This window comes from Arachis ipaensis, chromosome B3 (assembly GCF_059453495.1).
Source record: "Arachis ipaensis isolate K30076 ecotype BB chromosome B3, ASM5945349v1, whole genome shotgun sequence".
Taxonomy (NCBI): domain Eukaryota; kingdom Viridiplantae; phylum Streptophyta; class Magnoliopsida; order Fabales; family Fabaceae; genus Arachis; species Arachis ipaensis.
The window spans coordinates 33,032,046-33,104,134 of NC_142438.1; the positions used below are offsets into that span (position 1 = coordinate 33,032,046).

Sequence of the window (72,089 nt, forward strand, 5' to 3'; positions counted from 1 at the left end):
TATCATCATACCAAAGTAAAGACTAAATAAAAAAGTCAAACAATATATAACATAGTAAATTTAGGTAGCATTTGGTAATGAGTATTGAGACTGAGATTGGAAAACTGGGACTCAGTATTGTGTCTGGTGGCCAGAGACTAGAATTAAAATTTTAGTCTTTGTCCCCAAAATTTCAGTCTCTTTAGTACCTCCAGAAAAGTGGGAACACAAGGACTGAAATCTTTGAGAACGAAGATTGAAACTTTAATAATATTTTTTTCGAAAACACCCCCATTCAACCTTTCAAATTCCAATTCTACCCTCCCATAGCCATCATCCCCCCTTCTTCAGATAGCATCGTTCCCTTCTCCTCTAACCGTCATCGTCCCCATATTCTTCAACCACCACCATCCATCTCTTCAGTAATCAATACAGCAGAAAGAAAAAGCAGATCTAATACAAACATAACTTTAGTAATCAACACAACACAACAGAGAAGAACAACAAAGCAGAAGCAAAATAGAGAATAACAACGAGCTTCCCATCATCAGCGACGACGAACAGCAAAGCTCACAAACAATGAAGGCGACGGTGACGGCAAAGCTCGACAGTGACGGTGAAGTGATAATGAGAGTAGAGCAAGCGAGAGAGAGAGAGAGAGAGAGAGAGAGAGAGAGAGAGAGAGAGAGAGAGAGAGTGAATGAGTGAGCTAGCGAGAGAGAGCGAGCAAGCAAGGGGGAGAGAGAGGGGGGAGAGCGAGCGAGAGCCAAAAGGTAGATAGGGAAAGGGGAACGGGAAAGGGTTGGCTGGGTTTAGGGCTTTATATTTTTAATTAGAGTAAATGGTCAAATTGGTCCTTAAAAGATCACACGATCTTCATTTTGGTCCTCGAAATATTTTTTTAATTAAATCCATCCTCGAAAGATTTTAAGTTAGTCACGTTAATCCTTCCGTCATTTTCCTCGCTAACGTCGTTAATAGAAGCTGACTTGGCACCTTAAATTACTCCTCACCATATAAAACGATGCCATTTTAAGTTAAGGAGAGCTGGTTCATCAAAACAAAGTCATATGGATCACTCTTCATTCTTCAACCACACTTCCCTTCACTCTCAGTAAAAAAATTCCTGTTCTTCGTTGCTCTCTAAACCCAGCAACGACGCTCACTGAAAGACGAACCTGGTTGGATTTCAACGTGCGATTAAATAGTGGGTGTCATGTGCGTTTTCTCTAGCGAAGGTCGATTCATGTTTCGCACACGGAACGGCAACGAAAGGTGAGAGGTAGTGATTGAAACAACATAGTCCTTGTTTCTCTAACAAAACTCTCCCTCTCACCTTCTTTTCAAAGAAGCCTTCATCATCATCGCCGTTGTCCCTGTTTCTCTCACAAAACCCTCACCTCCCACTTCCTTGTTGACGTCGTTAAGGAGAAGATGAAGAAGTCTTCATCATCATCGCCGATTGAAGCATCTGGCACAACGTGTTTACGAGTTTGCCATTGAGAAGTGGCTTTGGCGTAGTGATTGAAGACGTGACCGACGACCATTTTCAATGTTGTTTAAGAATTTTTTTTCTGGTTACAAATTTGTTGTTAAGATTGTGCCATTGATAAAATGTGTTTCTTGTTAGTGGGTTTTGTTGGAATTAGAAACCGTTTGTGGGTACCGATGGCCATTTTCATTGTTGTTTAAGGTTTTTTCTTCTAGTTACCAAACTTGTTGTTAGGATTGTTCCATTGATAAAATTTGTTTCTTGTTTGTGGTTTTTATTGGAATTGGAAACCATTTATGTGGTTAGGGTTTTTTCTCCTTGTTGATTCATGAAAGTTGGTCAAGGCCTTTGTTTTTTTTTTTTTGAATATTAAAGGAGTCTACTGGCTATCAATTTCTCTGTTCGTAGTTTATGTTTACTGTTTGTTTTGTTGTTTGATTTTGGTGTTTATTTTTGGAATTTGATTTTGTAGAAGGGAAAATATTTTTTTTGTTGAGTTTAGTAAACAATAATAACATTTTTTATGATGACAAATATAATTGTAAATGGGTTGATAGGCCAAAAGTGTTGTGATGTGTCATTTAGTGTTACAGGCACAAGTGTTAGTGTGCAGACCAAAACAATGGAACCAAGCACCTGAACTTTAGCTACTTGGACCAAGATTTCAATACAGCCCATTACCTTCATGAAAAAAATAGCATCTAGCTGATGGTGGTGTTATGGTGATTCGGGTATGGCACAAAAAGAAAAAAGAAAAAAAGAAAAGATCATTTTTTCATTAAACACCAAAGAAAAAAAAAGGAAAAGCAAAATTTTGGTGGCTATGTCAAATCAAAATTGGAGTCAAAAGCACAATGTTCAAGTCAAGCTAAATCAGAAGAAAAAGGTAAAATATTTCCATAAATATGTAAGGTAATTACTTGTTGATTTCACCTTTCCCTCTGCACAACTATTTCAGGTAACATGAAGAAAGTGGAGGTCACTTTAATATGTTATAAATCAATGGCTAATATTGAAACTTGGGCCAAAGCACTAGATTAAGGGTTTGGATTTGAAAAATTCATTAAGGAAGCAAGTTGCTACTGCTCATCTCTCCTTTGTTGTGCTTAACTTTGATATCTAATCCCTAATTTTCTGGTCTGATGGAAGAAAAAGAAAGGGAGACTTTAGCTACTTCAAGATTCAAGGAGCTGACTTTGGGAAGCGAACCTTAGCAGTGGAAACAGAACTCTATAAAAAAAAATAAAATCAACTTTAGTTTTGTTCAAGGAGAGTGAACCAGAGTTTGAGTTTCATTGAAAGCTTCCCTACTATTCTTGCTCAACATTTTGGACAGTGTTTTTACATCAAAGAAACATTCTGCCAAGATGGAGAGCTACATATGAGAGTGCTGAATCTGGTTCATCTTATAGCTTCAGAGACATTCTATTCTACATCATCTCCTTCATGGTTTATCATTGAATATTCAGTTTGTATATTGTATCTTTCTTTGTTTTTATTCAGTGGTAAAAGGCCTTTAAGTAAGGCATTAAAAAAACTCATTGAGAGAAAAGGCAAAGACAGGTACTTGAAGAGAAAAGTCAAGATTTATGTCTTATCTCTTTTTATTGTATTTCTATTTTGTATCATGTACCTGTGAGGTATCTCTTACTAGGTTCGGTGAGCACTTAGTGTGTTGAGAGTCTAGGAAGTGAATCTAGGCAAGTTAAGCTTAGATAGGAGCTTAGTTTGTCCTTGATAGGATCAGGTTGAATTTTTGGGAATTGGTGTATGTAATACTTGAAAAGATAGTGAAAATTCCACCACTATTGTGGTGGAGACTAAATGTAGGCTGCATTGCACAAGGTAGCTGAACTAGGTTACATGGTTGTGTCATCTTCTTCTTTCCTGCTTTGGTTCTATTTTCATGTGTTATGAGACAAAATAAAATTGTTTCTTACAAAATCAATCTCGTAGTCTGAACAGAAGCAAGATTTCATTTTCTGGTTTGAGGATTAATTAATCAAGTTTAAAAGAAGGCCATAGATTCAACCCCTCTTCTCTAGGCCATCAAGAACCTTCAATTGGTATCAAATCTTGGTCCTTAAGGATCAAGCTTCATAGCTTGGAGGAAAGGTCCAATGCTTAACAACTTGGGTACAAACGTTGTGCTTACTCTCTTACTGATGGTCAGTTAAACAATAGGTCTCCTTTCTTCAATGGGAAGAACTACACCTACTGAAAAGAAAGGATGTAGATCTTTGTTTAATCCATTGACAACAATATATGGAAGATTATTGTAAATGGTCCTCAAGTTCCTACCAAGACAAGTGCAGAAGGAGTGGTGACTCCAAAAGAAGAAGCCGAATAGAATGAAGAAGACAAGAAGAAGGTAGAGTTAAATACTAAAGCCATTAACATGATGCACTATACTATCAACTTCGAGGAATATCGGAAGGTATCTAGATGCAAAATGGCAAAAGAGATTTGGGATAAACTCCAAGTCATTCACGAAGGTACCAAACAAGTCAAACAAACAATAATAGATATGCTGTGAAGAGAATATGAGATGTTCTCCATGAAGGAAGGAAAAACTATTGATGAAATGTTCAAGAGATTCTTGATTATCATAAACAGCTTAGATGCTATGAGAATGACCCACACCGAACAAACACTTGTGAAGAAAGTTCTTAGGAGTCTTACAAAAGAGTGAAAAACAAAAGTAATTGTGGTAGCTGAGAGCAAAAACCTGAGTTCATTATCATATGATGATTTGAGAGAAAAACTTCTTGTATATGAAACCACACACACCAACCAAAACACAAAAAGAAAAGGAGTGGCCCTAAAATCAAAAGTTGAGTCATTGGATGATGATTCAAATGATGGTTTTTCAGATGATGAAATTGTGTTATATGCTAGGATATTGGGAAGGTTAATGAGGAGCAAAGGCAAGAACAAAGGATCGAGTTCAAAGGAGCAAAAAAGGGATCTGAGCAACGTTATTTGTCATCACTGCAAGGAGGCAGGTTACTTCAAGTTTAACTGTCCTAAACTCAAGAAAGAAGACAAGACGAAAAAAGAAAAGAAGAATGTGCTTATGGCTTCATGGGAGGATTTAGAGAATGATTCTAATGAGGATGAAGACTTTGAATATGAAGAACAAGTCTGTCTAATGGCTGGTCACAATCAATTAGATGAGGTAAATTACTTTGACTTGTCCATTGAAGATTTATATATTATTATTGATGATCTCACCAACCATTCTTAAAAATTGCTGAATAAATACAATAAATGCAAATCTGAAAATGAAATCTTGAAAGTTGAAAATGATTTATTGAAAGAAAAAGAGAAGTAAACTGAAAGTGTCATTGAACTTGTTGAAGAAAATAGATTTCTAAAATTTGAAATTGAAAAATTTAAAGCAAAGCACTCGGTTGACACTTCACAAGAATTCATTGATGAAAATGAAATATTAAATGAAATGATTAAAGGTATGAATAATGATTTAGTGAAATTTGCACATAGTTCTAGCAACTTGGGCAAATTGCTTGCTAATCAAAGAGTTTTATTTGAAAATTTTGGTCTAGGTTACTTCACTAACTATGATGCTATTTTTGAAAAATCATATTTTGACAAAAATGCATCATCATCAAAGATCAAACCTTTGTCAAAATATTTTGGTCTGGGATACATAGCTAAAGATGGTGCGGTTGCTAACTCGTTTTATTAAAAGTGATGCAGCAATCTCAAAAGCCAGAAAATTCAAAACCTTTAATCACTTTCAAAATCATGCATACAGAAATCATTGTTCTATCTGCAATAAACATGGTCATTCTTCTTCTCAATGCTTTATTGTCAAAATCATGCATACAGAAATCCTAGTTCTCCACCAATTCAATTAGTGAGATCTAGAGTTAATGGCTCCCAATCGTCAATTACTTGGACATTAGTAACTCAAGAGTTCCTAAGTTACCTTCCCAAGCTAAGAACACTAAAATCTACTCTAACATCCAATCAAGCATTTTATCAAACACTTGGAAGGCACAAAAGAAAAGCATAGTAAATTGACAACAAAAATAGAATCTAACAACAATTATTATAAGGAATTAACAACAACAATCAAAAGAAGCACAATTATTATGACTTACCTCTAATTGAATTGAAAGAGAATAGAAGGAACAAAAGTAGATCTACAACAAAGCATAGAAACAAAATAGAAGAGATTACAACAAAAGAATAGAAGAAGGATGATTGCAACAACAAAGAATTGAGAAGCAAAAGTAGAGGAAAGCATGAATTAAACCCTAGATCTAAGAACTAAACCTAATCCTAATCCTAATCCTAGAGAGAAGTGAGAGCTTCTCTCTCTAAAACTAACTAAAACTAATCCTAATGTGTAAAAATGAGCTAAAAGTGTGAATGATGATGATTTCCCTTCAATCCTTGGTCCTTATATGCATTTTGGCACCAAAGTTGGTTGTAAACTGGGCCCCACAGCTCTCAGAAATTGCTGGGCACATTTTCTATTTAAAAATCATGTGCGGCCACCGACGCGTATGCGTACAGCACGCGTGCGCGTCCCTTGAGTTTTCGCGATCCACGCGTGTGCGTACCGTGCGCGTGCGCGTGGATGATTATATCCAAATCTTTGGCTTTTCCATGATTGCTCCACTTTGCATGCTTTCTTCTTCACTCCTTTGATCCATTTCTAGCCCTTTTCAACCTAAAATCACTAGCAAACACATCAAGGCATCTAGTGGAATCAAATGTGAATTAAAATCATCAAATTAGAGGTCTACAAGCATGTTTTCACACTTAAGCACAAAATAGGAGACAATCATGAAACCATGCTGTTTCATTGAATAAATGTGGGTAAAAGGTCATAAAATCCCCCAAATCAAGTACAAGATAAACCCTAAATATGGGGTTTATCAAGCACTTTGCTGATGAAGTATATTGGGCATTGAGTTTTGTCTTCTTCTCGGACAAGGACTGCCGCCATGGCTTGCGTGGTTACTGCTAGGTATAAGTACATGGGTTTCCCTTCTCTAGGTTTGTTGAGTATGGGGGATTCAGAGAGTATCTTTTTGAAGTGGCTGAACGCTTCTTCGCATGCTGGGGTCCACTCGAAGGTTATTCCATTCTTCATCAAGTTGAAGAATGGGATGGCCTTTTCTGCCGAGGCACCGAGGAACCGAGATAGAGCCGTGAGCTTCCCGGTGAGTGATGAGCGGATAATTTATACGCTTTTTGGCATTGTTTTTAGTATATTTTAGTTAGTTTTTATTATGTTTTTATTAGTTTTTAAATAAAAATCACTCTTCTGGACTTTACTACGAGTTTATGTATTTTTCTGTGATTTCAGGTATTTTCTTGCTGAAATTGAGGGACCTGAGCAAAAATCTGATTCAGAGGATGAAAAAGGACTGCAGATGCTGTTGGATCCAGACCTCCCTACACTCAAAGTGGACTTTCTGGAGATACAGAAGCTCAATTGGTGCACTATCAATTGCGTTGGAAAGTAGACATTCTGGGCTTTCCAGAAATATATAATAGTCCATACTTTGCCCGAGACTTGATGGCCCAAACAGGCGTTCCAAGTCAGCTTAAGAATTCTGGCGTTTAACGCCGGAACTGGCACAAAAGCTGGAGTTAAACGCCCAAACTGGCACAAAAGCTGGCGTTTAACTCCAAGAAAAGTCTCTACACATGGAAGCTTCAATGCTCAGCCCAAGCACACACCAAGTGGGCCCGGAAGAAGATTTCTGCATTAATTACTGATTTCTGTAAACCCTAGGCTACTAGTTCTCTATAAATAGGACCTTTTACTATTGTATTTAGACACAGATCTTTGGACGTTTAGTCCCTAGACCTTGGAGGATGGCCATTCGGCCATGCTTACACCATTATCACTTTTGTATTTTCAACGGTGGAGTTTCTACACACCATAGATTAAGGTGTGGAGCTCTGCTGTTCTTCATGAATTAATACAAAGTACTATTGTTTTTCTATTCAACTCAAGTCTATTTCTTCTCCAAGATATTCATTCGCACCCAAGAACATGATGAATGTGATGATTATGTGACACTCATCACCATTCTCACCTATGAACGCGTGACTGACAACCACTTCCGTTCTACATGCAAACAAGCTTGAATGTGTATCTCTTGGGTTTCTAATCTAAGATTAGAACCTTCGTGGTATAGGCTAGAATTATTGCGGTCATTCTTGAGATCCGGAAAGTCTAAACCTTGTCTGTGGTATTCCGAGTAGGATCTGGGAAGGGATGACTGTGACGAGTTTCAAACTCGCGATTGTTGGGCGTGTGACAGACGCAAAAGGATCAATGGATCCTATTCCAGCATGATCGAGAACCGACAGATGATTAGCCGTGCGGTGACAGCGTGCGTAGAACATTTTCACTGAGAGGACGGGAAGTAGCCATTGACAACGGTGATGCCCAACATAAAGCTTGCCATGGAAAGGAGTATGAATGATTGGAAGAAGGCAAGAGGAAAGCAGAGGTTCAGGAGGAACAAAGCATCTTCATACGCTTATCTGAAATTCCAACCAAAGAATTACATAAGTATCTCTATCTTTATTTTATGTTTTATTTATCTTTTAATTATCAATTCTCCATCACCATCTGAATTCGCCTGACTGAGATTTACAAGGTGACCATAGCTTGCTTCAAGCCGACAGTCTCCGTGGGATCGACCCTTACTCACGTAAGGTATTACTTGGATGACCCAGTGCACTTGCTGGTTAGTTATGTGGAATTGTGACAAAGTGTGATTCACGTTTGAGAGCTCCAAGTCCTTTGGCGCCATTGTTGATGATCACAATTTCGTGCACCAAGTTTTTGGCGCCGTTGCCGGAGATTGAACGAATAACAATTTCGCATTTGTTTCCGGTAACAACAGTGCCAAGTTTGGTCCGGCAACAACACCAAGTTTTTGGCGCCGTTGCCGGGGATTGTTCGAGTTTGGACAACTGATGGCTCATCTTGTTGCTTAGATTAGGTACTTTTCTTTTTATTTTTTTTTCAGAATTTTTAAGAATGAATTCTAGAGTTTCAAGGTGATGTTCTTATCATCACAAAAGCTAATTGATTCTCATCAATTTAGCTGCTGAATGTAATGTCCTGCTGAAGCTTGGCTAACCATGTCTAATCTTTTTAGACTGAAGCTTTAGACTAACATTGCATGATTCCTGGAATTCTTATTAAAAGTTTTGATTATCTTTATTTTCTCTTCCATATAATTTTTGGAAAAAAATACAAAAAAATTTTAAAACATAAAAACCAAAAATATTTTATGTTTCTTGTTTGAGTCTAGTGTCTAATTTTAAGTTTGGTGTCAATTGCATGCCTCTCATTTTCGAAAATTACATGCATTATGTTCTTCATTGATCTTCAAGTTGTTCTTGATGATTTCCTTGCTCTGATCTTTAAATTCTCTTGTTTTGTGTGTTTTGTTATTTTTCATATGCATTCTCAATTTATTAGTGTCTCTTATAAGAAAATTTTTAAGTTTGGTGTCTTGCATGCATTGTTTACTTGATCTTAGTTGCATTTTTATTATTTCTCATCATCAAAAATTCAAAAATATTTTTAAAACTATGTCTTTTCAAGTCAATAATACAGATAATTGAAGATTCAGAACATTCAGCAGAGGAATCAAACAGAAAAAGCTGGGCGTTCAAAACGGCCAGTGAAGAAGAAAAACTGGCGTTTGCTGGGCGTTTAACGCCCAAAAAGGTAGAGTTTTGGGCGTTAAACGCCAGAATGGATGCCATTCTGGGTGTTTAACGCCAGGATGACACTAGAGGGAAGATTTTGTTTTTAATCCAAATTTTTTTCAAATTTTCATAATTTTTCAAAATCAAATCTTTTTCAAATCATATCTTTTCAATCATATCCTTTCAAAATCAATTTCTTTCCAATTTTTTTATTATTATAATTTTCGAAAATCCTTGCCATAATTAATGATTTACTTTAAAATTTTCAAGTTGTTACTTTCCTATTAAGAAAGGATCAAATTTTAAATTCTAGAATCATATCTTCTAATTTCTTGTTAGTCAAGTAATCAACTTTAATTTTATAACTTTCTCTTTTTAATTTGATTTTCAATCATATCTTCTCAATCATATCTTTTCAATCACATCTTTTTCAAAATTAATTTTCAATCATATCTTTTTAATTTCTAATTTCAAAATCTTTTTCAAAATCACTTAATTTCTTTCCCAATTTTAGTTTTCGAAAATCATCAATCAAATTTTCAAAATTTCTTTTAATTATTTCAAAATCTTTTACTTTAATTTCGAAAATTCTTCCCCTCTTCTCACATCCTTCTACTTAAGGACTAACACTCCTCCACTATCAATAATTTGAACTCTATCCCTCTTGATAAGTTCGAATTCTTCTCTTTCTACCTTCTCCTTCTATTCTTCTTTTCCTCTGACACCTCAAGGAATCTCTATACTGTAACATAGAGGATTCCATACTTTCTTGTTCTCTTCTCTTTCATATGAGCAGGAACAAAGATAAAGGCATACTTGTTCAAGCTGATCCTGAACCTGAAAGGACCTTGAAGAGAAGGCTAAGAGAGGCTAAAACACAATTCTCTCTAGAGGGCCTAACAGAGCTTTTCAAGGAAGAAGAAACCATGGCAGCCGAAAACAACAATGCCAACAATGCAAAGAAGGTGCTTGGTGACTTTACTGCACCTACTCCTGACTTCTATGGGAGAAGCATCTCAATCCCTGCCATTGGAGCAAACAACTTTGAGCTTAAGCCTCAATTAGTTTCTCTAATGCAACAGAATTACAAGTTTCATGGACTTCCATTGGAAGATCCTCATCAGTTCTTAGTTGAATTCTTGCAAATCTGTGACACTGTCAAGACCAATGGGGTTGACCCTGAAGTCTACAGACTTATTCTCTTCCCTTTTGCTGTAAGAGACAGAGCTAGGACATGGTTAGATTCACAACCCAAAAAAAGCCTGAACTCTTGGGAAAAGCTAGTCAATGCCTTCTTGGCAAAGTTCTTTCCACCTCAAAAATTGAGCAAGCTTAGAGTGGAAGTCCAAACCTTCAGACAGAAGGAAGGAGAATCCCTCTATGAAGCTTGGGAAAGATACAAGCAATTGATCAGAAGGTGTCCTTCTGACATGCTTTCAGAATGGAGCATCATAGGTATCTTCTATGATGGTCTGTCTGAACTGTCCAAGATGTCATTGGACAGCTCTGCTGGAGGATCTCTTCATCTGAAGAAGACGCCTACAGAAGCTCAGGAACTCATTGAGATGGTTGCAAATAACCAATTCATGTACACTTCTGAAAGGAACCCTGTGAATAATGGGACAAATCAGAAGAAAGGAGTTCTTGAGATTGATGCTCTGAATGCCATACTGGTTCAGAATAAAATATTGACTCAGCAAGTCAATATGATTTCTCAAAGTCTGTCTGGAATGCAAGCTGCACCAGGCAGTACTTAGGAAGCTTCCCCTGAAAAAGAAGCTTATGATCCTGAGAACCCAGCAATGGAAGAGGTGAATTACATGGGAGATTCCTATGGAAACACCTATAATCCTTCATGGAGAAATCATCCAAACCTCTCATGGAAGGATCAACAGAGGCCTCAACAAGGCTTCAACAACAATAATGGTGGAAGAAATAGGTTTAGCAATGGCAAATCTTTTCCATCATCTTCTCAGCAACAGACAGAGAATTCTAAGCAGAGCCATTCTGAATTAGCAACCATAGTCTCTGATCTAATTAAAACCACTCAAAGTTTTATGACTGAAATAAGGTCCTCCATTAGAAATTTGGAGGCACAAGTGGGTCAGTTGAGTAAGAAAGTTACTGAACTCCCTACTAGTACTCTCCCAAGCAATACAGAAGAGAATCCAAAGAGAGAGTGCAAGGTCATAAACACGTCTCACATGGCCGAACCTAGAGAGGAGGAAGAGGAAGTGATTTCCACTGAGGAAGACCTCAATGGATGTCCACTGGCCTCTAAGGAGTTCCCTAATGAGGAACCGTGGGAATCTGAGGCTCACACTGAGACCATAGAGATTCCATTGAATTTACTTCTGCCATTCATGAGCTCTGATGAGTATTCTTTCTCTGAAGAGGATGAAGATGTTACTGAAGAGCAAGTTGCTAAGTACCTTGGAGCAATCATGAAGCTAAATACCAGGTTGTTTGGTAATGAGACTTGGGAGGATGAACCTCCATTGCTCATCAAAGAACTGGATGACTTGACTAAGCAGAGATTACCTCTAAAGAGACAAGACCCTGGAAAATTCTTAATCCCTTGTAACATAGGCACCATGACCTTTGAGAAGGCTCTGTGTGACCTGGGGTCAAGTATAAACCTTATGCCTCTCTCTGCAATGGAGAAGCTAGGGATTATTGAGGTACAAGCTGCAAGAATCTCACTGGAGATGGCAGACAATTCAAAGAAACAGGCTTATGGACTTGTAGAGGATGTCTTGGTAAAGGTTGAAAACCACTACATCCCTGCTGATTTCATAATCCTAGAGACTGGGAAGTGTGTGGATGAATCCATCATCCTTGGCAGACCCTTCCTAGCCACAGCAAAAGCTATAATTGATGTTGACAGAGGAGAATTGATCATTCAAGTGAATGAAGACTCCCTTGTGTTTAAAGCTCAAGGATATCCCTCTGTAACCATGGAGAGGAAGCATGAAGAGCTTCTCTCAATACAGAGTCAGACAGAGCCCCCACAGTCAAACTCTAAGTTTGGTGTTGGGAGGTTCCAACATTGCTCTAAACATCTGTGAGGCTCCATGAGAGCCCACTATCAAGCTATTGACATTAAAGAAGCGCTTGTTGGGAGGCAACCCAATCTTTAATTATCTATGTTAAATTTCTATTTTCTTTTGTTATTTTATATTTTATGTAGGTTGATGATCATGTGAAGTCACAAAAACAATTGAAAAAGCAAAAACAGAAGAAAAAACAGTATTAAAAACAGAACACCCTGGAGGAAAAACTTACTGGCGTTTAAACGCCAGTAAGGGTAGCAGAATGGGCGTTAAACGCCCAGTCTGGCACCATTCTGGGCGTTTAACGCCAGAAATGGGCACCAGACTGGCGTTTAATGCCAGGAATGGGTAAGAAGCTGGCGTTAAACGCCAGAAATGGGCAGCAGCCTGGCGTTTAACGCCAGGATTGGCAGCAAGGGGCGTTTTGGCATGCCACATGGTGCAGGGATGAGAAATCCTTGACACCTCAGGATCTGTGGACCCCACAGGATCCCCACCTACCCCACCTCTCTCTCTCTTCTTCACCTATTCACCAATCACCTCAATACCTCTTCCCCAAAAACCCCTCACCTATCAAATCCCACCATTCTTTTTACCACTCACATCCATCCTTCATAAAACCCCACCTACCTCACCATTCAAATTCAAACCACTTTCCCACCCAAACCACCCATAATGGCTGAACCATACCCCCCTCTCTCCACTCCTATATAAACCCATCTTCACTCCTTCATTTTCACACAACATACACACTACTTCTCCCCCTTGGCCGAGACCCTAAGCCCCTTCCATCTCCTCTATTTCTTCTTCTTTTACTCTCTTCTTTCTTCTTTTGCTCGAGGACAAGCAAACCTTCTAAGTTTGGTGTGGTAAAAGCTAAAGCTTTTTGTTTTTCCATAACCATTTATGGCACCAAAGGCCGGAGAAACCTCTAGAAAGAGGAAAGGGAAAGCAAAAGCTTCCACCTCTGAGTCATGGGAGATGGAGAGATTCCTCTCAAGGGTGCATCAAGACCACTTCTATGAATTTGTGGCCAAGAAGAAGGTGATACCCGAGGTCCCTTTTAAGCTCAAAAAGGGCGAATATCTGGAGATTCGACATGAGATCCGAAGAAGAGGTTGGAAAGTTCTCACCAACCCCATTCAACAAGTCGGAATCTTAATGGTTCAAGAGTTCTATGCCAATGCATGGATCACCAAGAACCATGATCAAAGTGTGAACCCGGACCCTAAGAATTGGCTTACAATGGTCCGAGGAAAATACTTAGACTTTAGTCCGGAAAATGTAAGGTTGGCATTCAATTTACCTATGATGCAAGGAGATGCACACCCATACAATAGAAGGGTCAACTTTGATCAAAGGTTGGACCAAGTCCTCATGGACATCTGTGAAGAGGGCGCTCAATGGAAGAGAGATTCAAGAGGGAAGCCGGTTCAACTAAGAAGGCATGACCTCAAGCCCGTGGCTAGGGGATGGTTGGAGTTCATCCAACACTCAATCATTCCTACTAGCAACCGATCCGAAGTTACTATAGACCGGGCTATCATGATTCATAGCATCATGATTAGAGAGGAAGTAGAAGTTCATGAGGTTATATCCCAAGAACTCTACAAGGTAGCGGACAAGTCCTCTACTGTGGCAAGGTTAGCCTTCCCTCACCTCATTTGTCACCTTTGCAATTCAGTTAGAATTGACATAGAGGAAGACATCCTCATTGATGAGGACAAGCCCATCACTAAGAAAAGGATGGAGCAAACAAGAAATCCCACTCATGGACAAGAGCATGAGGAAACTCCTCATCATGAAATCCCTGACATGCCTCAAGGGATGCATTTTCCTCCACAAAACTATTGGGAGCAAATCAACACATCTCTAGGAGAATTAAGTTCCAACATGGGACAACTATGGGTGGAGCACCAAGAGCATTCCATCCTCCTCCATGAAATTAGAGAAGACCAAAGAACCATGAGAGAGGAGCAACAAAGGCAAGGAAGAGACATTGAGGAGCTCAAGCACTCCATAAGATCTTCAAGAGGAAGAACAAGCCGCCATCACTAAGGTGGACCCGTTCTTTAACTTCCTTGTTCTTTATTTTCTGTTTTTCGAAAATTATGCCTTATGTTTATTTATATTTGTGTCTTTATTACATGATCATTAGTGTCTAAGTGTCTATGCCTTAAAGCTGTGAAAATGAATCCATCACCTTAAATGAAAAATGTTTTTAATTGAAAAAGAAAAAGAAGTGCATGAATTTCAAATTTTAAAACAGTTTAATTATTTTGATGTGGTGGCAATACTTTTGTCTTTCTGAATGAATGCTTGAACAGTGCATATTTTTGATACTGTTGATTCATGAATGTTAAAATTGTTGGCTCTTGAAAGAATGATGGAAAAGGAGAAATGTTATTTGATAATCTGAAAAATCATAAAATTGATTCTTGAAGCAAGAAAAAGCAGTGAAAAGCTTGCAAAAAAAAAGCAAAAAAAGAAAAAAAGAAAGAAAAAAAAAAGAAAAGCAAGCAGAAAAAGCCAATACCCCTTTAAACCAAAAGGCAAGGGTGATAAAAAGGATCCAAGGCTTTGAGCATCAGTGGATAGGAGGGCCCACAGGAATAAAATCCTGGCCTAAGCGGCTAAACCAAGCTGTCCCTAACCATGTGCTTGTGGCGTGAAGGTGTCAAGTGAAAACTTGAGACTGAGCAGTTAAAGTCGTGGTCCAGAAGCAAAAAGAGTGTGCTTAAGAGCTCTGGACACCTCTAATTGGGGACTCTAGCAAAGCTGAGTCACAATCTGAAAAGGTTCACCCAGTTATGTGTCTGTGGCATTTATGTATCCGGTGGTAATACTGGAAAACAAAATGCTTTAGGTCACGGCCAAGACTCATAAAGTAGCTGTGTTCAAGAATCAACATACTTAACTAGGAGAATCAATAACACTATCTGGATTCTGAGTTTCTATAGAAGCCAATCATTCTGAACTTCAAAGGATAAAGTGAGATGCCAAAACTGTTCAGAAGCAAAAAGCTAAAAGCCCCGCTCATCTAATTAATACTGATCTTCATAGATGTTTTTGGAATCCATTGTATATTCTCTTCTTTTTATCCTATTTGATTTTTAGTTGCTTGGGGACAAGCAACAATTTAAGTTTGGTGTTGTGATGAGCGGATAATTTATACGCTTTTTGGCATTGTTTTTAATATGTTTTTAGTATATTTTAGTTAGTTTTTATTATGTTTTTATTAGTTTTTAAATAAAAATCACTCTTCTAGACTTTACTATGAGTTTGTATTTTTTTCTGTGATTTCAGGTATTTTCTGGCTGAAATTGAGGGACCTGAGCAAAAATCTGATTCAGAGGCTGAAAAAGGACTGCAGATGCTGTTGGATCCAGACCTCCCTGCACTCAAAGTGGATTTTCTGGAGCTACAGAATCCCAATTGGTACGCTCTCAATTGCGTTGGAAGGTAGACATCCTGGGTTTTCCAGAAATATATAATAGTCCATACTTTGCCCGAGATTTGATGGCCCAAACAGGCATTCCAAGTCAGCTCAAGAATTATGGCGTTTAACGCCGGAACTGGCACAAAAGCCGGAGTTAAACGCCCAAACTGGCACAAAAGCTGGTGTTTAACTCCAAGAAAAGTCTCTACACATGGAAGCTTCAATGCTCAGCCCAAGCACACACCAAGTGGGCCCGGAAGAAGATTTCTGCATTAATTACTGATTTCTGTAAACCCTAGGCTACTAGTTCTCTATAAATAGGACCTTTTACTATTGTATTTAGACACAGATCTTTGGACGTTTAGTCCCTAGACCTTGGAGGCTGGCCATTCGGCCATGCTTACACCATTATCACTTTTGTATTTTCAACGGTGGAGTTTCTACACACCATAGATTAAGGTGTGGAGCTCTGCTGTTCTTCATGAATTAATACAAAGTACTATTATTTTTCTATTCAACTCAAGTCTATTTCTTCTCCAAGATATTCATTCGCACCCAAGAACATGATGAATGTGATGATTATGTGACACTCATCACCATTCTCACCTATGAACGCGTGACTGACAACCACTTCCGTTCTACATGCAAACAAGCTTGAATGTGTATCTCTTGGGTTTCTAATCTAAGATTAGAACCTTCGTGGTATAGGCTAGAATTATTGGCGGTCATTCTTGAGATCCGGAAAGTATAAACCTTGTCTGTGGTATTCCGAGTAGGATCTGGGAAGGGATGACTGTGACGAGCTTCAAACTCACGATTGTTGGGCGTGTGACAGACGCAAAAGGATCAATGGATCCTATTCCAGCATGATCGAGAACCGACAGATGATTAGTCGTGCGGTGACAGCATGCGTAGAACATTTTCACTGAGAGGACGGGAAGTAGCCATTGACAACGGTGATGTCCAACATAAAGCTTGCCATGGAAAGGAGTATGAATAATTGGAAGAAGGCAATCGAAAAGCAGAGGTTCAGGAGGAACAAAGCATCTTCATACGCTTATCTGAAATTCCAACCAAAGAATTACATAAGTATCTCTATCTTTATTTTATGTTTTATTTATCTTTTAATTATCAATTCTCCATCACCATCTGAATTCGCCTGACTGAGATTTACAAGGTGACCATAGCTCGCTTCAAGCCGACAGTCTCCGTGGGATCGACCCTTACTCACGTAAGGTATTACTTGGACGACCCAGTGCACTTGCTGCTTAGTTGTGCGGAATTGTGACAAAGTGTGATTCACGTTTGAGAGCTCCAAGTCCTTTGGCGCCATTGTTGATGATCATAATTTCGTGCACCAGTGAGTCGTTGCACATCTTTGACGCTTCCAGGGCTTGTCATTTTGAGGACGGCTTCGTACTTGTCTGGATTGGCCTCTACCCCTCTTTATGTTATCATGAATCCTAAGAATTTCCCCGCTTCCATGGTGAATGTGCATTTGAGTGGGTTGAGCCTCATTTTAAATTTTCTTAGTGCTTTGAAGACAGCTTGGAGGTCGTCTATTAGCCTGTTCGGCTCTGCTATTTTCACCAAGGTGTCATCGACGTACACTTCTACTGTCTTGCCGATGAGGTCGTGGAAGACCTTGCTCATTAGTCTTTGATAGGTGGCTCCTGCGTTCTTTAGCCCAAATGGCATTACTTTGTAGCAATAAGTGCCTCCTGGCGTTATGAACGTCGTTTTGTCCTCGTCAGGTCGGTGCATTGGGATATGGTTATAGCCAGAGTACGCATCCATGAAGCTGAGAAAACGATACCCTGCCGCCGAGTATACCAAGGTGTCGATGTTGGGGAGGGGAAAGAGTCTTTTGGGCATGCTTTGTTCAGGTCGGAATAGTCAACACACATTCTCCACCTCCCGCTGGCTTTCTTGACTAGGACGATGTTGGACAGCCATGTCGAATACTCGAGTTCCTTGATGAATCCTGCTTCCAACAACCCGGCTGTTTGTTTGGCGACTTCGTCGGCCCTTTCTTGAGACATCTTTCTTCGCCGATAGGCTACTGGTTTGGCATCAGGTTTCACGGCTAGTCGATGGGACATGACCTCGGGATCCAATCTCGGCATGTCTGATGGCGTCCACGGAAATAGGTCACCGTTCGCCCTTACAACCTCCATGAGGGGGCCCTTGAGTTCATGGGGCAGGTTCCTATTTACAAAGGTAAACTAGTCTGCCGACTTCCCTATCTGAAACTTTTCCATGTCCCCCTCTGGTTCTGGTCTCGACTTGTCTTCCATCCTGACGTCCAGGTCTGCTAAGAACACGCCAGCTGTCTTCTTAGATTCTTTCCTTAAGGAGAGACTGGCGTTATCGCAGGCGACCGCTGCTTCTAGGTCTCCCCTTATGGATCCAACTGTTCCCTTGTCCGTTATGAACTTCATTGTCAAGAATTTATTTCATATTATGGATGAGAGTTCGTTGATGGTCTTTCTCCCCAGAATGATGTTGTATGCTGTGGAGTCTCCAAGGACTACAAAGTCTGCCATAATCGACTTCCTGGCGTCACCGGTTCCAAGATAGATTGGGAGGGAGATCGTCCCGTCGGGTTTTATGGAGTTGTCGCCTAGTCCCACGACCCCGTGCTGGTGATTTTTGAGGTCAGACTCTTTGAGCCCCATGGCGTCGAATACGTTTCTGAACAGGATGTTAGAGTCGGCCCCGGTATCGACGAGGATTCGTCTAACTAACCCTGTCCCGACCATTGCTGTAACCACCATGGGGGGTTCTCAGGGAGGTCGTGAAACCATTTATCTTCTGGGCCAAAGGATATTGTGGGAGGTCCCCTGCTGACGATGGGACCTTCTGTCGAGATGGATAGGATCCGGGTATCCTTTTTTGTTTCCGACTTGGATTTAGGAGGGCTGTCACGCCCGACCATGACGTTGACCACAAAGGTTGGGGGGTTGTTGGCGTCCCCTATGGGTTCTTGCCTTGGTTTGACAGTCCGGCTACGATCTTCCTCAGAGCGTTCACGTTCCCGTCTCCTTGGCTCTCTGATGAGCCGGAGAATTCGCTCAGCTTTCCATCTTTGATGGCCTGCTCTAAGGCATCTTTGAGATCGAAGCAGTCTTGGATTTTGTGACCGAATTCCTTGTGATAATCGCAGTAAAGGCTTTTGTTGCCTCCCGTTCTTTCTTTCAATTGTCTAGGTCTGGATAGGATTCCCTTGTCTGCAATTTGTTGGTAAACTTCCACTATGGGCACCGTGAGTGGCGTGTAATTTGTGAACCTTCCTACCCATGGGGGTTGCTTGGATTGCTTGGCTAAGGTGCCGTCCCTGGGAGCTTCCTTATATCTATCGACCTGGGGGGCTTGCCGAGCTGAGGGGTTTGGGAGCTGCCGTTTGTTGGCTGCTACAACCTGACTCAGCTCCTCATCATTGATGTATTCCTTGGCCACACCTTGAATTTCCTGCATGGACCAGACGGGCTTAGTAGTGAGGTGCTTCCTAAAGTCCTCGTTTAGCATGCCTTCGTTAGGCAGAGGCTAGCGACTGAGTCTGTAAGGCCGTCGATTTCCAAGCATTAGTCGTTGAATCTGTCCAGGAACTTCTTGGTCGGCTCCCCTGGGGGTAACCCCTAGTAAGTTAATTAGGTGCTTTGCCTTGGCTATGCGTGTCGTGAACCGAGCTAGGAAGCTTTGGGAGATGTCGACAAAGGCCGTGATGGATCCTTGTGGGAGCGCGTTGAACCATCAGATCGCTGGGCCGGCCAGCGTCACCTACTCCTTCCAAGTTCATTCTTGCTTCAAAAGCTGTGAGGTGCTCTTGGGGATCCTTAGTCCCATCGTACCTCATGTCCGTCGGCTTGTCGAAGTTCTTCGGAAGCCAGACCTTGAGGATCGAGCGGTAGAAGGGAGTGGCTCCCATGATGATGGGTTTCTGTTGTTTCTTGGCTTTCCCTCTTTGGGACTCCCTGTGACTCTCGGTCCTGCCTTGGGTAGGTCAAGAGGTCGCCTGTGTATGCGCCTCGTCGCGCTTTGTTAGGCTCCTTTCTCGGCTCTCGTGTCTTCGAGAGGGGGAGCGAGTGCGGATGCGGGATCGATTGGCGTTGCCGTGGGAGTGGCTGACGTCTCCGTAGGATCGGCTCCTCGCTGCTAGCTCTCGCTCAAGGTTTCGCATTCTGTGCCTGAGCTCTTGCATGATCTTGGCACTGTCGGCCCCCGTTCATCCGAAGGGACGTCTTTCGGGGGTCTTAGTGTAGATTGGTTGGTTTGGCTGAACGGAGGATCGTAACTATTCGCCAGCACGGGCTGACGAGCTAGCCCTGCTCAGGCGGGCCCCTCCTCCTTCGCAGAGTTCCTCTGAAGTGGGGAGTCGCTCTATGTCTGCTCTAGGGTCCCCACAGACGGCGCCAATGTTCTTCACCAGATGATCTCGGGTGCTCGACAGGTCAGAAGATGGTGGAGGGATGAGGGGGCGAGACCTTGAAGTGGCTTGGAGCGGGTTCCTGGTCTAGAGGTGGAGACTGGCGAAGCTGGTGGTAGAACGGACGAGAGGGGGGTGGCCACCTACAAGGACACTCTGACGATCAAGTCAGTGTCTGTACAAAATGATAGCCAAATTAGGTAAGATGATGTGTACCTCGGGGGGAGAGCTGACCTTTCCCCTTATATACTGTGCTGGGTGGGCCCATAAATGACCTAACCCACTGGTCAGGATGTTTGTGAGTTGTCCTTGTCCACGTGGGAGGAGCAGGTTGTTTCGGACTTCGGGTCGGGGCTTCGGGTGCTACCCCGAGGATACCAACCCGACCGGTTTGCTAGGCGTGGTGTACTGGGTCGTGCAGGTGGTAAAGTCGGGCGTCGACCGGGTCGAGTGTTAAAGACTGACCCGTCGGGTTTTCCTTGTGAGGGATAGCTTGGGCCTGGGTCAGGGGTGGTGCCTCAACCCGGCGGCTAGTTGGGCTGGACTTGTAACGGTCCGTAACAGTTCCCCCAACACGCTAGTCTTGAGGTTTGGAGCTCGTGGCTAGGCGTGTTTGTCCTACTCGCCGAGACGGGATGTGTTCTTCTTCTCGGGAGTCCATTGATGGCGTTTCGTGTTTCTCACGCGTGGTCATCTCGTCTCTGATGCTGCCTCCTTGGCTTCTGTGTGGGGCATTAAATGCCCATCGTTTCATGATTTGAAATTTGCGTGAAACGACGAGTATGCCCCTGCCTTTTGGCGCTCTTCCTCGATGGTTACGCCTTTTGCCCTATTTTTGTTTTGCAACCCCCTCATAACTTCATTCTCCCTTTTCTGCTTCTTCTATTCTTTCGTACTGCTGCTGCTTCCATCTTCTTCCCTGCTTTTGCTGCTGTTTCGATTTCCTTCTTACTTCCAGTGTTCCTTCTTCCCTTTCTTCCTTCTACTTTGCGGATTCTGCATTTTCCTGGTATGTTGATTCGCAGTTTTCCTTTTGGTATTTTCTTGTGTATTTTCCTAAGCATGCCTGGGTTTTTTGCTTGGTTCTTCTTTTAGAGGGGGTGCCACTGGGTTTTCCTTAGATTTTGCTTGAGTTCTGGGTTAGTGTAGGGGTATGTAGAGGGTGATTTAGGGAGTTATAGTTTTATTTTTACTGCTTTAAGGGTTCCCGAACTCCCGTTCTGACTAAGTGGTGCCCCCGCTGTAGGTATGGCCGAGCGCCTCGTTCTTCCGAATCAGGTTCAGCGGCCGCTAGCCGATTTCGTTGATCATTATGCTTGGGTTTCTTCCAACGTGAAGGACACCCCTTCCAAGGTCACTAAGGAGGGCCTCCAAGATTTGCGCCAGGCTGGGCTCTTGTGTGGAGGTGGTCCCAAGGAAGCGTTGTATCAAGTTTATGTTCCTGCTGGTCGGGAGCGTGTTTGCCAGAAGAACCTGGAAGCTCCACAGGTTGTTGATTGGTTGTGAGTTTATGAACCCATGTTCATGACCTTGGGAGTTCGCTTACCCTTTTCCCCCTTTGTCATGGGTTTGTTAAACCGTTGTGACGTTGCTCCATCGCAACTGCACCCGAACAGTTGGGCTGCCATCCGATGCTTCGAGATGGTTTATGAATATCTGGAGCTTCCGATCTCCGTGAACGTTTTCCTTTACCTTTTCTTTCTTACGTACCCTTCTCGGCAGGGAAAGGCGAAGAAGGGGTATATGTCCTTCAGGGCCCAACAAGGTCGTAGGATCTTTGGCCTTTTTGAGGACTCCTTTCATGGTTTTAAGTCTACTTTCTTCAAGGTCAGGCCGATTGAGGGTCATCAACCCTTCAGGCTTACTGCCGAGGGGGAAAGGCGGATCCCGACTTACTAGAGCTTCGGGGCGGGATCCGATTATTTGATAAAAATATCCTATGATTGGTTAAGCCCAAAAGATCGTAACATTACCGACATCTTGTTGGCCATTTTTGGCAAGAAAAATCTTAACCCTCGTATGGTTATGGGGGACCGGGAGGCCGATCGGTCGTATGTTGGTGAGTTCTTTACTTTTTTGTATTTTTAGTGTTTACTCTTCTATTGCTCACACCTTTGCTTTTTGTTTGCAGTTTCCATGGCTGGCGGGAAGACTACCCTAGCGGACTTGATGAACCTCATCCAAGGAGGGAATGAGGGTGGTGAAGACACTTCATCGACTCCTTCGGCGAGTCAGGTCCACGAGGATGTCGGGGAAGGTAGTGGTTGGGTTGACGGGGCTGACCAAGGTAGTGGTGAAGACTACCCTGGATGACTTGAAGTCCCTCCTAAGAATGCCTCGGGGAACTCAAGTGTGGAGGCGGAGGTTCCTTTTGATGAGGAGGATCTGGGGTTTGGCGATGACGACTTGAAGGTCGTTGGCAACCCAAAGAAGAGGAAACGGGACTCTGGGAAGGCCCTTTCTGTCATGGAAAAGAACTTCGATGCTGGGGGTTTCATCGAATTTCAGTTGCTTCCTGGTACCGAAGAGTTCTTCCAGGATGCCGACCTTTCTGGGCAGGCAAGGTGGATTTATCGCAGTCTTCTTCGAGTTGCTGCTATTGCCAAGAAGGTGGAACCTGTCTTGGGAAATTATCATGTTTTGGAAGGGAAGCTTCGGAACTCCCAGAAAGACCTGACAGATTCAAGATCTCGGGAGGAGTCTCTAAAGACAAAGTTGTCTGAGCAGGAGAAGAAGGCTAAGGAGGATGCCAAAGAGATCAACAGGCTGGTGGATCGGGACCTCGCCTTGATGAAAGATTTGAATACTTCTCGTGGTAAGACTGCCGCTGCCAAGAAGAAGGCCAAGGAATTAGAGGAGCTCTCAAGACAGTTGAGGACGGGAAGATTGTTGATATCCTCAAGCCTTGAGATGGATACTTCTTTCAACTTTTGTACTCCTTGCCTTACCTTTTGTAATTTGTTTTTATCTTTGGGCCTGTTTAAGGCGCCTTTTAGTTGTAATGAACACTTTGGCATTTTATTTTGATTAGGCTGTTTTGTTATTGCTTGCTTGCTCGGGCCGTCGTGGCTTTGCCATTTTCTGTTAATGCTTGCTTGCTCGTGCCGTCGTGGCTTTGCCTTTTTTTTTTACCCGGGCCGTCGCGGCCTTTTGGTTTACCGTTTTTATGGTATTTACCGTTTTCATTGCTTGTCGCTTCGAGTTGTTTTTTGCTTTGCCTCCCTTTGGTTCCCGGGGTGATTAGTCCCAAGTTTCTGTTAGGTTGACCGTTTGTTGTTTTTCGTCGTTTTGTCGTTTTGACGTGAATCTTGCAAAAAGACAAACTTATTATATACGCATATGTAGAACTTAAAACAAAGAAATGGTGTAATACATAATAAGGTGAAGGAGATGGAGGTAAAAAAGGAATGCAAAGGAAGTCAAAGTGGAGGGGTCGAGGTCGTTAGATCGTGTGGTTGCTTCTTCTTATGAGTAGAACCTCTTTAGGTTTGCCATGTTCCATGTTCTCGGTACCTCGCTTCCTTCCAACCTCTCTAGCTTGTAGGCGCCCTTGCCGAGGACTTCTCTTACCCTGTAGGGGCCCTCCCAATTCGCGGCCAATTTTCCCTCTCCCGAGGCTGGTGGACCTATGTCGTTGTGTCGTAAGACCAAGTCACCCTCTTCGAGACTTCTTTTCAGTGTTTTGCCATTGTACCTTAGGGTTATCCTTTGCTTGATTGCTGTTTCTGTTAGATGTGCCATTTGTCTTGTTTCGTCAATCAGATCCTTTTCCACTGCCTCGCTACCCCCTCCGAGGAGTAATCTTTGGCTCGGCTCCCCGACTTCGACTAGGATGACTGCGTCGACCCCGTATGTGAGTCGGAATGGGGTTTTGCCGGTAGATGATTGGGGGGAGGTTCTATAGAACCATAAGACTGAGGCTAGCTCGTCTTCCCATGAGCCCTTCTTCCCTTCAAGTCGCTTCTTTAGCCCTTTTAGGATGACTTTGTTGGCTGCCTCTACCTGGCCGTTGGTTTGGGGGTGCTCGATTGAGGAGAACTTTTGCTTGATTCTCAGTCCTGCTAGGAATTCTTTGAACTTCTTGTCGGTGAATTGTGTCCCAATATCCGATATGATAGTTTCTGGGATTCCGAACCTGGTGACCACTTGCCTCCACATGAATTTTTGGCAATTCGCTGAAGATATGCTAGCTAGTGGTTCCGATTCTACCCACTTGGTGTAGTAATCTATGGCTACTATCTAGTATTTTACATGTCTAAGCCCAGGCGGGAACGGTCCTAGGAGGTCGACCCCCCCCCATTGGGCGAAAGGTTGGGGGCCATTATCAGGCTGAGTTCTTCAGGTGGAGCTTCATGGAAGTTGGTATTTTTCTGGAATTTTTTGCATTTTTTGACGAACTCTTGGGCGTCCAACATCATTGTGGGCCAGTAATATCCTGCTCGAATGATCTTTCTTGCCAGCGATCTTCCTCCGATGTGGTGACCACAACAGCCTCATGGACTTCGCTTAGGACGTAGTCCGTTTGGTCGGGACGTAGGCACTTGAGTAAGGGTTGGTGGAGTCCTCGTTTATACAGCTATCCTTGTATGATCACATACTTTGAAGCTTCCCTTCTGGAGTTCTGGTGGTTTGCACTTCTTTCTCATTCTCAGGAGTTTTGCCATGCTCTAAGTATCGGAGGATAGGATCTATCCAAGAGGAGGGGTTCGGTATTTGGGTTGTGCACAAGATGATTGCAGGTTCAGTTGCTAGCCCTTGGATTAAGGATCTATTTCCCGTCCTGGGCTTGGTGCTTGCTAGTTTAGAGAGGAGGTCGGCTCGGGCGTTTCTTTCTCTAGGGACATGCTGAATTATGACTTCCTCAAAGCTTTTGCATAGCTCCTTTACCTTTTCCAAGTATTTTTGTAGTAGTGCGTCCCTTGCTTGGTAGCTGCCGTTTATCTGAGAGGTGACGATCTGGGAGTCGCTACTAACTTCCACCCTTGATGCTCCGACCTCTTTGGCTAATATTAATCCTCCTATCAGGTCCTCATATTCTGCCTAGTTGTTGGAGATTGGGAAATCAAACTTGATCGATTGTTTATAAGCTACTCCTGCGAGTTCTCGAGAATGATTCCAGCCCCTCCGAACGTTTGGTTGGATGCTCCGTCAACGTGGAGTTTCCACCGTGTGTTTGGTATATCGGGAGTCTCCCCTGTGACCTTCACCAGGAAGTCCGCCATTGCTTGGGCTTTAATTGCCTGCCTGGGTTCGTACTGCAAGTCGTATTGGGACAGCTCTATTGCCCATGCCATCATTCTTCCCGCGAGGTTGGGTTTCTGGAGGACTTGCCGAATGGCCTGGTCGGTTCTGAGAATTATCACGTGCCCTTGGAAGTACTGTTTTAGTCTTCTGGATGAGGTTACTAGGGCGTAAGCCAACTTTTCCAACTTGGTATATTTCAACTCCGCCTCTTGGAGCACTGATGAACAGATTTTTTGACGGTTTAGAATTTCACAAATGAATCCTCGTTGCAAGTATAGTTTCTAAACCAATAAATAATCCTTTCATACAAAAGATTGTTTGTCACAAGTACAAACCCCTAAAATCTATAAACCAAAGTATTTAAACCTCGGGTTGTTCTCCCTAGGAATTGCAATAAAGTGTCCTTGTTATTGGTTATGAGGTATATTTGGGGGTTTTTTGAGATTTTAGACATGAAATGTAAATGGCAATGAAAATAAACTAACAACTACAAAGGTCTTGGCAAGGTTTGATGGTCAAGGATCTCTATCCCTATCGCTAACTACAACATGACAATTGGCAAGGATCAATCCCACTAAGTCATCCCCTAACTAGTAGTAAAGGAAAGTCAAGTGAGCTATATCAATCTAAGTCCATAAGTCCTACTTCTCCACCAATTTAATTAGTGAGATCTAGAGTTAATGGCTCCCAATCGTCAATTACTTGGACATTAGTAACTCAAGAGTTCCTAAGTTACCTTCCCAAGCCAAGAACACTAAAATCTACTTTAACATCCAACCAAGCATTTTATCAAACACTTGGAAGGCACAAAAGAAAAGCATAGTAAATTGACAACAAAAATAGAATCTAACAACAATTATTACAAGGAATTAACAATAACAATCAAAAGAAGCATAATTATTATGACTTACCTCTAATTGAATCGAAAGAGAATAGAAGGAACAAAAGTAGATCTATAACAAAGCATAGAAACAAAATAGAAGAGATTACAACAAAGGAATAGAAGAAGGATGATTGCAACAACAAAGAATTGAGAAGAAAAAGTAGAGGAAAGCATGAATTAAACCCTAGATCTAAGAACTAAACCTAATCCTAATCCTAATCCTAGAGAGAAGTGAGAGCTTCTCTCTCTAAAACCAACTAAAAATAATCCTAATGTGTAAAAATGAGCTAAAGGTGTGAATGATGATGATTCCCCTTCAATCCTTGGTCCTTATATGCATTTTGGTGCTAAAGTTAGTTGTAAACTGGGCCCCACGGCTCTCAGAAATCGCTGGGCACGTTTTCTATTTAAAAATCACGTGCGGCCACTGACGCGTACGCGTACAGCACGCGTGCGCGTCCCTTGAGTTTTCGCTATCCACGCGTGTGCGTACTATGCGCGTGCGCGTGGATGATTATATCCAAATCTTTGGCTTTTCCATGATTGCTCCACTTTGCATGCTTTCCTCTTCACTCATTTGATCCATTTCTAGCCCTTTTCAACCTAAAATCACTAGCAAACACATCAAGGCATCTAGTGGAATCAAAGGTGAATTAAAATCATCAAATTAGAGGTCTACAAGCATGTTTTCACACTTAAGCACAAATTAGGAGATAATCATAAAACCATGCTATTTCATTGAATAAATGTGGGTAAAAGGTCATAAAATCCCCCAAATCAAGCACAAGATAAACCCTAAATATGGGGTTTATCAACCTCCCCACACTTAAACCAAGCATGTCCTCATGCTTAAACCAAGAGAGAAACAAAGGGTATCAACATTTATTCAATGAAATCTAACTAAATGCAATCTAAGCTATATGCAACTATCTACATGAATGTAATTGCTTGGTCAAAATAAATCAATCCTCAAGAAGTATATATAGGCACAAGGGCCAAAGGTGTTAACAACCATGCCAAACCACAATTGAATTGAGCTATTAAATATTTTTACAAACTTGCATGAAGAAAGATGATCATAGGTGAAAACATGTAATTGAGCATCAAACCCTCACCGGATGTGTTTGTACTCTATTCGCTCAAGTGTTTAGGGTTGAATCACTCAATTCTCCCCTAATCATGCTTTCCAAGATTTGTTTTTCTTCTAACAATCAACATTTATTTCATGCATGCATACATATATCATGAGGTCTTTTCATTGGTTGTAATGGGGCTAGGTCAAGGTAGGATGCATATTTGGTCAAGTGGACTTGAAATTTGAATCTTTGATCAACTAAACTTCCCACCTAACCTATGACAACCTATACAATTCAAAGCTAACCTAACTACCCATTTTTCACTTTTTCACATACTCATGCATTCTCTTCTTGATTACAACTCATATGCATTGATTTTATTGAGCTTCACTTTGCTTTGGGGCATTTTGTCCCCTTTTTATTTCTTGCTTTTTCTTTATCTTTCTTTCTCTTTTTTTTTCTTTTCCATATTTTTTTCTTTTTCTTTTGTTTTTCTCATCATTTTTTTCTTTCAAACTATATACAAAAACATCAATGCATACGATCTCTACATTTAATCAATACATGAGCATGTACCCAATTCCCAATATTTTTAACAAAAATACAAAACTACCCTTTTTATTCAACCAATGTCCCAAGTTTTCCCACACTTGAATGTTACATACACTAGCCTAAGCTAATCAAAGATCCAAATAAAGGACATTTATTGTTTTTCGCTTTAAGGCTTGTAATGTCCTAAAATTTAAGAACAAGTGGGTTAATCGTAGGCTCAAAGTTGGCTAACAATGGAAGATAAGAGGTAAGGCTATTTGGGTAAGCGAGCTAAATGAAATGATGGCCTCAACATATAAATACATGAATACACAAAATAATGGACATAAAGAATCAAACAAATCAAGGATTACAATCATAGGAAGAGAACAATTTCACACAAGAAGGAAGATAAGTGGTTATAAGATATAACCACACCATTAGGCTCAAAACTCACTAGCTTGTGTTCTTAGCTCAAAAATCATGTTCCACAAAATATGAATTCATGCAAGTTTTATGAAAGGTTTTCACTCAAATCAATTAGTGCCCTAGAGATAGAAATCTTGAAAATTTTCATTATTATGACTAAGCTTATTGTGTATATATATGCAAAATTAAGAAAATGAAACTAAAAATCCTAAAAGACCTAAAATGAAATGTAAAAGTGTTGAGATTAGAAATTCGTCACCCAAAATTACCGATTGGTCAGACGACTTCCCCACACTTAAAAGTTTGCACCGTCCTCGGTGCATTCAAAGATGAGCAGGGGGTTACGGCGACTCTTCGAGTTGCTACCTTCAGCTGGTAGGTCAACCGGTGCTACGTGTTCTTTGTCTTGCTTCCGTTTTTGCTTGTGGTGCATCAATCATGAAAAATAGAAAATAACACCATAAGAACTACTTTAACTTGCTGCAGTTACAAAATAAAAACTCTTCATATATCTTGCATGCCTCTTCATATTTCTCATTCTCATCATTTCAATTTTTCTTGAAAAACTGCAGCAGTTCTGTGTCATTAAGATGAGAAAGAAAGCTGCTACCCGAAGAGGCACGTTCACTCATAAACTTTCCAGAATCCTTGAAAGTTCTCGTGCACCATCCTACACTCACATTCATATACATTCTCATACTCCTTCTCCATCTCCCTCTCCTCCTCACTCTGAACCGATGGCTCACACCAAGACTACGACACGTCGTCCCTCTTTTTCTCAGGTAGCCGAACCATCTAGTGCTCCTTCTCATCCCAGTGCTTCAAAGAGAAAACGTCAAGTGACCAAAGAAGAGCCTCGTGATCCTCCAAGATCCAAAACTAAGTCTGTTCCTCAACGTTCTCAGAGAGGTAACTCTCGCATCCCTCTTTGCTCAGTCAAATAACCCCTAAATATTAACCCTTTTGCTTTTAAATCTTACTTTGCAAACATGTCTCACTCTCATTTCAACCCTCTTCATTTTTCCTCTGCTATAAACTTTGAGTTTTATAAGAAAGTTTTTGTTCATAGTCCTTTATGCTCTACCTATCTTGCTGATTTGCCTGGTTAAGAAAAAAATGTCTTGACTTTGTGAAAAATATAGTATTCTTGGACTAGAATCATCTTTTTAAAATAGAAAAGCCTGTCTACCCTGACTTTGTCCATGAATTCTATGCTAACATGACTTATTACGATGAAAATGTTCATTCTTATGTCAAAGGGCGTGAATTAAATCTGAACAGTAAAACTATCAGTGAAGTTCTAGGGTGTTCTGATGTTGGTGTTAATGCATACACTTCGAAAAAATGGGATGAAGGATTAGGTCTCTCATACCAAGATGTCCTAGCTTCTGTTTGTAAAAATATTTCTCTCATTGATGGTCTTATTCCTACCCATAAGGCTTTAGGTCCTATCCATGCACAACTTCATCGCATTGTAAACCACATAATCCTTCCTCAAAGCGGTTCATATCAAAGGGTTTCATTTTGTGGCACATTAATATTGTATGCTATTATTATGAAAATTGAAATTTCCTTTACTTATTTGATGATGAGGCATATGTATGACTGTATAAAGAGTGATAAGAATGTGTCACTTCCTTATGGCATATTTTTAACATGTTTCTTTGATTTTTTTTTGGTGTTGACCTATCCAATGAGACACTTGAAAATCGAAACTCTTACCTAAAAGGAGGTGATGCAGTGAAACAACAAAAAAAGGACCTATCAAATCTGAAAGAGTGGTCATTGATGATGAAGAAGAAGAGCTTGTGACATTCCCCCTCACTCCATTACTGGAACATCAGCCTCTACTGGACACAAATCCCTTGTGTACGGAGTTGTAAAGGATGTTCTGCAAGAATTTGTCAATTTGTCCAATCATCTCATATCCACAAGCCAACAAGAGAGAAAGCTTGCCATTCGGAATGAAAATGCCTTGCGCAAGTTAAGAGATAGAGTTGCAGTTCTTCTGAAGTATGTAGACATCATTCATGAAGATGACACCATGACAACTGATCAAGAGGAGCCACTATATACTGAGGATGAAGGCTCAGATGCCTAGGGATGTCTCATGTTGAAGATTTTTATTTCTGTTGCACTTAGTTTTATGAGAGAATTTATTTTTAGCTACTGTTCCTTTTGTTCTCTGGATAACTGTATCCTTTAATTAAACACTTACTTCATTTGTGGTTATGTTATCTTTGGAGTCTAACCTATTTCTTGCAGGTCTAAACTGGAATACACTTCCTCCATTGATGACAAAAGGGAGAGTAGTGTAGAGGAACAGAGGAATATGGATAATTATGAGAGATTGAGACAAATGAAATTTGCTAATTGATATTATGCTTTGATGATTAAGTTACTCATGTTTAATGATATTCTCTTATATGTGTTGCTGAACTTCTGATTGTATGCCAGTATAACATGTGTGTTGTTTCTGAAGAAGACCACATTAAGGGGAGTATCTCCTATGAGAGAAAGGAGAAACAGATCATATTTGAATTGGAATCATCAAACGGAAGTCTCTAATATAAATTTGTTATTCCATTCCCTTTATTTCCATGTTAAATGATGTTTGTCATCAAGGAAGAGATTGTTGAGTTTAATAAACAATAATAACATTTTTTGTGATGAAAAACATAATTGTAAGGGTTGATAGCCCAAAAGTATTGTGATATGTCATTTAGTGTTACAGGACCAAGTATTAGTGTGCAGCCCAAAACAATAGAACCAAGCACTTAAACCCTAGCTACTTGGACTAAGCTTTCAATCCAATCCATTGCCTTGATGAAAAGAATAGCATCTAACTGATGGTGGTGTTATGGTGTGTCAGGTATGACACAAAGAAAAAAGAAAAAATCATTTTCTCATAAACACCAAAGAGGAAGAAAGGAAAAGCAAAATTCTGGTGGCTATGTCAAATCAAAATTAGAGCCGAAAGTACAATGTTCAAGTCAAGCTAAATCAGAAGAAAAAGGTAAAATATTTCCTAAACATGCAAGTTAATTACTTGTTGATTTTACCTTCCTCTCTGCACAACCATTTTGGGGTAACATAAAAAAAGTGGAGGTTACTTTAATCTGCTATGAATCAATGGCTAATATTGAAACTTGGAGCCAAAGTACTATATTAAGGATTTGGATTTGAAAAATTCATTAAGGAAGCAAGTTGCTCATCTTTCTTTTGTTGTGCTTAATTTTGATATCTAATCCCTAATTTTTTGGTTTGATGGAAGAAAAAGAAAGGGAGACTTCAGCTGGTTCAAGATTCAAGGAGTTGACTTTGGGAAGCAAACCCTAACAGTGAAAACATAACTCTATACAAAAAGGAAAATTAACTTCAATTTTGTTCAAGGAGAGTGAACCAGAGTTTGAATTTCATTGAGAGCTTCTCTACTGTTCTTGCTCAACATTTTGGACAGTGTTTCTACATCAAAAAAATATTCTACCAAATGGAGAGCTACATGTGACAGTGTTGAATCTGGTTCATCTTATAGCTTCAGAGTTGTTCTACATCATCTCTTTCATGGTTTATCTTTGAATATTCAATTTGTATGTTGTATCTTTCTTTGTTTTTATTCAGTGGTAAAAGGCATTTAAGTGAGGCATTAAGAAAAAGCCATTGGGATAAAAGATAAATAGAGGTACTTGGAGAGAAAAGCCAAGATTTATGTCTTATCTCTTTTGATTATATTTTTGTTTTATATCATGTACCTGTGAGGTATTCCTTGTTAAGTTTGGTGAGCACTTAGTGTGTTGAGAGTTTAGAAAGTGAACCTAGCTAAGTCAAGCTTAGGTAAAAGCTTGGTTTGTCCCTAATAGGATTAGGTTGAATTCTTGGAAATTGGTATATGTAATACTTGAAAAGATAGTAAAAATTCTACCACTGTTGTGGTAGAGACTGAATATAGAGCATTGCGCAAGGGCTGAACCAAGATACATGGCTGTGTTATCTTCTTCTTCCTTACTCTGATTCTATTTTCACGTGCTATGAGACAAAATAAAATTGTCTCCTGCATAATTAATCTCGCAGTCTGAATAGAAGCAAGGTTTTATTTTCTGGTTTGGGGATTAATTAATCAAATTTAAAAGAAGACCATAGATTCAACTCCCTTTTCTAGGCTATCAAGAACCTTCATTTCTGTTAATGAACATCTTTTTAGGATTGTACCATTGTTAAATTCTATTTTTTATTGGTTTTTTTTTTTTTTTTTGCTGGAACTGAAAATCGATTTTGGAGTTAGGATTTTGTTCTAGTTGATTAAATATTTTGGGATTAGAGTTTGTCACTTAAGGACTAATTTGACCAAATTTCATAAAGACATCATGCTCACTACCAATTAGGATGTAGATGGGTGTGCTGACATGTAACTTAACGTGTCACGTCAGCCTCTATTAACGCCGCCAACATGAAAAGTGACGGAAAGACTAAAATGACTAAACTAAAATCTTTGGGGAGTGGATTTGATTAAAAAAATCTTTCGATGACCAAATTAAGGATCACGTGATCTTTCAAAGACCAATTTGACTATTTACTTTTTTTAATTAATAAGGACATTTTAGTCATTTTAAATATTTTAGTATCTACTTTTTCTCAAACCAAATAAGAGATTGAGACCTGTACACTTTACACCAAGCACAATATTAAAATTTATTTTAGTCTCTGTCTTTCAATTTGTGTTTCTGAGTCTCAATTTCTCTTTCAAACGCTACCTTAGAAACTATGAAATTAACAATTACCTTTTATAATGTTGAACTTGAAAATTAAAACTAAGAGTGTGTTTGAAAAGTTTTTTTTTTAAAAAATAATTTTAATTTTATTAAAAAAATTCAATTTTAGTTTTCATTCAAATTTATAATTTAAAATAATACATAATTTTGATAGAATTGAATTCTTATTAATTTGTCTTTAACTAAAAAATTGAATATTTTTGTAAAGATATTTTAAACTTTTTTACTTTTAAAATTATAACCATGAGAATAGAATTAAAAATTAGACCAAAATAATCTGATTTATAAACAGAATAAATGTGAAAATTAAAATTTTCACTAAAATTAAAATTATTAACTTTTATTTGTTTCAAAACATGGAGAAGAATGAATTTTGTGTTTATGAACAGCTTGATACTAAGAAAAGGCTTGTAGCCTTATTTCAATTCAAGGTGGCAAAGTTCAAACTTAGTGGTACATACAAACCGAAGGTGGAAGAACCCATCGACACTATTGTGATGGTTTCACTGTTTCAGCTACTATTCTTGCAGCAGAGGCGTTCCCTTTGCACGAGCGCTTCCCCCAAACGATGGAGAGTGAAGCAGGTCAACAACTCCAACTTCCCTGAATCCCTCCAGGAGATTAAGGCGCACATCGCGCATTCCGACTTCGTGGCCGTATCCATGGAGAAGACGGGCTCCCCCGCGCCGCCCTCCTGGCACCGCCTCCTCCCATTCGACACGGTGGAAACTGCCTACCTCAAGGCCAGCCTCTCCGCCCATCGCTTCCAGCTCCTCCAGTTCGCTGTCTGCCCTTTTTCCATCTCCGACTCTAACGCCCTCGTCGCCCATCCGTTAGTTCCCTTCTGTAACTTGCTTGCAACCGCCTTCTTTCTCTTTAATTAATTAAAATAGTAAAACTGTTATTTTGGTATCCTTTTTGAATCATATCAGTGCCCAATTTTAAATTAAGGAAATATGGAAAAGTACCGAAGTTAGTAACTTACAAGGAAGAACGTTGATAGTAGTAGTATTTGAAGAACATTTAGTAGGATTGAAAAAATGAGTTATATATTGAATAAGCGCAAAATTAGAACACTGAAAAAAATATATAGTTGATTAAGATTGTGCGTTGAATTTTGATCAGGGAGTTGTGATTTGTGCGTGAATGTGAATTTGTACTTGATTAAGATTGTGTGTCTGATTCGGATAATTTTTTTTTTTCTTTTTTTGAATTTTAAATTTATGGCTCACAATGATTGAAAAGGAATTAAGAGATGAAGTTTTGGTATTTGGGTATGGTGCAGGTATAATTTCCTGTTGTTTCCCAGAGATGAGCTGAGAATGGGGATGCCCTCTTACAGTTTTTCATGCCAGCCTTCGTCCCTTGCATCTATGGCATGCCAAGGTTTTGATTTCAATGCATGCATAAATGATGGTGAGGTTCTATTGAAGTTCTTGCATTTTCGTTCTCCTGTGTGGCAATTTGAATGGCTTGTTACGGTAGGAAGAGAAAGAAAGGAAGAGCTGAGTGATAGAAGGGAAGGTGAGACAAGAGAGGAGTTGTTACCTAACTAGTACAGAAAGAGCAGAGGGAATGTGGCGGGGGAAGGAAGGCTGTGATATTAGTTATATTAGACTAACGAGGGTAAGGGCCCCTTACTGCCCAAGAGTGTGTTTTCATTTTTTGTTTTCTACTTTCTGCATCCTACCCTTGTAATCACATCCAGTTTTCTGATTTAGAGCTGAGATCCTACACTGGAATACCAGTTCTGTGATAATACAAAGAAGTTTATGATTCTCTGTGTGTTTACGATACCGGTTCTTACCATTTTTTTCCCTTCTCTTTTGGTTTTAATAGTCCACGGATAGAAAGTCCATTAACTCCATACTAGATTGTATAAAATCTCTATTGAACATGTGAATGAACAATGCTTTGCTATGCTATGTGAATTGAGGATATGCTGCCCTATTTACTTACCTTGATATCCCAATGAGCTATAATCCATTTTAATTTGTGGGACAGGCATATCATACTTGTCTCGGGTGCAAGAGTCAGTGGCCAAAATTCGTTGTGGGACTGCATTCCCTTCTTTTTGTGTGATGAAATCTTCTTCAATCTCTACTGTTGCTGATACAGTTTTTGTTGAGAGGATTAAGTCACGGATTAAACATTGGAGAAAGACATGTAAAAGCTCTGGTACAAGTGGAAACAAAGATGGTATGGCAACTTTTGCAAGATTCTTCTCACAATAACATTTTGGTTAGATCCTTTTGTTCTGTAACACTAATTTTATGCAGAAGAGCTTATAAACTCCCTTAGGAATATTGTCCGGGGCAGTGAACAATTAAGATCAAGACCTTGCTTGACTATAGATGTTTGCAGTGAACGTCAAGTGCAGCTAATTGTGGAGGTATAATGGGCTAATAAATTCTTAATTATTCCAACTTGAATAATACAATCTTCTTTAACTGACTCGTATACTTTTCTTTCTGTTCTTTTGTACTTTGGATCTTCTGCAGATGTTGGCAGAAATTTCAGATGACCTTCTTCCTTTGATAATCCCTGCAAAGAGTGGATCCACCCAGGCTATACGTGTTGTTTTGGCAAATTCAAAAGAAGATAAGGATTTCTTGGAGGTAATTAAATGATTCATCTCTATTCTTTTGCCTTGTTAAGGTCACATCATTAAGTAATAATGTTTTTACAATGCAGAGAGAGCTTCAAAATGCTGAAGAGGAGGAGACAAAGAAAATTCGTGGTTTTCGAGAGGTGATCGACTTGATTTCTGCTTCACAGAAACCTGTTATCTCCCACAATAGCCTTAATGGTGTATCTCTTAAATGGAAATTTCTCAACTTTAATTCTAGTGTACTTCCCCGGTCTATCTACTTCATTTTATAGTTTATTAACTTTCTATTGGTTTTTGTAGATTGTACACTTATTCATTCAAAATTCATTGCGCCACTTCCACCTGAAGTAGATGAATTTGTGAGCTCCATGTGCACGGTTTTCCCCAAAGTACTTGACGTAAATTATTTGATAAGGGTAATTGGAACCAAGAGAAAAGTGGCCAACATACCTAGTGCTATATCCTACTTGAATAATCATTTCTTTGCACCTGTTGATGTGAAAATTCCGGACCAAGGTCAGTTAGTCTATAACATTTTAGTCTCACATGCAACAAAAGCATGCTTATTGGATGGTTTTATCCATTTTATCTTAATAATAGTATGGAAAGTGATATGGTCATTCCTTTGCAACTTGCATGCTTGTCAAGATATATATTCATATTATCTCTTAATGGTTTTCCTCCTTTAAAGATGCATATATTTTCCTACTCCATGTTTTGCTTCGTCTTTGATTGAAACATGATTATGGGGAAGACAATAGCATTGCCATAGGGTTAAGTGTTGTTTTTCGTGTTTGTTTTGTCACCCCTTCCACCCATGGTAAGTATGTAAGCAACTTACTGAGGAAGACAAGAGGTTCATGGCTGAGTATTTATTTGATTCAATGAAATAGACCGATGCTCGTAAAGAGGAGGAATACGGCTTTTAAGGAGTAAATGAGTTAAGAAAAAAACCATAGAAATTTTCAGTTGTTGAAGATTGTTTTGGCAGAGATCTTAAACCTTTCATCCATGAGATCTTCTAGATTTTATTCTTGCTAGTGCTCATCTATATACCCTGAGATAGAGAGGGTGGTACTTCAGGTGGGACTCATTGGCTTCTTGTAATTTTTTATATTGGTCATGCTACTAGGAAAGCTACACCTAAGCTTCATTTGGTGATGCAAATGGGGAGAACAAGGATGACACAGCGTTGATTTCAACTTAAAAAATTTGGCTTGAATTTAGTAGCCAACAATGCCATCTGATGCCTCTCCAAGTTGGAGAATTCAAACTTTCTGTCTCTTAAGAACGTAATCTAATAGAAGATGGACTCCACCAGTAACTGAAAGTTCTCCTGGTGAGGCTAGAGGAGAATCATGAACTCATCTGAGTGTGGTCCTATTAATTTTGTTTCTACTGCTTTGTTTTGCATATGAAGGTTCAAACATTATACGTGATGACTTTAAAAGGGACTGTGTGATTTATTGAGTTAGCTTTGCATATGGGAGGCATTGAACCCCCTAGTTTTGTGTTTTATTCCTATATTGGGACAGTAGAGATGTTTCTGCCCCATCCTTTCTTTTTGGAGGTACTGAAATTGCTTTGAAGTCTTTCCCAATGTCTCTCTCCTTTGTATCAACTATCAAGATAGTAATCAAAAGCTACTTGTAAGTTTGGGCTTAATTGGGCTTTTGGGAAGATGGTGCGCTAAGAATGCAATAAACCCAATAACATTCAAGAGTAGTAAGGATTGATCACCATACTTCTGAAGTCAATGCTGAATTTCTTGGGCCGGATCTAAAGCTTACCATGGCTGACACTATTAGTGAGGTAATAGACCCTACTATCCTTGTCAGAAGTACCATAAAATTTTCATGGACTGTTGTAAGTGACATTATCATTGGTAGTTATTGGGAAGGCAATGTCTATATTATCACAGTCTATGGAGCACCTTGCAATAGTTTTGAGCACCTGCTTCATTTTATGGCACTTAGAAAGAAACATGCGCATCTCATGGTTGAACATTCAGTTTTAAGGATTCATAAGAAATTATCTTGTTGCTTGAGGAACCTAGGGGATGTTTACCCACCCTTGGAAGAATCCCTTTATCTTTTAGCTTTTTTTAAATATTTATGAGGGAGTGGAGTTGGGAGAACACTTTGGATACCATGTGGACTATGGAGGTAGGCTTAGCATGTGTGACTTGGATTTTCACTATCTTTGTCATCAGTTAATGGAAGTGCTAACATCAGGGGATCATGATAAGGACTTGGATAGATTGGGATGCCCAAAGCCCAACATCAAGCATTATGCACTTGCTGTTATATTCAAGGAGAATTCTTCTCTCCCCTTAACAACTAGCTTGAGTGTGGTATCCCCACTATACTTGAGGAAATGATAGTGTATCGCACCAAAGTTTGAAACCAAACTGAATTTAGAGTAACCAATGCCAATATTCACTATTTAAAGGGGCCAAAACCATTTTTAAGCTTCATTTTCTCCCCTTCTATCCCTTCATTTTGTGGGCTCATACAGGTACAGTGAGTGAAGACAAGATTTATGGATTTTGAGCACTAAGGTTTAAAGGTTATGTTATTCTGGTAGAAAGATTCATGTTTAGTACTTAACAAATTGCATACTCAATTTCTCAACTTTAAGAGGTGTTTCTTTTATCCTATTTTATATATAGATGGCTATATTAATCAGTGACTGGTAAGTGGTACCTCATTTTCTTTCATTTTCATTTTTGCTTTTATAGGTACAACAAATGAAGGCAAGAGCCATGGAATTAATGCATTAAGGCTATGCTATTTATTTATGAAACTTTGCTCAATATTGAAAGTTTCCCCATATGTTAATGAGTCCGGCAGTAAGCATTTGGCAGCTGAGCTCGAAGACTATGCCAATGTATTTCATCCATGTGCAGCAGCCGATATCCAAGAGTCACCAGTTAATGAGGATATCAGTATATGGGCCAAAAATACTAGGAAAGTTAGCATTGACAATGTGGTTTTCCTATGGGGATTCAAATTTGGGACGACGGCAGGGATGTTGAAGAGTCTACTCCATGCATCCCATGATATATTTTTGGGAGAATTCGATGTTAAATTGGTGGATAAGAGTTGTGCCATTGTTGTATTCTGGCAGCCTAGTTTATCAAAACAGTTTCTTGATGTAATGAATAGTAAAGAAGTTGATGGAGCCTTGAAGGAATTGGTATCAGATGGCATGCGAGTAACCTGTTATCAGACCTACAAGACAATATGCAGGCTAGGGTTGTGGGGGATGGATCTTGCAGAGTCATTAGAGAGCGGCTTGGGGAGTTCTCACTCCGATATGAAGGTGGATTCTGGGAGCAAATCTTCAGAGATTCATTGGTACAATGACAACATAATTAACTTCGATAATCTTTGAGTTCATTAACCTTATTGGCAGTTTTTCGTTCACTAATTGACACGTTTTTATCTGAATAATTATTTCCTCGGATGGAAACTGTAAATGTATTATATTTGCTGCTGGCATGCGTATAGAATAGAAGACACTTTTAATGTCTTCATGACAGGGTACACTAGTACTGTTTGATGATTATCCTAGTGAGATACGAGGCTTTAGGCTTTGTTGTTGTATTTATCTTGCCTTTACTTCGAGGTCTCAGGTTCTAGAATTACACCTTGACGCTTCCATTAGGTTAGGCTATTTGGATGTAGTCTTCTCTTGATTCTGCATGGTGCCGGATGTTTCTAGATTGGACACTTGTTATTCTAACTAGACTTTGTGCATGTTTGGGCGCCATTATTTTGTTAAAAAAAGATCTTTTTTCAATGAAAAAAGATCTTTTTTTATTTTTTAACGTGTTTGGTAAATTTCTAGTAGTAAAAGTAAAAGCACTAGTAAAATAAAAAAAAAGATCTTTTTTGAGAAGCTGTAATTTACATCTTTTTTTAAAAGATCTTTTTTCCTTAAAAAAAAGATGTTTTTCATGTAATAAATGAACAAAAAAGTACTTTTATACTGTTATACCCAAACATAATTGATAGATAAAAAGATCTTTTTACATGAGATATCCAAACATAAAATTACTTTTACTTTTCTATAAGATCTTTTAAAAAAAGATAACTCAAAAAAAGATCTTTTTTTAAAAGCTCACCCAAACAAGCCCTTTGACCTGGGTAAAGAATACATTATATTATCTCCAAATTGTGCATAAACAAAGAAAGAAGCATCTCAAACTCCGGTAAATCATATTTAAACGAGATCCAAACCTGTTCCTTTTGAGTTATTTTGAAAAAGGAACCAATTGACTTTGATTATCTAATTTGAACTACAATCGTACACTTTTAATGAAACAATTCAAAGATCGAAGAGGTTAAATAATATCTTTAGAAACAACTGAGGACGAGTTTAGGAATTTAATTCTACAGAAGACTGGCAAAATTATGAAGAGAAGGTGCCAAAATTATCAAGAGAAGAAAGAGTGCGATTAGAAAAAGGGTTTATATACTCTGTCATAACATAATTTTTGTAAACCTTTCTCCTTTTAGTGTTCCACGTTTTTTGGCACAGAAGAGGGCGCCTGAGTTAATCTGTGGGCCAGTTAATTATTGGCCAACTTGATTGTATCTAATTAAAAAAAAAACACTATTTGTATCTATAAATTTTAACGAATGCCAAAAAATATTTTCAAATTATCCCCACTCTTTATCTTTAATCTCAACTCCATCCCTAAACCAAAAAAAAAAAAAAAAAAGAGAAAAGGACAAATAGGTCCCTTACCTTTTGTCCTACGGACATTTTCGTCCCTGACCATTGAAAAATACTTTTAAGTCCCTGACCTTCACAAAACTTGGACGGATTAGTCCCTTACAGAGGCATTTGGACAGATCAGTCCCTGACGAAGACATTTGGACAGAGGGACTGATCTGTCCAAATTTTGTAAAGGTCAGGGACTTAAAAGTATTTTTCAATGGTCAGGGATGAAAATCTCCGCAGGACAAAAGGTTAGGGACTTATTTGTCCTTTTCTCAAAAAAAAATCTCAACTCCATCCTTCTCTCTTTATTCCCAAATTCTAAATTTTCACAATCTTCTATTGTCATCATCTTGACCACCTTCTCTCTTCTTTACTACTCCACCACTACCTCGCCATCATGACGACATCGATATCAACTACCTCAACAAATTCGTAGTTATATTCAAGCAGAATAAAAAGAAAGAAAGTAGAATTTAAACTCAAATATTAGAAAAGTGGAGTTTACAGTGGTTCTGGACAACTCTATTAATGACGATAGCGAACTCCAGAATAAACCAAAAAAATAATAAAACTAAAACAAATCAAGAAATAAGGAGCGAAAATCATAAACCAACATTAGAACAAAATCATAAACCAATAACCTAAAATAAATGTTGATCAGAGATGGAGATCAGCGATGAGGACACAACATAGAACATACTAACAAAGAGGAGATAAGAGGAGGCGACAAACCGACAACACCTTTTAATTCTGTGGGGATTTTGGACAGCTCCATCAGTGATGGTAGCGAACTCCAATGATGACAGCGAGCTCCAGCAATGACAATGATATCTTTTCTATTGTTATTAATTTGTCATCTTTATATCCCTCAGCAACCATCTTTCAGACGGCGAACCTTAACAGAATCGGCAATAGAATAGATTGACAACGGCGGAACAATTCTCTCTCTCTCTCCCTCCCTCCCCCCTCCTTTCGACTTTCTTTTTTTCTTTATTTCTTTTTCTCTTTTTACTTTCCCTAATTCTTTTCATTCTTTTCCTCGATACACCTCTCTTTCTTCCTTTCTTATTTTTTGATAGCGACAACTTATGTTTTGGTTTTTTTCTTTCTTCTTCTTCTCCTCTTTTTACCTTTCCTATTTCTTTTCATTCTTTTCTTTTCTTTTTGGATTGAGAGGTGCTGAGAGGTGTGTCTGTTTAACTTTAGGGTCAGGCATAGAAAATTAGGATAAATAAAAAAATGTGAAAATTTGAAATTTGGAGAAAAAGAAATAGTGGAAGAGTTGAGATTGAAGATAAAAAAATGAGGTAATTTACCTCATTTAAAAATTTTATTATAAAGGCAACAAAAATTTAAAATGTAGATATTTTTATCATTCGAAACCTATATTTTTTTATCAGTATTTACAAAATTTATGAGTACAAATAGTTATTTTAAAAAAAAAAACACTTAATCACTCAACATCTTTCTTTCTTTTTATTTTATTTTCAGAACTTCAAATTTTCCCTGACATATGCCCAATAAAATTATATAGGAGAAACTTTTGAATAAAAAGACAAAATAGAAGGCTTCGTGGCAACGTGCATCACATACATATCCCTTTAGGTTTAAAATGATAAGAATGATGAGTCCTCCAGCATGTAGCATGGATGGACAAAGTGTCGTAGAGTACACTTATTAGGTTGAAGATCATGCAATATCCTATCGTCCTTGTGCAATTGGTCACCATCATATGCATGGCAAATATGATAGGACAATGAATCACCAAACTTATCTGATTTTATTTAAGAGAAATTAAGATATATACCAATGGAATTTCCGTAATGTTATATCACTTATAACACTTTCTTTTTTATATGTTATATATTTATTTTATTAATAAACTTGTAAACAATTGGTGTTCATGTTCCGTGTCAGAACTTGGGACGTAACAACCCAACAATAAATAAATCGTGTAGGAGTAAGTGGGTGATGATGAAAACAAAAGTGATTTGCCAGAAACCATAGACCATATATAATTAATAGGGAATTCTCTCAAAAAGCACGTTGAAAGATATATCCCTTGCTCGGAATCTCCAGGCGCCTATATATAGCCAGGTACTGTTCTAAATGCGTATATTTTGCCACGGAAAAAATTAAGATGATATTATTATGAAAATTTTTCCCTCTATTTATAGACACAATATACTTCATCTATTTTGTTTTCTCTCATGTATTTTTCTTCTTCTATTTCATTTTTTTCTTTTATGCCCTATGTAATTCCATTTCTAGGCTGTATGTGTTTGGTTGGATATAAGAATGGATGAAATTTTTCATGAATTTTGTCTTTATTACCATTTTTTTTAATATAACACGAATAGAAGAAATATGAATTAGTAGGCAATATTACTATTATATTGTATCATAGAGACATTTTCTATTGTTTCTTTTTTTTTTTTTTTTTCCTTATAAGAAACAGACCTTTTAAGTTAAGTATGATAATACTTGTGAAAGGATAAATCGACAATGTTTATTTTTTAAAATTTTTTCCTTTTATCCCTTAACTTTTATTTGGTCGTTATTTTGTTAGGTGATTGCTGTTTAAAAAGGTTTTGGTTTCTAACAAAATCGTTTTGATATATTATCTAAAGAAATTACATTTTGCGTGTCCCACGAAGATACATGTAGGTACGTATGTATATTGTATAAGCCCAACTGGTCTAACTAGTCATATTATAATACCAACAAAGAGAAACAAAATTCTAAGTTTCTCATCGTTCGAGGTTACGTCTCATAGCTAATATCTGTCAGTCTGTCTTCTGTCACAAAGAGATCGTGTTCTACATTGTAACTTCCAAAAATCAAAACAGACAAAAAGGAGAAGGAAAAGGTGGTGCTAAAATACACATCATTTGATTAGGGACAAATTTTTGTTGTTATTGAACAAAAGTAACCTTAACTTTTTGTTTACCCGTGTTAGGATTTAGTTGAATTAGTCCCATATTGCTTAGGATAGTAAATGGAGTGGGTGGCCTAGGTTATAAATATGAGGCTAAGTTTTCTATTTGTTTTTGCACCAGTCAGAAACACTTTAAGCTTGTATCTGATTTTTCTTTTCTTCTGTACTCTTTGATTAGAGAGTGTTGTGAGGTGTAGTTAGATATTTGCTTTGAGAGAGTGTGGTTGTACTGGGGTGCCGGTGTTAGAGAGAAAGAAGTCTATGTGTTGTAACAATTTTCACATAGTGATATTCTCTGGTTGTCATTTGACAACGGCCGTGGTTTTTTCTCCGGTAATTGGAGTTTCCACGTTAAATTCTTGTGTTGTGATTGTGTCTATTTTATTTCTCTGTCAAAGGTATTTTCTCAAGGGGGAATGGTGTCTTATTCCCAACAAGTGGTATCAGAGCTTCGGTTCGGTGGGATTTATTCTTAGTATGGTCTGTGGTTGTAGCCTAATCTGACCTTCCACATCAGAAAAGAATTTTGTCCTATGGCTTGAGGTTGATCTTTGGTTGCTGTTGTTGTTGCTGGAAGGCAGTGTGACACTGTGAGAGTGCAGTTTGGAAAGGTTCTGGCTAAGGAAAGACCTGGTATTTAAGTGTGTCCATTGTGACCCACTTCTCTTTCCTGGGGACCCTTCCTAGTGCACGGTCTATAGTTGAGTTATACTATTTCAGTATACGGTTGCAACAATGTCAGGATATTCAAGTGCTGTGAAGCTTGAAATGGAGAAATTTGATGGAAGAATCAATTTTGGCTTGTGGCAAATACAAGTCAAGGATGTGTTGATACAATCAGGTTTGCACAAGGCGTTGAAGACAAGAAGTATCCTCATGGTATTGCAGCACTGCCATGGATAAGGATAAGTTGTGGCAATCGGGTCCACAATTGCACACGGGTATTGGTTGGCGTTGAGATGCAAGGTGTGTGGCGGAGTTAGGTCGATGGCTGAAGAACTTCCAGGAAAAGCCAATTTGGAAGTTGCACCATGAATTTTCAACAAGGTTTCGATCTGTACCAAGGCGAAATGCTTGGAGTGGTCTAATTCCAAGTGAATATACTTTCATGGTGGAGTATGATAGTTCTCTGAACTATGATTGTCGGTATAGACAATGGCAGCAAAGAATTGTCGGTGTTGACAATGGAAGCTGAAGATGTGTGACTATTTCAATCAAGGTGGAGATTGTAAGGATTTGGTTGAATTAGTCCCACATTGCTTAGGATAGCAAATGGAGTGGGTGGCCTAGGCTATAAATATGAGGCTAAGTTCTCTATTTGTTTTTGCACCAGTCAGAAACACTTTAAGCTTGTATCTGATTTTTCTTTTCTTCTGTACTCTTTGATTAGAGAGTGTTGTGAGGTATAGTTAGATATTTGCTTTGAGAGAGTGTGGTTGTACTGGGGTGCCGGTGTTAGAGAGAAAGAAGTTTATGTGTTGTAACAATTTTCACATAGTGATATTCTCTGGTTGTCATTTGACAACGGCCGTGATTTTTTCTCCGGTAATTGGAGTTTTCACGTTAAATTCTTGTGTTGTGATTGTGTCTATTTTATTTCTCTGTCAAAGGTATTTTCTCAAGGGGGAATGGTGTCTTATTCCCAACAACTCGGGCTTAAAACTTTAGGAGAAATAAATAATATTTTTGGTTATGTGTTCTTAATTAGGAGTGGTAATGGATAGCGTAAGATTTTGATCCAATTCTAATTCTATCCGTGAGTTGAGAATATCTCAACTTTAATTCTACCCGTTCTTAATCTGCGGATATTCGAGGGTTATCAAAAAAATACAATATTATTATATAATTTAATGATAATTTAAAATAGAATTGATTTTTATATAAAAAATATATTAAATTATTAATTAATGATCTTTTTTTAGTGGTTAAAGATCTTTTATATTTAATAATAGATCTTTGGTTCAACATCCACTTGAAACATATTTTTATATAAATATATAACATATACATATATAGGGTGCGGGTTGGTCGAGTAGAATTGAGGCTCAACCTACACTCTACCCGTCCCGCACGAAAATCCTACCCGCACCCTATTCGCAGCAGATCGGGTTGGCAACCCTACTCGATGGTCGCAGAATTTCGAATACCACAACTGAACTGACAAGTGCACCGGTTCGTACTAAGTAATACCTCAGGTGAGTAAGAGTCGATCCCACGAGGATTGATGAACTGAGCAACAATGGTCGAATGACTCACTTAATCAGACCAGCAGAAAGTGATGTTTTGGGGTTCAAAAGCATTAAACAGTAATTCAAAGAATAGAGAACGCAAACAGTGAGAATTGTGTGAACTATATGTGATAAAGCAGTTAAGGTATCGGAGATGTTTATTTTTCTAGGTTAAGTTTTCTTACCAACTAATTTAATCATGCAAGATTCATTTCATAGCAAACTGTCAGTGACTAAACCCTATTGTCTTAGTAATTTAGTCCCCTCTAACCTAGTTAATCGCCAATATATATATTGGTCGCTTAATTTCAATTAGAGGGTTAAGTTCTATTCTAATTTAAAGCCACAAAAATCCTAATTACCCAAATATAAAAGGATTATAAGTCACGTATCCCGTTAAGTCCAAATAATTAGCAATCTAGGAGAAATTTACTTTCAAACTGTTGTTCAAGTGAGATAACTCTTTCAAGAATCACAAGAATACATATAGAATAAGGGTTACTCTTCCTATCTACCCAGATTCATAAAATAAAGAACGAAAGTAATCCTTGAAACTGAATCAATACATTAATTAAAATAGAACAGTAATAGTCTTAATTAATCCATAGAAATAAATAGAGTTCCTAACATTAACCAAAGAGATTTAGTGGCTTATGCTTCAGAGAGAAAACTAGATTTTTGAAAATGTGAAAGTGTGAAAGTGAGAAGATGATCCCTCAAAGGGTGAATCTTTTCCTTTTTATATCTAACCTAATTTAATTTCAAACTAAAATAAAATAAAATAGAGTAATTAAAAGTTAAATCCAATTAAAGATGCTCTTTCAATGAGGTGTGAATTCAGATTGCTGGCTGGCATTTAGCACCCCTGTGAGCAGAAGGCTCTCCTTTGCTGTTGAGTTGCTGGCACTAAACGCCTAGTGGATAGCTTCCAAATTTTCTATTTTCTTGCATAAAATTCTGTCAAACTGATCTGAACTTCATCTAAAATAATTAAAATACCAAAACAACTCAAAGTAGCATCTAAAGAGATTTAAAACATTAGAATTAAATTAAAACTCAACAAATTTTAACTTAAAATAGATAAAAAATAAAAAAATACTTACACATTACTCGACCAAATTGGATCAAATTAAATTCTTGCGGATAAGGTGCATATTACCACCCCTATTCTTAACGGGATAGGCTATGGAGTGTGCATGTATTTAGGCCCAAAGAAAAATATATCACCATAATTTATAATTATTTTTTATAGATGAATAGTCTAGATTTTACATAAATCACCCAAAGAAAGAACGGCGACTACGCTCAGATATATTATGGCATACGTTTTATTATTTTATAATAAAATATTTTGTGATTGAACCAATAGTAGCTTGCGAATAGAAACCCTAGCAGAGAGAGAGTACGTACTCCGTACTCAAAGAGAATGAGAGAAGGAGAGAGCGGGGCGAGCGGTTGAAGGTGAAAGACGGTGAGAAAGATGGCCATGCCATCGGAAGAGATAAGGGGGAGAGCGTGGGAGGGTGTGTATCCGGTGTTAAGAGGGTTCTTCTCGAGAGGGTTTAGAAAAGCCATTTAAGGTCTCTTTTAGAAATAAGGTCATTAGTGCAGAAAAGTCTAAGGTCTTTGCATTAGTAGGGTCTTTATCTGAGGATGGTATCGCGACGGTGACAAGTAAGCAGGGTGATTCTCGTCCACCAAGTGTCAGTTTTACTAAGGAGGCAAAGAGTTGTCTGGCTAAACCTTATAAGGAAGCCATCGTGATCAAGGTGCTAGATAAGCATTATGGCTACACGGCTCTTATGCATAAGCTTCGGATAATATGGCGCATCAAAGGAGGGTTTGATTTGTTGGATGTGGGATTTGGATATTTTTTTGTTAAATTTGATATGGCTGTGGATCGTGAGAAAGTCATTCTTGGTGGTCCGTGATTGATAGACAGTCACTATGTTGCAGTAAAGCCATGGGACGTAGATTTTAGGCCATGCGAAAAATCCTTCGAATCAACGCTAGTATGGATTCGAGTCTCGGGACTTCCAATCTGGTGTTAGCAGGAACAAGCAATGTTGCAAATTGCTTCTGCAACAGGAGTTCCGGTGAAAGTAGACTTGGCCACTAAGCTTGCAGAAAGAGGAAAATATGCCCGAGCTTGTGTTCAAATTAATCATGGGTTGCCTGTAATCAAACATATTATAGTGGAGGGTATGACTCATGAAGTGGAGTACGAGAGTTTACAGCTGATTTATTCTACTTGTGCACGGTATGGGCATGATAAATCATTGTGCAGGGAGAAGGAGTCCTTGGAAGGAAACGGTGATTCTTTTGGTGATGATGAAAAAAATAATGAAGTCCCGACACTAGTGTCACACAACAATCATGAGATTCAAAAAGAGGCTGAATTGAAAGCTCGCGATTTGGGTGAGAATTCTCATAATTCGGGTGAGAAATTAGGAGTTGTTAAAGGAAAGGATGCAGTTACAGAATCATTGGCTGCTCACGTACCTGACGGTCATGTTAATGAGGCATGCATGAATGATGAAGAGGACTGGCAACAAGTGCTGCGTAAGAAAAAATTCACAATGGGTCAACCATCAGGTTTGAAGGACTAAGATGGAAAGCAGCACAAGTATGGTTCGAGAAGGATTTCAAGGCCCAATTTGCATGGTGATGGAGGCAAATCAATTGGCATTACGATGGGGAAGCGAGGAAAACATGAAATTGCGCCATTTCCATCGCGTAGAACTCCTGCACGTCATGGAATTTCTCTACAGAAGCATCCGCGGCCTTCCTCCCTGCAGAACTCGCCAGTTGATAAAAATGGTGGCGCAACGGAGGAAACCTTAGTAGATGGAAGCATGGTAGGTGCAGCATTAGGGGGTCCAAAGGTTGCAATTAATGAGGATCAAAGTGTGCCAGTACCGCAAGACAAACCACCTATTGAGGTTGGTGATTCTATTTAGAGTTTAGGTTCTTATATATTCTGTCCCTATTATTTATGGATACTTTAAATATGATTGTTTGGAATATTAGGGGTGCTTCTAATAAGTTAGTCCGGGTGCATTGTAAGGAACTTGTTAGGAAATTTAGACCTGTTTTCTTTATTGTGGTTGAAACTCACTCCCCTTTTCAGCATTTAAAATTGTTTTGGGAAAGGTTGGGGTATCACTCTGTTGGTATAGAGGAAGCAGATGGGCATAAGGGGGGTATTTGGTTTCTATCCTCTATGAAGGGTGTTTGTTGTAAGTTCATTGATGCTTTTGATCAGGGTGTTACTGTTGAGGTTCAATCTGATAATTTAGTTTGGAGGTGTAGTGGTATTTATTGTAGTCCTCAATTTAATAAAAGAGTTCTCCTTTGGGATTATCTTGTTGCACAATCCATGGTATTTCAAAGACCTTGGATTGTTCTTGGTGATTTTAATGAAGTCAAATTTTCTCATGAATCTAAGGGTTGTCAATTTTCTCATCAAAGAGCAGACATATTTGTTACTTCATTAGGAGATAGTGGTTTGTTTGATCTGAAGACTATTGGGAGGCGGTTTTCTTGGTACAGGAGGGTGAAAAATTATGTTGACGTGGCAAAAAAGCTTGACCGAGTCTGTATAAATAGTAGTTGGTTATCTATTTTTCCAGAGACTTATGCAGAAATTTTAAATAGGCTTCAGTCTTATCATTGTCCTATTCTGGTGCGTTGTAAAAGTCGTCCTCAGCCTAAAGGGAATTGACCTTTCTATTTTGTTGCTGCTTGGGCTACTCATCCGGGTATAGGAATATTGTGAATCAGTCATGGTGGTCTGGTAATAGAGGAATTCATGGCAAGCTTTCAGAAGTATAGAAGAAGTCACTACAGTTTAACTCGAAGGTATTTGGTAACATTTTTGTTAAGAAATGTGAATTAGAGCAGCAGATTAATTATTTACAAAAGCGTTTGGAAGTGGTGGATAGCATTTATTTGCGTCAGAAAGAGCAACAGTTGCTTGATGATTATAATAATACTCTAGTGCAAGAAGAGCTCCTATGGTTCCAAAAGTCCAGAGAGCAGTGGGTAAGATTTGGGGATAGGAATACAAGATTTTTTCATATTCAAACTCTTGTGCAAAGGAAGCATAATAAAATTCATGGCCTTTTTCTCAAGGATGGAGTGTGGGAAACTGATCCAGAGGTTCTGAGTTAAGAAGTAGAGTCTTTCTATAAAAACTTATTCTGTCATTTGGATGATGTTGATTTGGGTTGCATTGGTGATGTGCCTCTTCCTTCTCTGAATGAGGAAGCTTGCAATAATCTTACGGCACCAGTTACTATGGAGGAGGTTAGGACATCTGTTTTTCACATGAACTCCTTTAAAGCTCTGGGTCCTGATGGGTTTCAAGCTTTCTTCTTCAAATAATATTGGGAGATCATTGGTCTTGATGTTTGGAAGATGGTTAAGCAGGCATTCTCCGGTGTTACTCTTGATCCGAGAATGATGGAGACTTTACTGGTTCTTATTCCAAAGGTTGAATCACCGGTATCTATGAAAGATTTCAGGCCAATTAGTCTCTGCAATGTAGTTTACAAGATCATCATGAAGGTCCTTGTTAATAGGCTCCGTCCTCATCTTGCGGAGATTGTTGGCCCGCTTCAAGGAGGATTTATTCCGGGACGAGAAACTCCTGACAACATCATTATTGCTCAAGAAGTCCTGCACTTTATGAAGAAGACTAAATCAAAGAAAGACACACTGGCCTTTAAGATTGATCTAGAGAAAGCTTATGACAAAGTTGACTGGAGGTTTTTAGCTCATACCCTTAAGAGCTTTGGTTTTCCTATTCCTACAATTAATTTGATTATGAATTGTGTCACTGCTTCCTCCTTATCTATTATTTGGAATGGGAATCGTCTGAATGGCTTTACTCCTAGCCGGGGTCTTAGACAAGGAGACCCTATGTCACCCTATCTTTTTGTATTGTGTATGGAGCGATTGGCATGCTTTATTAGTCATCAGGTTGATTTGGGCTTGTGGGAGCCGGTTGCCGTTTCTAGAGGGGGACCAAGAATATCCCACTTAATGTTTGCGGATGACTTGCTTCTATTCTGTAAAGCTACAAAGAGATAAGTGTAAAATGTGATGTTGGTTTTAGAGACTTTTTGCAAAGCATCTGGGATGAAGATTAATGTGGAGAAGTCTAAAGCACTTTACTCCAAGAATGTCTCTGCAACAAGGAAAGATGTTTTCACTGGGTATCCTCTATCAGATTTGTCCAGGACTTGGGCAAGTATCTTAGGGTTACCCTTAGACATTCTAGGGTGACCCGTTCAGCTTTCAATGGTGTCCTGGATAAGATTCAAAGTAGACTAGAGTAAAGTATCGTTTTTGTCTCCAACGTTTGGGGTAAGTTCTATTTGTGTCCCTAACATTTAAATCGTCCTATTTGTATCCTTAACGTTTATAAAAGTGATTCAATGTTATCCTACTATCAATTATACTAACAAATTAGATTATATTTTTCAATTATTCTTATTTGGATGTATTCATTCTCAATTAGGTCTCACTTGAATGTGTTCGATTTTAATATTATACCCACTATTTGTGTTTAGATTTAATTATGTCCCTAGAAAAGTGAATTATGTAAATGTTGTAGGAATTAGTTTCAACATTTGATGAGCTATTTTTCGGAGTAGATCATCGATTCTATCCCAAATATTTGTATTCTAACTTCAAGAAGTGATTTTTAAAACTCAAACTAAAGCGCTCATGGTGTGTAATTGACGGCAGGATAACATTGAATCACTTTTACAAACGTTAGGGATACAAATAGGACGATTTAAACGTTAGGGACACAAATAGAATTTACCCCAAACGTTGGGGACAAAAACGATAATTTACTCAAGTAGACTATCAAGCTGGAAAGGGAGTTTACTCAATCGGGCTGGTAGACTCTACTTGGTTAATTCTGTTGTAGCCGCTATTCCCACGTACCAGATGCAGGTCTCTATTTTTTCCAAAGGAATCATTAGTAAATTGGAGTCTATGATGAGGAATTTTCTTTGGAAAGGACAAGTTGATAGAAGAGGATTAAATCTTGTTAGTTGGAAGGTACTGGTTACTCCAAAAAAATATGGAGATTTGGGGATTAGAGATCCTTATTGTGTGAATATTGCTCTTCTTGGGAAGCTAATTTGGACTTTTTTCCAGCAGCCAAACAAGTTATGGGTCCAATTGTTGGATGCCAAATACCGATCATCTCTGTTGCCCTAAGAATAAGGGCTCTCCCATTTGGAGGAGTCTTTGCAAGGCTTGGGAAGTGTTGAAGGATGGGTTTGCTTGGTGTATTGGGAATTTGAACCAGAATTTTTGGTTTTCTAGCTGGAGGAGAGAATGACGGTTATCTAACGAGATGGATTATGTTCACATTTCTGATTCGAATCTCTGGATACAGGATATTTGGTCATTTAGTAGGTGGCATTTGGATACTCTTTATTCTCCTTTATCTCAAAATCTAAAAGGTAATATTCTCTCTTACAATCCAGATGTGCAAGCAGGTCCGGAAGCGGGTTGGTATTGGTTTGGGTCTGCTGCCAAAGTCTATGACTCACGCAATGGTTACTTGTGGTTGTGTAAGAAGCTTTTTGGTTGGGAGGAGCGGGAGAATTGGCTTTGGCTTTGGCGTCAGCTTGTTTCGGAAAAGCACAAGTTTTTGACTTGGTTGTGTCTTAAGGAGGCTCTTCCTACTGCAAGTTTTCACTTTATAAGAGGGATGTCGTCATCGGATAGGTGCCCAAGATGTCTTTCTAACCAGGAATCGATTTTATATTGTATTCGGAATTACCCAGAAGCTCAGCTTGTATGGCATAGGTTGGATATTTCTTGTCATCCTTTGGATTTGAAGAACTAGTTCTTGTATTGTAGCAGAGAGCATCCGTTCAAGTTCTTTTCGGGACTTTGGTGGATATGGCGAACAAGGAATAATGACATCTTTAATCCTCATGAAACTTGGCCTCCGGAAAAAGTGATTTGTGTGGCATTAACTTCAGAAAAGGAGCTTAGGAATATTTTTGAATTACAACGTATGTCCCTTCTCTCTACTCTAAATGGTTTTTGGAATCCTCCATCCATTGGTACTTTTAAGATTAATTGTGATGCTAGTTATCTTGGTTTGGGTGATAGTGTTGGTTTTGCTTGTGTTATTAGAGATTGTAATGGGAGTTGGCAAATGGGGTGTTTGGGAATGATTGAGAGTAATAGTATTCTTCAAGGGGAATTGTTTGCTATTTGGAGAGGATATCTCTTAGCTTGGGATATGGGTCAATGAGATGTTATTTATGAGACGGATTGTGTGGAAGCATTTAATCTTGTTACTAATCACTAAGATGGTTTTGGGTTTATTGATCATTGGTGCACAAAATAAGAAATATCATGCATTAGAATTGGCGTGTTGACTTTCGTTTGATTATGAGAGATGCAAATACGGTGGCAGATACTATGGCAAAGATGCCGATGAAGTTACAACTTTCTCATGTAGAGCTTCCTTCACCTTGGGAGGAGTTTAAAAGTAGTCTTAAAAAGAACTGTCCCTCTATTTAAGCAGATCCTTTATTTTATTTTTCTTTGTTTAATTTATTTCAGTCACCAAAATAAAAATAATAAAATATTTTGTGAAAGAATGTATATTTTGTAACACTAACGTTTGCCAAAACCAAAAAAGAAGAAAATATATTTATGCAAGTAACACAATTATTACTTCATCCAAACTAAAAATGTTTAAAGTGAACAAAATTTAATTGAAACATAAATTTTCATGTATTTGAAATTCGCTAAATTTTAAAATACTTTATTCAAATGTACCTTAAAAGTAATGTAATTGATTTTTTTATTACAAAATCTCTTAAAATTAAACATGAAATCATAATAATAACACGTTTTACTTTCTAAAATCACACAAAATAAGGAACACAGAAATCTTATCTATTTGTACTGACTTATGTTAGTACATAGTACCAACTAATTGGATCCACTAATAATATATTTTAGTTTTAAGCTTGAAAATATTATTTATTTGCTTATTGCAGTCAAACTTTACCAAGATGTTGATAAATATTATTTTAATTATATCAAACTTCAAACTAATTTTCTATCTTTCAATTAATTTTATAATTTGTTCTATTTTTAATTATGAATGTCATAACTGTCAGCAAAATATATTTTTGAGTGAGTAACTGATTTAATTTATAATAAGAAAAAAATATTTAAAACCATTTTCAATCTCTTAATTAAAACATAAAATATTTACTGGAAATGGAAAATACATATTTTTTTTTTCAAATCAAATCCTCACACATGCATTGCATCTACGCGTCCGCTATAATCAACTTGCGAAATCAGAGATTGTCCAGGATAAACGAATCAAAGGATATATGCAAGTGTTTTTGTTATTTTCAATAATCTTACTTGAACTGGGTCGTGCAAGTTGATTTTTCTCATGCATTACGGAATCGTAGTGTGCAATTCTTAGCCACGTACGCAACACGATGAACAATAACACACCTTCAAGGACGGAACATCTCTGGTTTTAGTTTAATTTTATGTTAAATTTTGTAAAATATCATATAAATATTTATAGAATCATAATATCATACAAAAATAATTTAAAATTTAATGTAAATTTTATCATTTTAATATTTGATCTCAATTCAATTTAAATTTTATATTATTTTTAATTATTTTAAATATTTTAAATTAAATTATAAAAAATTAATTAAAATAAAAATTATAAAATTACTCAATTAATAATTATATACTATATTTAAAACATATTACACATTAATAAAAACAAACTTTAAAATATTTTTTAATTATTATTTAATTAAGCATAACAATATTAAAAAAATACATTACATGTTTGAGATATTATATATTTTGGCTCATTGAATTTGAAAAAAAAAAGATTACAATGAAAAAATTAAAATTTTATAGACATGAAAATTGAGAATTTTGTGCATTTGGATTCAAAGAAAATTAAAACTTTGTAAATTTTTGAAAAAAAAATTTACGTTAAATTGGTTTAAATTTATTTTTCTATCAAATTGATAACATAAAAATAGAGTAATAGACAATAGTATACAGGAGTACAAATAAGTCTATCTTATTTAGTTTGATTGAAATTTTGTCATCACCATGTGAGTTAAACCCATTTTACTTCTTAAAATTGATGATTTGTACTGATTTAGTTTTTAATTTTTTAATTATTATAATTTGATCTCTTAAATTTAAAAAAGTAATATAGTCTTTCATGTATTTTCTGTCACCGAAATTTAATGTCATGATGTGATTCAAATATTGCTACGCTGAACATATTAAAATGACGTCATACGTATTTTCGTATTAAAGAAGGCATTAAATGACATTGTGAAAGATTTGAACAATCTTGTCATAATAACCAAGTTTCTTGTCATAACCCTCAAATGATGGCGTTTAATCATTAATGCCTTCTTTAGTGCCAAAACTCGTACGACATTATTTTAATATGTTTAGCATGGCAAGGTAGTTTGAGCTACGTCACTAACAGCGTTAAGCTTTGCTGACGAAAAATACATGAGCAACTACGTTGATATACTTTATTGAATTTGGGAGACTAAATTGTAGCAATTGAAAAGTCAATGACTAAATCATTGTAACTCGCTAATCTCAAGGACCAAAGTGAGGTTTAACTTCTCCATTGTAATAACAACGTTTAAATGTTCATTTAATGGGTCATATAAGTGGCAATATTTAATTGGTCTTTTTTTAAAATAATAAGGAGCAAATAACGTATTTATTTTATCCGAATTTTTGTGACAATATTTGAATAAATATTTAAAAAATATACAAAAAATTTAGAGTAAAATTTGATCTCTAAATTTTTTTATTTTTTAAAATAATGCGGTCATTCACAATAAAATCTTTTTTTTTAAAAAAATTAACTTAATATAAAATTATTAAAATTTAAGAGTAAAAAATCTTTTTTTAGTATGTTTGTAAAAAATTATATAAAAATTTAATTTTTAAAATTTTTTGATATATATTTAATATTTAATTTTTTTATTACATTTTAAATACGTTCAAAACCTTATTTGTCGTTAACATCTTTTAGAATTATTTTATTATGAGCGTAAATTTTTAGATATTATTTAATAGTTAATTCTAAAAATATGCCAAAAATTTTTGCAATAAATTCAGAAATTTTTTTATGACAAACACAAATTTTATCACCTTAAATACACAATTTTTTAAAGAGGAGTTAAGAAGTAAAACACTTATCATGATCGTGAATTTAATTTTAGATGGTAGAAAATTCGTTTGACATATAGTATTTAAATTAGAGAAATTTTAGGGGTTAGTACTTTTGTTAAAATTTGGTCAGTATTTAACCAATAAAAGAAAGATGAGTAATTTCATATTATTAGATATAATTTTATATCATTAAAAATATTAATGATAATTAATTAATAGATACAAAATATAAAATTGACTGGCTTCTAACACTCCTCATTCAATTATTCATAATTCTTTTATCTTCTCGTAGGACAACCGTTATTTTTTTATATCTCTCAGTTTAACAGATTAAAGATTAATTTGTTGTAAATTTAACTTCTATTTAAGAATCTATATTATTGGCCAATAAAGTACTGTAGGTGTGTATGCATAATATTATACAATTTGATATAGAGTGTAAATTTATAATTTGATATATTTCTTTAATTTTTTAAATAAATAAATAGGGGGTCCATAATTTTCTCTATAAACGTGCGTCTGGCAGAGTCTCCACGCTCCCAAGAAGGCAGCGGTAAGTGGTTACACTCACACATCAGAGACCACAAAAAGAAAGAGACAGATAGCCATGGAAAATGGTGGTAATGGTAATGGTGTTGCAGCTGTGAACTATGAATCAAAGGCAACTTCAACTATCACCATAAAGGGTATTCTGAGCCTTCTAATGCAAAGCATTGATGATGAGAAAAACGATGCTGAGAATAATAAGAGAGTGATTTCTCTTGGCATGGGTGACCCAACACTGTATTCATGTTTTCACACCACAAATGTCTCTGAAGAAGCTGTTGCTGACACCCTTCTCTCTCACAAGTTTCATGGCTATGCTCCCACTGCTGGCCTCCCTCAGACCAGGCAGTGAGTACTCTTAACCTTCCCCCTTTGCATTCTCCTCAATTCTCAATTATCACCTACTTCGATGCGTCTCTTTCTCATTAATTAATCTAGTGGATTTTCCTATTGTTTGATTATTTATATTAAAGATTTGAATTGTCTTTATTAAAAAAAGGGAAAGAAAATATTAGTTAATTGTTGCTTTTTGGTGCCTTGGTGGTAGGGAAGACCAGTTCCCTGTCTTTTCTCTTTTATCTATTTATTTAGGTTTTTTTAGATACGTGGGAATATTCATATAGAGATATATTTATTTTACTCCGTCAATCCATTTTAAAATTCAGTTAATGCTAAATTCAGTTTTGCAAGTAAAGTTTCTCGCTCGGTTTCTTGCGGTTGGGTTTTCCTAACTAGCTTCAATGGTTGTTATTTTAAGTTCCTATGAAACTTTGTGATTGTGTAACTAAGAAAAAGGCATCATAGATTCTGAATCCTATCCTAAAATTCCAATCGTACTTTCATGCAATTGGTAAGATTTACTTGGGATTTGTGTCTTTCGGAAGAAAGACTCATTGATAAAATGTAAATCTCTTCTAAGGAACCTTTTTTTTTTTTCGAAAATAATATTCTGGTAAAACTGGTCTAAAAGTTGCTTGAATCTTTATGACAGAGAAATTGCTGAGTATCTGTCACGTGATCTCCCTTACCAGCTATCTTCAGATGATGTTTTCATCACGTGCGGGTGCACGCAGGCCATCGATGTCTCGGTGGCGATGCTTGCACGCCCCGGTGCAAACATCCTGCTGCCGAGACCAGGCTTCCCAATATACGAACTCTGTGCCGCATTTAGACAAGTTGAAGTGAGGCACTATGATCTGCTTCCTGAAAAAGGCTGGGAGGTTGATCTTGATGCCATCGAGGCACTTGCGGATCAGAACACTGTTGCATTGGTGATCATAAACCCAGGAAATCCCTGTGGAAATGTGTACACTTATGATCACTTGGAGAAGGTTAGTTAAATAAAGCACAAGTTTGTTGGTACTCACAAAGTATTTTATGCACACTGCTCCATATTTTGGTTGATATTTTAAGCATTAGCAAGAAAGATTAAAAAAACATGAAAAAAAAGACTGAAATTTGTTTTATGTTATGTCATTTATTGCAATTTAGATTGCGCAAACTGCGAAACGGATTGGAACAATTGTGATTGCTGATGAAGTTTATGGTCATCTTGCATTTGGGACCAACCCTTTTGTTCCAATGGGAGTTTTTGGGTTTACTGTTCCTGTTATCACTCTTGGGTCCTTGTCCAAGAGATGGATAGTACCTGGTTGGAGGCTTGGTTGGTTTGTGACAACTGATCCTAGTGCCACTTTCAAAAAACCCAAGGTTATATATTTGCCCTCTCTTAGCATTTTGGTATTTTTATATTGTTAATCAATTAATAATCTTGTCTATGTTTGACAGCTGTTTCTATATAATTTCTAATAGTGTTTTATTTGTTTATTTGTTCTATTCTTGTTTATTTACATTTGCCTCTCCGCTTTCTGTTTGTGCTGTGTTGTACAATTCTATATTCAAAATCCTTTTGTAATATACAGGTAGTTGAGCGCATTAAAAAGTATTTTGATCTTTTGGGAGGTCCGGCCACCTTCATTCAGGTTTTTACATTTTCCTCTGCATATTCTGTCCTCTTTTGATAGCAACAATGCTTGTAATTGGAGAATCAAAAATAGAAAGGGAAGAAACATGATGCTATAGCAGATTGTATTGTTACTAATATGATATCTATCCAACAAGACATTTAACACTGATACAGTCTGATGCAAATATCAGGATACAAAATGTTAGTTTTAACTTTTAATTTAACCAGTGTTACTCTTAGGATTTATTTGGCTTAACATCTAGGCTCATCTCACTTGTAATGGGTGCAACCCTTTTGTGCTAGATGCGGTTATGAAAAAGTATTAAGAAAAATAAAAGTGAAAGTTGTATCCTTACTAACCACGCAAGGTTCACCAACACCGGAAATTATTGGTTTTAGTTTAACTAGCATCACCCTTAAGATTTAATGAACTTAACAAGATCATGACGCCTGTAATGGGTGCAACTTCTTGCGCTAGATACAATTCTAGAAAACTATCAAGAAATAAGTTAAAATTTATAAGACATCATCCTGTTAATGCGTTGATTGTTAAAACTTCAATCATAATGATTTTATCTATTATTTCTTTTTTAGTTGATTGATGGTGCTTCTGGTTTGGCAGGCAGCTGTACCGCACATAATTAATAAAACTGAAGAGTCTTTCTTCAAGAAAACCATCGATAATTTGAGACTTACCTCGGATATATGCTGTAAAGAGATAGAAGAGATTCCATGCATTTTTTGCCCTCATAAACCAGAAGGGTCCATGGCTATGATGGTAAGAAGCTGAGAATGAAACTACAGTTGATACTATTTCTTTGAGAACAGCATGAGTGCTGTAGAGTCTTTTATACTTGTCTTTTAAAATGTATTTGTAATGAAATGCAGGTGAAACTAAACATTTCGCTTCTAGAAGATATTAGCAATGATATTGATTTTTGTTTCAAACTTGCAAAGGAGGAATCTGTTATCATTCTTCCAGGTACAATTGTGCAAAACAAGCTTTCATTTGGTATTTTGTGCATCTTCTATTATCCTTTTTCTTTTTGCAAAGCATGATTTTGCTTATAAGTTACTGTTATAGGAACAACTTAGACAATTCGGAAATTTATGTGCCTAACTAGATTATTTTTAGGGAGACTAAGACTGCAAAGCTAACATTTATTCCCTTTTTGACTTTTTGATATAACTAAAACTCTCAAATGATTTTAAATGTCCTCGATTTTCCCGAAAATTTCCAGCATGTTTTTTCAAATTATGTACAATTTCTTGCAGAAGCTTAGGTTTATGGATTCTTTTGCTGTTGAATTTCGTTAACAAACAAAGCTGGCATTTCTTTCCAGGAACTGCAGTCGGGCTAAAAGATTGGCTTCGCATTACTTTTGCCGCCGATCCATCGGCCCTTGTAGAAGGTTTGAAAAGGATCAAAGCTTTCTGCCAAAGGCATGCTAGAAAATGCTTGAAGCAATATTGAATCCAGAAAATAAAATGGCTACTAAAGATGTGGCCCTTGACCCTGTCTCCTGCAATAGAAAGTTAAACATTCTCATGTGTCCATATAGAAAATTACAGAATAGAGATTAATGTCATTGCATTGTATTTGATAGAAAAAGCATCAACAATTTAATTTGCCATTGCAACTTATATACAGTGGAGATCCTCATTGCAGTGTGGCATCATCTTTATCAAATAAAATATATTAATCTCATTGCAATGTATTTCAGTTTCTATACTATGCTATGGTGGACAGTTCATAACTTCCAATTTGGTCACAAATTTTTTCTACTTTTATCTTTATTGTAAGTCAAAATACAATAATACATGGAAATTATGAGAATTTATTTAAAAAAAAAAACTAGAATTTGTGAAAAGAAATTTAAAATGAAAGAGATAAGAAAATATTGCAAACAAATAAATAAACAAAAATGTTATAAGTAACACTCTAAAATAAAATATCTATTATTCTCTTTCAAACTAATAACTAAAATATCACTTATTTTAAAACTAATTATTTATATGCCACTTTTGGTCAGACATTTTTTTTCTCTCTCAAAATAATAAAATAGTGATATATTCTTAAATAGTCTAGATACCAAAAAAAAAAAAATAATAATAATAATAAATAGTCAGAAAGGTTTGCAGATGGGTATTTTTGCCTAAATAATTATATGATTGAAGTTTGGTTGATATCACTGAAGTTTGGTCTAATCTCATTTATTGGTGTAGATGTCAAAATTGTGGATAATAATGTGTGTAAACAGATTATCTGGCTGTCCAGCCTTATGTTAAACCCCCTCATGCCTTACAACATTGGACTGTTAAGAGATTCCAAGTTTCCAACATTTGCTTAAAGCCCTAAACCTCTTATGGTAGGCTATACCCATGGATGAGCACAACCTCACAAGGCCGACCAAAACCTGCCTCAACCTTTTGCCGAACTATTAGGTGAGGTTGTGACTCCTTTTTTGGCTAATGGTAAAGTAACTAATGGTGTGGTGGAAATTGTCAATTAGCCGATGGGGTTGCCACCGGTGAGGGTGTAGCGGAGAACAGTGATGGAGCCATGTTCATGGGTCTAATAATCATCTCTTGGTATGCGTAGTTATACAGCATAAGAGCCACTCCAACGGTTGGAGAGTCCTCATCTAGTGCGTTGTCAGTAAAAGTGGGAAACTCATAGGGATGGCAAAAACTTCCTGGCAGGGTGGGTATTTGTGGGAATTTCTCTATCAAGAGCAGGTTTGAGGGGCATTTTTTTTTGTGGGGGCGAATACGGGTACTCGTATAATAAGCGGGTGAGAGCTGGGGGAGAGGTCTCCTGACCCGTGAGTATCCATTTATTATTCGTGATTGTAAAATTACAAAAATAATTTCATATATATATATATATATATATATATATATATAAGTTTGTTGAAATCCTACTCCATCAAACCACAATCTCTGTGCCTCTCTTTTATCATCGTCTCACTCAATCTCTCCAACACCTCGCCACCTCCTCCTTCTTCCTTCTGACTGCGTTGCCGGCATCCTCACTCTCAGTCCTTCACCTTCCTTTGTTGCTGTCGTCATTCACCTTCCTCCGTCGCAGCCGTCGCTCACCTTCCTCTGTCGCTGTCGCCACTCACTCTTCCTCTCACTGCTTGCTACTAGCCTCATCGCCGCCTCCACCTCTGCTTCGCAATGAAGCCTTAGATATGTGACGTTGACGACAACCTTCCTCCAACAATGCCTCTGCTCCACGATGCCGATGACGCCTCCCCCACCACGACTTTGCGTCGCCTCTGATCAGCAAAGACGATGACGACTGTTCTCCGTCTCTATGGTCATCCCACCTTGCAATAAGTTGGATGTTTCTGTTAATTGATTAAATTGGTTTTAACATATGTTTTGATTTTTAATTGATGAAATTGCTATGAAATTAAGACACTGGAGTTAAGGTTTAAATTCTATTAATATGAACTGGGTTTAGATTCAGGATTTTGATTCTTTTAATGTGAAATTGGGTTTATGCTTAGGGTTTGGACTTTGTTGATTGATAAATTTGGATTAGAGTTAGATTATATTATTGTGAAATTGGAATTAGAGTTTGGATTCTTAGTTTTTTACTGTAAAATTGGATCATAATACTGAGATTATTGTGAAATTATTGTTGTTTATTGGATTTTTTTCTTTTTATTTTTTTTCTTATTTGTTTCCTCAATTCCTCCAAACCCCGCGAATATCCGCGGATATTCTAATATTCGGTGGGAATGGGGTCTCCGTTACCCATCATGGAGACGGGGCAGAGATAGGGAGGGTTTCTGCAGGCGGAGGCATGTCTCCGTCTCCACGGGGACCCGTTGCCATCCCTAGAAACTCATCACAGGAGAAGAGAAAGTTTGAGTCCCAACTCAAGAATCGAGAAGGCCGAGTTTTTGTTTAGAGGGACCTCTTTATGAGTGGAAGTGACTAATGTTACTGTTAGGTTGCGTTTTCGAGTTAAGTTTCAAAGTCGTCCTTGAAGTTGCACTTGAGTCTTAAAGTGTACTTGAAGTTAATAGTTACTCAATTTTGTCCTCAAACTTGCACTCCAAGACTCATACTAGTCCTTAAGGCGCTTTCCGTTCATCGGAACACTGAAAACGACGTCGTTTTGTATTTATTAAAAAAAAAACACGCCCCTTTCTCCTTCTCCAACTCGAGGTCCTTTCTCTTTTCCTTTCTCTTCTTCTTTTTCTTTTTCAACCTGAGGTCCTTTCCTTTCTCTTTCTCCAACTCGAGATTTCTGCCACCGTTTCTCGTTAACTTTCATCACGGTGCCAAGTTGCTTACCCCCTTTCCAACTTAGTCTCTCTTCTTTTCCTTTTTTCTTATGTGTTTTTTTAAATTTTTTTACTGCAATAGAATTTGTTTTGTCATTCATTGCATAAAATTTTGAATTTGATAAATGAATTTTGTGATTTAAGTGGAAGATAATTTTAAATTGAATTTATTAAAATAGTGTATATTGATGAATAATAAAAGTATTTAGTTAATTTTTTTGTGAAAATTGATGATTGTCTGTATATAAAAAAATAAAATAAAATAATAAAAAAAATTAATTTTAAGATCAGAGAAACAGAAAAAGACAGAAAAGAGACAAAAAAAAAAAAAAAAGAAAAGGTAGAGAGAGATCGCGTTTTCCTTCGTAAACATAGTTCTCGTTAATCTTACGGTATTCTTTGTTCAAAATCCAATATCTGAAGTAGAATTATTCTTCTTGTGGATACTATCAAAAGAGGTACACATACAAAAAATAAGATACATCGATTTGCGATCAAAATATTATATATTAAACATCCTGAAGCATTTAAATTCATTAGGAATTGTAATCAAATGCACATATAAATATATTTTCGATCATAAACAAATAACTTTTATACATTACATAATTTCAAAGTGAAAATACAAAGTATGCCTTAAATATGACTTAAGGAAGAAGTGAAGTTGTACAAGAATGATAAACTTTAATTATTAAAAGAAAATTAAATTTGATAATGATAAGTGTTCATACCCTGATCTAAAATATAAGTCAGGTCTAATAAAATTAAAAGGTTTAGACAAGAAGAGTGGTCTTATCTACTTATCCGACCTCTTCTAAGAGATCGAGATCGATTGAAACAGGCAGCTCATACTTATCTAAGTGAGTAACTGCCTCCCTGAATCTCTCTCCAACTTCTAGAAGAGAGATCTCAACAATCCCTAGAAAAAGGGGACGGTTATCCACCACCAATAATGAAACTACTCCAACGGTGGTTATTGGTTCATCACCTATAAATATCCTGACACACTCAGGTACATCTAAGTTCCAATACTCTAGAACCTGCTTACCTCCTTGCTAACTTAGGCATCGGAGTGTCTTTGCAGGTGCCACTCCCCATTCTTTCAAACACGCAACTCGGACGGCGGCTCCCAAACAAAAAACAAGTCAGAGACCCCCTTCCTCCAATGCTTGGACCTTCCATTCAAGCTCAATCAGTCCAGTGTCAAGTAACCTCCAGAACATTGGCGCCGTTGCCGGGGACCTAGAGCTCAACCCTTGATAATGGTGAATGATCAACATCTAAAAGGATGAATTGCGTCCAACTTCAAAAAAAAATGGAAGCCTCTTGGAAAACAAGTTACAACGACGAAGAGAATCGAAGAGCCAACTCCGAAAAGAGCTTCACAACAGAAGAGAGATTGAAGATAAACCAAGAAAATTGGAATCCGAGCCAAGGAAAAAAGGAAGTCAGGATGACAAAGACTTAGTCTTCATTGGAAGGGACGATATTTTCTCTAAAGAGGTCATATATGCAAAGGTCCCAAAAAATTTCCAACATCCCAACGTAGATTCCTGTGCTGGATGTACTAATCAACATAACCATCTAAGCAATTGTAAAGAAGTCTCCAGATCAGAAAATACTTACAAAATTCAACCTCTTTTAGAGCTCACAGCAAAAAGTCCTACCTCTTTTAAAGGTTAGGCTCTACAATGAAGTCGAAAAGCTCCAATCTTACAAAGAGAATTTCAACCTCTTTTAGAGCTCATATAGAAAAGTCCGACCTCTTTTAAAGGTCAGACTCTATAATGAGGTCAAAAACCTCCAAGCTGATAAAGAAAAGTCGACTTCTTTTAGATCCCACGAAGAAAGTCCGGCCTCTTTCAAAAGTTAAGACTCTACAATGAGGTCTAAAACTTCAAAGCTCACAAAGAAGAATCCGACCTCTTTTAGAGTCAACAAAGAAAAAATCTGACCTTTTTTTGGAGTTTATGAAAAAAAACCTGACCTCTTTCATGATCAACTTTACAAAGAGGTCGAAAACCTTGAAACTTACCTGAAAGAAATTTCGACTTCTTTTAAATGTCAGACTCTACAATGAGGTTGAAAACCTCCAAGCTTAGACAGAAAATCCGACCTCTTTCCAAGCTTAAAAAGAAAAATTCGGCCTCTTCTAAGGATCCAAACTTATGAAGAAAATCTGACCTCTTTTGGGGATTCAAATCTACAAATAAAAATCCGATCTCTTTAAGAGCTCACAAAGAAAAATCTGACCTCTTTTAAAGGTCAGACTTTATAACAAGGTCGGATAAGCTTAGAGCTTACAAAGAAAAATCCGATCTCTTGCAAGTCCTAGGAAAAACGACCCGGAATTCTACTACCGATTATTAATTTGACTCTTGTGACATCTTTATAAAATTTGATTGAAGGTTGGTTGCCGGTTTAGACTATGCTTACAACAAAAATCTATTGAGAAATTTTGAGCCGACATCTAAATCTCATCACGTCTCTCTGTTGCGCATCCTCAGGAGGAATGATACGAAGGAGAGTGCTTTTCACCTTCTCCTGGAAATATCACCAGGGAAAATAATATGAAGGAGAGTGTCTTTCCTAAAAAATACGAAGGAGTGTACATTTTCACCTTCCCCTGTGAGGCCATGCCATATAAAATGAAGGAGAGTGCCTTTCCACCTTGCAGCCAGAGAGAATGTGGGGAAATAATACATAGGAGAGTGCCTTTCCATTTTCTCTTGACTTAGGGGGAATGATAAGAAGGAGAGTGCCTTTTCACCTTCTTCACATCCACACCACAACTCCAAGCAAGTGGGATAAAATCAACATCCTTGTCCGGTGCCGTTGCCTCATCAACAATGCAAGTAGGACAAAATCCACGTCCTTGCCAATCCGGTCATCATATCGCATTTACAATCATATTTGATCATAATTAAAATCTTAACTAATTTCCTAAGTTATAATTCATCAATCCGTAAGCAGGACCAAACCACCGTCCTTACCGTGGTGGAATAAAACTACCATCCCCACAAAATAACAACGTACTGAGCAAGCAGAACGATACCACCGTCTTTGTCAGACAAGTAATCAATATCACATTTACAGTCATTTCACAATTTCAACCAGTTTCAGAAGATATAACTCATCATAATCCTTCATTTGTTAAATAGTCAACTTCCTCAATTCGTGAGCGGGACTATACTATCATCCTCACCATAGGTGGTATTAACCACCATCCCCATAACATTTAAAATATTTCATTTTACAAGTTTTATAGGAGAGTATCCCAATTTAAATTCATTAATTACATCCCCAATCCTATTAAGGTCAAAAATATGGTTTTCAGAGTTCATATGGAGGTTACATGGGTTACAAGCTCGCCAGAAAGGTTTAACAGTTCAAAACTAGCATGTTTGAAAATCAGCACAATCGTGCGTACGCGAACTTTGTGCGTACGCGTAGAGCTTGACTCGGTTACTTGAAGGTTCACAAATGATGCATAAGCAGGCATCGTGCATACACGGAAATCTGCAATCTTGCATACGCAGGTTAGGTGCGTACGGTGGAACCTACCACAAGTGAATGTTCTGCAAAATCTGCATAATTCAATTTCAACCACCCGTTTTTAAATGTCCATAACTCTTTCTCCAAAAATCGTTTTCCCTTCGTTCTTCAATGGTCTTAAAGTATACATTTCCAGTTTTCATTCAAGATAAATTTCATTCATTTCCAAGCTCCAAGCGCAAAGTTATGACCCGTCGAAATTTTTCAAAAATCTGTCGGAATGCAGAATTTTTTGCACCACCATGCAAAATTCAACAATTTTCAAAACCATGTTTTGTCACCATTCTTAACCAAACTCCACCAAAATCAAACCTAAGCCATAACCATTTATTTCATTCTTAACTTCGTCTAGCTCTTTACTCAATAACTCACCAAACATCAATCTTTATTTCAAAATCATGAGATTTTCCATCCAAAACCAAAATCATCAAAACTCCAAATATTATCAAATTTAGCTATAACCCTCATCAATCTCATCCCCAATAATATGCAACATACCAACCAAACATACAACCCAATACTAGGCTACCCAATTCAATTATGTGTTTTCCTCATACAAACTCCAATTTCATCAATCACACAACCACGATACAATATGCATATCAAAAAATATAACTCAATCAATCATGGCCTCCGTGCCAAAATTCATTCAACATTTAAACCTTTATTCAATTTCACACATTATCTACAAGGATTTCAACCTCAACAAACACACCATAACACATCAATACATATCAATTTTTTACCACACTTACCAAGGGATGCAACTCACCTAATCATGCCCTCCGGCCCAAAATTCATTCAACAATCAATAATAAACTACTAAGCCATCAACCACATCACTTTAATATTATCTTAAGGTCAACGAACTTAGGGTTTCACATAGCATTATATAATGTTTATCTGAAACCGAAATCCGTACCTTAATTGATAGTGGTTCCAACATCTTGAACCTCCTTCTCCGACCAATTCCAAGCCTCAATCCACACCAACCAACCCAAGCTTCAATAAATTCTACTCAATCTAATTTCATTCAAATTTCACATGATTCATACTAGATTTTTGACACAAATTGGAAAAAGTGGAGGGAAAGAGTTTTCTTACCTTATTTCATATGAACATGGGTGAAAATCCCGCTATAAATTGAGCTTGAACTTCCTCTAAAGCATCAAAATCACTAATTTCAATAACCACACTATCCAAAATGTGAAATCAATAAAGAATGGAGGAATGGGGTAGATTTTTTGCGATTACTCACCGTAAAGTGGTATAGAAATAGAAAGGGAGTTGAGAGTGACGCGTAGGCGCAAACAAATCAGCGATCAGAGCCTCAGGATGTGAGAAAAGTGGATTTGAATAAGATAGTGAATAGTATTTCTTCACTTCTTTCGTCTCTTACTCTCGATATCCTCTCTCTCAATTAGGGCAAATGGGTGAAAATGAGAATATGAGTCACGTTGGTGACTCTTACAAGTGAAGGACATTTCTGTCCTTTTACCCATTGGCCCTACCTAGGGACAAAAATTTAAGGATAAGTATTTCGATTTGCATTCTAAATATTTTTTTGGTCATTTTTATATTTTTATTTTTCTCATATGTAGTACCAGATAAACCTAAGCGTGTACAGTTAATCATAACGCCGGTACGCATTTTCTATAAATAATTATTTTTTTGCGTTCCAAATAATTTTCTGAGCTAAATTTTTATTTTTAAATTGTTAACCCAGACCAAGCGGTTTAAATCCTTTTTAACTCAATTTTATTTAATTAATTATTCAGTTAAAATTTTTCGAGTTTTACATCCTACTCACCTTAAAAAAAAAGTTTTTCCCCCAAAATTTTGAGCATTAAAAGAAAAAATAAGTGAGAGTAGCTCTCTTTTATCTCAATGTCCAGTTCCTCAATCCTCTGCTAACCCTTGAAACAATCTAAAATTTTAAAATTATCCTTTCCACGAATTCTTTCGCTTTTAACACCATTAAATGGAATTGAGGTTCAGCTTAAAAAGTTCAAATTTCCATCCTATCGAACTGTGCTGGATTTGTATACGTAGTGTGTGTATATATTGAAGGGATAAGGTGATGCGTTGTTTGTCTGATACACAACCTTCGATTTGTGAAGTTGTAACGATCCTTGATTACGTCTCCTTGATGCGAGACTTAAGAGATGAATACCCTAAGAGCGTGCAAGGTAGGCCAACCTCTGAATGCATTAACTGCAAACTTAAATTGCTTATGTTCCTCTATACTAATTTAATATTCACCCACAACCCTCTGTTGGGTATTCAAACAATTTTTCTAGTTTGGAAAAATGTTTTTCTTGGCTTAGGGTATAGACTTAACAATCACAATCTGAGAAGCTGGTGTATGCACATGCAAGTCATTGTCCTTGGGAGGAATAATTCTCTGCCCTGATGGTTGTGGCTTTAAATGTCTCTTCCTTCTTTCTGATTGCCCTAAATTACCTTCTCCTAACTCATTATGATTCTTGTCTAGAATAACATAAAAGAAAATACCCGGTGTTAACATGGCAGTTCAATATTTATATGATACCTAAATTGCATAATTTTTCTAAATGAAATTACCTTCCACTGCAGGTTCAATGTGTGGATTTACATTGTCACTTGATATTTTCTGTGCAAATTCTGCTTTTTCTCTAGCTTCTTCAGTTGGTGTTCCCCTTCCTAATTTGGTGATGCCCAATGGTGGTAGCCTAGCATGTTTCTTTCTAATCCTCTTTCTACCATGTCTACCTATATCCTCAGAGGTTTATTCACCAACTACTGCAGCTTGGCCCTCCCTATTTTGCTCCGCATTGGTTTCATGTCCAGCAGTTTGATCTCCCTCAACTTGGGGTGCCTCGGTTGGTAGTACATTATTGGTCTTTACATTATCATTATTTTTTCATGTACATCAAAATCAACATTATCCTTCTCTTGACCCTCATCTTCATTACCATTGTATTGATCCTCCATCACCTCATGTTCTCCTTGTCTTTCATCATTACCACAAACATCCTCATCATCCACCTCTAAAACTTCTACCTCATTATCAGATACCTCGACTTCATCTACGTACTCAGTATTTTCTACAATAGCATACTCAAAATACAAATGAACCCTATTACCATTTTTCATAGCTACCTCACACATACTAACAACATTAGCATCCCTCTTAAGTGGCTTTAAGCCATTTAATAAGTCAAAACCAGGCTCCAACCAATGAACGTCCTTAAGTCCTGCGTAACCTAAATCGAGAAACAACCCTTCTACTAGAAATAAATTACAAGTATCCACACATACCCTGTCAATGTTGCTAACAGACCCCCAAAATATTGCATTCCACCTTTTTGATTGCTCTCTAATCTACTCATGTGGTGCATCACGAATGTTATGAGTGTTGACATCTGAAACTCCAAGAAAAAAAAGACACATTTTAATACTAACAGAGCTCCAATCAACTACTAAAATTGTTCTTCCAAAACAGAAAAAATAAAACTAACTAAACCCTAAACTAATGCAATACAGCAAACAACGCATACAATAGAAAACAAAATTTTAATGCTCGAAAATCATCATTGTTACATATTTAGTTGCCATTTTTTTCCATCAAAGACCATATGACCATAACAACATGAACGACACAAAGTTCCTAACAGAAAAGATAATACGCGTAGCTTGTCAGATGAACAACCACCAAGATGCGACAATGCTCCTCCAAACCAGCACCACGACGATGGTGGATGGACGATGCTATTCGAAGGTGACTTGAAGAGGAGAAGATGTAGAGGCAACAATGACTACAGCGTTAACCCTTTTACTCTCTTTGACCTTCTTTTACAGTGTTAAAATATTTTATCTTCTTAATATATTAGTTGTAATTAGGTTATTAATTAAGGATTAGGGTTAATGAGTTGAAAAATTTGGGAATGGGTCCGGGTAAGATCTCCGTTTGCCACATAAGCTTTTTCGTTTGTCACATCAGACACTTCCGTTAACGGAAAAGACATCATTTGATGGACAGGCATTTCGTGCACATTTTTAATTTATTCAAGGATATTTTTGTAGATAATAAAAATGGGAGGCATTATTGTTCGCGTTTACAAAATTTGGGGGTAATTTTGGTGGTTAACCCAAAATTTTTTTACAAAAAATCCAGTCGTTTACGCCTTACCCCCATCCAATTACCTCGCTCCGACTACCACATTCTTCACTGATACTCAACTCCCAATCTAAAAAATCCCATTTGACCGTCCTCAAGAAAGCACAAAAAGAGAGAGTTTGTAGTGAAAGTAAGAAAACATTGAAGAAAAAGATGAAAATGGGAGGAAGGAGAAAAAAATAAGAGAGAAGAAAAAGATTGTTGGAGCCACCATCCCATCCATGGCAAGTCTATCTGCATTATTATCTCTCTTAGTCTTGCTTTCTCCTCCTAGCTTTCTCTCTTTTTCTTATTTTTGTTTTATTTTTTAATTAAAATAAATTAATCGTTGTTGAAGTTGATGACCATGAAAAAAAATTTCGAAAGTGTTAGGATCATAGTGGAAGAGATAAAGAGGATCGGAATTGTTTGGGTTTTATTAGTTTAAGGTGATGAAGTTTATGAGGATGAGGATGCAGTTAGAGTCTCAATGGGTGAAAACAATTTTTTTTTTAATTTTATTTTTATTAAGAATATTTTTGTCTAAAATTTTAAATTGAGATAGAAAATTATCATTTTAAAAATAATTTTACAGTTAGAGACAATTTTAAAAACGAAAAAAGACGTTTAGAATAATTTTAGTTTTTGGCAAAAACTTTGATAACTAAAGCATCTATAACCTTAAAATGAAAAGAAGGTGAAAAAAAACATACCGCTAAGAAAAACACAGAACAAATCTTCCTTGAACACAAAACTTGAAAATGAAATAACGAATTGGAAGCAATTAACTCAACTTGACAGTATTTATAAAAAAAACAAGCATCTTAAAACAGAGGCGGCTATAACCATGTTTTCAAATTGGAGATAAGGGTAAGAGTAAGAACGTTTATGTTTTTGAAGTTGTAATTTGAAAAGTGATTTCAGTACCTAAGACTTAAAATTAATTTTCAAAAATATTTTTACTCTTTTACAACAAAACAAATTAAGATATTTTTGATGCACCACTATTTCGTGGTACATTTTATGCTGAATTGAATAGATTTTATCCATTATTTTCACACTTATTCATAGAATTCGCATGTTTTATATTTTCCTTCCTAATTTTGTACTATGATTGAAAACATGCTTCTTTGGCTTTAAATTTGCTAATTTTTAATCCTCTCTTATTACCGGTCGATGTTGTGATACGTGTGTTAAGTGTTTTCAGGTTTCATAGGGCAGGAATGACTTAGAGAATAGAAAGGAAGCATGCAAAAGTGGAAGGAATAATAGAAATTGGAGTTTGAGAAGCTGGCAGCGACGCGTACGCGTGGATGACGCGCACGCGTGACTGGAGCAGCAAACACACGACGCGCACGCGTGGCTGACGCCTACGCGTGGTCAGGTGAAAATTTCATCAACACGTATGCGTGGTTGACGCGTACGTGTGACGAGTGTCACATGCTGCAATTTACAGAAAATGCTGGGGGCAATTTCTGGGCTGCTTTGGACCCAGTTTCAGGCCCGAAAATACTGATTAGAGACTGCAGAATGGAGCTGGAAGGGGGAATAAATTCATTCACTTTCATTCACACATTAGTTAGGTTTTAGATGTAGTTTTTTAATGAGAGGGGCTCTCTGCTCTCTCTAGGTTTTAGGGTTTTTAGTCTTGTTTCTTCTCAATTTCAGAATTCTACCTTGCTTTAATTTAGTTTTCTTCTACTCTTATTTGTTCTAGCACTTTAGTTATCTACTTCTCTTAACGATTCCTTTATTTTGCTAATTTAGTTTATGAACTCATGTGT

The 72,089-nt window shown here is 37.6% G+C and overlaps 2 protein-coding genes, 1 non-coding gene and 1 pseudogene across 5 annotated transcripts; 3 read left to right on the top strand and 1 right to left on the bottom strand.

The window, feature by feature from the left end:
- Positions 1 to 10,518: 10,518 nt before the first annotated feature.
- Positions 10,519 to 10,626, bottom strand: LOC148570244 (small nucleolar RNA R71). The gene has a single exon (XR_015908879.1). It is a non-coding gene; the product is annotated as a small nucleolar RNA R71 (small nucleolar RNA).
- Positions 10,627 to 22,127: 11,501 nt separating this feature from the next.
- On the top strand, positions 22,128 to 23,135 carry LOC148570245 (uncharacterized; annotated as a pseudogene).
- Positions 23,136 to 33,396: 10,261 nt separating this feature from the next.
- LOC107630224 (Polynucleotidyl transferase, ribonuclease H-like superfamily protein) lies at positions 33,397 to 39,412 on the top strand. Of its 2 annotated transcripts, none has more exons than XM_016333308.3 (8): positions 33,397 to 33,872; positions 34,326 to 34,456; positions 35,045 to 35,239; positions 35,320 to 35,432; positions 35,542 to 35,658; positions 35,735 to 35,849; positions 35,952 to 36,167; positions 38,392 to 39,412. In XM_016333308.3, the coding sequence occupies exons 1-8, from the start codon at positions 33,397 to 33,399 to the stop codon at positions 39,045 to 39,047; spliced, it is 2,019 nt and encodes a 672-aa protein (XP_016188794.2). In that variant the 3' UTR covers positions 39,048 to 39,412. The 2 variants fall into 2 exon arrangements, with proteins under 2 accessions (XP_016188794.2, XP_020974304.1); XM_021118645.2 differs by having other exon boundaries at positions 33,454 to 33,872; positions 35,323 to 35,432; positions 38,392 to 39,259.
- Positions 39,413 to 42,212: 2,800 nt separating this feature from the next.
- On the top strand, positions 42,213 to 60,026 carry LOC107630223 (putative aminotransferase TAT2). Of its 2 annotated transcripts, none has more exons than XM_016333305.3 (8): positions 42,213 to 42,479; positions 56,285 to 56,690; positions 57,334 to 57,673; positions 57,834 to 58,052; positions 58,265 to 58,324; positions 58,931 to 59,086; positions 59,197 to 59,290; positions 59,652 to 60,026. In XM_016333305.3, the coding sequence occupies exons 2-8, from the start codon at positions 56,404 to 56,406 to the stop codon at positions 59,780 to 59,782; spliced, it is 1,287 nt and encodes a 428-aa protein (XP_016188791.1). In that variant the 5' UTR covers positions 42,213 to 42,479; positions 56,285 to 56,403; the 3' UTR covers positions 59,783 to 60,026. The 2 variants fall into 2 exon arrangements, with proteins under 2 accessions (XP_016188791.1, XP_016188792.1); XM_016333306.3 differs by having other exon boundaries at positions 42,216 to 42,479; positions 56,323 to 56,690.
- Positions 60,027 to 72,089: the final 12,063 nt, after the last annotated feature.

Coding starts and splice junctions, on each gene's coding strand:
- LOC107630224 (XM_016333308.3), top strand. CDS start 33,397: ATGGAGAAGAATGAATTTTGTGTTTATGAACAGCTTGATACTAAGAAA. Junction 35,240..35,319: donor TACAAGTGGAAACAAAGATG/GTATGGCAACTT, acceptor AATTTTATGCAG/AAGAGCTTATAAACTCCCTT. Junction 36,168..38,391: donor TGTGAAAATTCCGGACCAAG/GTCAGTTAGTCT, acceptor TTGCTTTTATAG/GTACAACAAATGAAGGCAAG.
- LOC107630223 (XM_016333305.3), top strand. CDS start 56,404: ATGGAAAATGGTGGTAATGGTAATGGTGTTGCAGCTGTGAACTATGAA. Junction 58,325..58,930: donor GTCCGGCCACCTTCATTCAG/GTTTTTACATTT, acceptor CTGGTTTGGCAG/GCAGCTGTACCGCACATAAT. Junction 59,291..59,651: donor ATCTGTTATCATTCTTCCAG/GTACAATTGTGC, acceptor ATTTCTTTCCAG/GAACTGCAGTCGGGCTAAAA.